Source organism: Leiobunum rupestre, chromosome 11 (genome assembly GCF_980474605.1).
Source record: "Leiobunum rupestre chromosome 11, qqLeiRupe1.1.hap1, whole genome shotgun sequence".
Classification (NCBI taxonomy): Eukaryota; Metazoa; Arthropoda; class Arachnida; order Opiliones; family Sclerosomatidae; genus Leiobunum; species Leiobunum rupestre.
Window position 1 is genome coordinate 1,083,542 of NC_143394.1, and position 58,055 is coordinate 1,141,596.

At 38.7% G+C, this 58,055-nt stretch overlaps 2 protein-coding genes across 3 annotated transcripts; both read right to left on the reverse strand.

The window, feature by feature from the left end:
* Positions 1–1,671: 1,671 nt before the first annotated feature.
* Positions 1,672–6,981, reverse strand: LOC149921085 (uncharacterized). The gene has a single exon (XM_090163882.1). It carries the CDS (start codon positions 6,979–6,981, stop codon positions 1,672–1,674), a length of 5,310 nt encoding a protein of 1,769 aa, XP_090020008.1.
* An 11,806-nt stretch (positions 6,982–18,787) lies between these two features.
* On the reverse strand, positions 18,788–47,336 carry LOC149921086 (carbonic anhydrase 3-like). Of its 2 annotated transcripts, XM_090163428.1 has the most exons (7): positions 47,235–47,336; positions 46,746–46,799; positions 45,511–45,681; positions 25,222–25,370; positions 22,818–22,910; positions 19,888–20,127; positions 18,790–19,082 (listed from the first exon to the last, which is right to left on the reverse strand). In XM_090163428.1, the coding sequence occupies exons 1-7, from the start codon at positions 47,296–47,298 to the stop codon at positions 18,975–18,977; spliced, it is 879 nt and encodes a 292-aa protein (XP_090019554.1). In that variant the 5' UTR covers positions 47,299–47,336; the 3' UTR covers positions 18,790–18,974. The 2 variants fall into 2 exon arrangements, with proteins under 2 accessions (XP_090019555.1, XP_090019554.1); XM_090163429.1 differs by lacking the exon at positions 22,818–22,910 and having other exon boundaries at positions 18,788–19,082.
* Between the last annotated feature and the right edge of the window lie 10,719 nt (positions 47,337–58,055).

Below are 58,055 nucleotides of genomic sequence, written 5' to 3' on the forward strand. Positions count from 1 at the left end.
TCTTCTCACTGAGTTCGCTCGTCCACCAGGGAGTGGACTTGTGCCCCTTATTCTTACGCAACCTTGAACATTCTTTCGAACGCTCAATAATGAGATTATTAATCTCCACCGCGCATGCCTCGACCTCAACCTCATTGTTGAGTGGAGACTCCATCAACCTCTCCAAGTCAGGCACGATAATATCTTGTAACCTTTCAAGATCAATATCCTTGACACGAATCGCATTCGAATCATTCTCCAGGACAAGATCACCAATTTCAAAGAAAATGTATTTGTGATCACTGCACGTTTCCTCGTTGCTGACACGCCATTCAATTACTCTACTCGCAATTGCCATACTGGATACCGTAAGATCCACCCAGCTCTTACCATTAACGGTCCAGAACGTCGGGCCACTACCCGGATCGTTCTCGACATTCAAATCAAACGAGTTGAACAAGTCGATTAACAACCTACCCCTCTCATCGTGATGCTTTGATCCCCAAAGCGCGTGATGGGCGTTAAAGTCACCACACAAGATAACCTTTTTTCCACTCTGTACTTCCAATTGATTCGCAATCTTATCGATATGGAATTCAATGTCATCATTTGGTGGTATGTAAATGGAGAACAGGAATAAGCTTAGATTCCCCAAAAGCACATCCACCACAACCATGTGAGAGTCTTCGTAGAGCACGATCACTTGTGCCTGAGGGTTGAAGACAGCTACAGCTGCTTTTGGATTGTCCTGGGAACAGACGATCCTTGTTCCCATGGGTAGACCTATTACCCGACCGTTAATTGCATATGGTTCCTGTAGTAAGGCAATGTCTATAGAGCCTTCCTGGCAAGACTGTCTAAGCACAGAGGTTGCAGTTTTGCCCTTGCCTAAGTTGACCTGCAGACAGCTTAGCTTCCTACTCACCTCCATAGTTGGTTCTACTCTTTAGAAACTCCAACTCCTTCTTATACACAGGACACTGGCCATCCAGGGCTGAATGCGCAGTGTTGTGTTTGGTATTCTTGTCCCTATTACTCAGGGCACAGTTTCTGCAAGTTTTAAGATCACTCTTACAATCCTTGTAGCTGTGATCCTCTGAGCATAGGGAACAATACCTTCTATTTTCAATGCACCCACCTTCTATGTGTCCAATCTTCATGCACTTAAAGCATCTTGGAAGATACACATAACTTTTGACTCCAACCACAGAGTAGCCCAAATTGAGCTTCTTTTTCGCCTTCCACGAATTAAGCAGGGCTGGAGGCCCCTCCAGCACCCAGTTAACACCACCTTTTCTGTTCCTCAGCGAGAACTTAGGGACAATATCTGTCTCTTTGCAGGTGTCACGTCTTTCGCTGGATCATAAGAGGACTGGTGACATAGCTGTTGGAAATGACTAGCCAGGCAATTACTTTTAAAAACTGAATTTATTTTCTTAACTCTTTCATTGAGTTGCGTTGAAGATACAACATTTTGTATGGAACAATATGAGTGAATATTACAATTGAAACTGGGTTTATATACAGCTTATTAAAAAAGTATTGAGTTCGACCTTATCTTATCAAGATAATAAACATTAATTTTAACTAACGCTTATTTCTTTTAAATTAAACCTTTTTAGGGTTTTTTTCTATTTTTTTTCTTTATGTTTACGTAATCGCAACATCCTCCGCCCGATGGACAATGATTGTTCATGACCCTTCGCTGATTTCTAAGTTGTATAGGTGTTGAACGGCTCTTTTTGCTGTGACGCCACCAGGTAGCCTTAGACTGCACGCCCGAACCTTTCCATCACGTCCAGGAAAGACTTCGGTAATACGTCCGATACGCCATACTTGTCGAGGTAATTTTTCATCGCCCAAGAGTACGACATCGTTCACCTTGAAAGGAACGGTGCTGGTTACTGTTTTGCTGGTGTGGGCCGAGCGAAGTTCTAGTAGGTAATTGTTGCGCCAGCGATGCCAGAAATGGTTCAGAACGGCTTGACGATGTTTAAGTCGCTGAATCAGCCGTCTCTCGTTGGCGTTGACGTCTGGTCTCTTGAAGGAATGATCGGGAATCGAAGTGGCTCGTTGACCAATGAGAAAATGTGAGGGAGTCAACGGGAATGGCTCGTTCGGGTCGGTGTCGTTGTACGTCAACGGTCTTGAGTTGACGACTGCCTCAATTTCAGTTAGACTCGTTACTAGTTCTTCGAAGGACATTGCATTATTCCCAATGGTTTTCTTTAAACAGGTCTTCACGGAACGGACAAGCCGTTCCCAAAAACCGCCCCACCAGGCAGCGTACTCCGTGATATATCTCCATGCTATTCCCTTGTGGCCCAGATATTCTTGAAACGGCTTTTCTTCGATATTCCGGTAAAGCTTTTCAAGATCTCGGTCGGTTTTCTTAAAGGACTTTGCATTATCAGAATATACGTTTGAACAAATTCCTCTTCGAGCCACAAATCTTCGGAAAGCCATCATAAACTTGTCGGCGCTCATATCAGACACCAACTCCAAGTGAATGGCTCGGGTTACTCCACAAGTAAAGAGAGCGATGTAGACCTTCTTGGAACCTTCCAGCCTCGCAGTTTTTAAAGGACCGGCGAAGTCGATTCCGGTTGTCGCAAATGGAGGCGCCTCGTTGACTCTTTGGAAAGGCAGGGGGGCGGCAATTTGATCTCCAGCCTTGACGCTGAAACGCCGACAAACCGTACATCTTCCAATTATCCTCTTCACCATCTGACGACCTTGAAGTATCCAGTAGTTCTCCCTTAGTTGCGTCAAGGTAGCATTTAGACCTCCGTGCATCATGGCGCAATGGCTTTCTTTTACTAAGAGCTCGGACAACCTGTGTTTTGATGGTAGAAGGTATGGATGTTTGACTTGATATTCGAGATTTGAGTTCTGCAAACGTCCTCCGACTCGAAGCATGCCATCTTGTAGAAATGGACAAAATTGAATGATTTTTGAGTTCTTTGGTAACGGTTGACTGTTCAGCAAACACGCGACTTCCTCTAGAAATGACTCTTGTTGGACTTGACGTATCCATTTTTTACGAGAATTTTCTATTTCTTCTGTTGCTAGGGGACCAGTTCTTCTTTGGTTCCTTGTATTGTTTCGCCAACGTAGAATCCAGGAAGTTACTCGAAGTACTCGAGTTACTGAGCTGTATTTTTGCAGATCCATGACGGGTTCACTTTCTTGCACGAGACCGGGCATTTGAATAGTTCGCCTCTCTTCTTCTACTTCTTGATTGTCGTTGGAAAACTTCGAATTTCTCGGCCACGTCCATTTTTCTTGTAGAAGCCATGGAGGTCCATTCCACCAGATTCTGTTTGACATGAGTTCGTTTACGGAGCATCCTCGGGACGGCAGATCCGCGGGATTGGTCTTTCCAGCGCAGTGACCCCAGGACGACGGCTCTGTTAACTTGTGAATTTCGGCAATCCTGTTTGCTACGAAAGGTTTCCACTCTCTAGCCAATCTTTGGATCCATTGAACGACGATGGTGGAATCGGTCCAACAATAATAAGTGGTGATCTCGCCGTTAAAGACGCCCAACAAATAGCTCAGTAATCGAGAACCAACCAATGCTGCCATCAACTCCAGACGAGGTATTTTTAATTCTTTTATTGGAGCGACTCTGGTTTTTGATGAAAGCAGACTGACTCCAATCTTTCCGGTAACTGTCTCGTATCTTAGGTATGCTACGGCTCCATAAGCTTGTTTGCTTGCGTCGCAGAATAGATGGATTTCTTTCGAGATGATTCTTTCTTCACAATCTTGATAGTACCATCGTGGGATCGAGACATGACGTAAATCATCGAGTTCGTGACACCATTTATTCCATTCCTCCGTTAGAAAACTTGGCAGTTCAGAATCCCAGTCCAAGCCAGCCAGCCATAGCTTTTGAAAGAGACATTTGACACGTACCAAGAATGGAGACAGGAAACCAATGGGATCGAAGACTCGAGCCGCCGCTTGCAAAACACTTCTCTTCGTATTTTTTCTTGTCTTCAGAAATTCTTTGAGAGTCGATACGTCAAAGACCAGAGTATCTGCCTGAGAATTCCAGGAGATGCCGAGGACCTTGAGAGGCAGCGGGGATTTTTCTAAATTCGGGACCAAAGATTTATCTTCTTGAACTCCTTGGTCTTTCCAATGTTTTACTAGCTCCTCAGAATTCGATGTCCATTTTCTCAAATTCATTCCAGCTCGTGAGAGGATGTCCTTGGATTGATGGTAAAGTATCTTCGCTTCTTCGACATTCGGCTTTCCTGATATGAGATCGTCCACATAGATACTTTTTTCGAGTTCTTTTATTGTCTCAGGATACTGGTCCTTATACTGGTCGAAGTGATACTTCAATACTGCGGCCAAGTGAAATGGACTTGAACAGACCCCGAACAAGACCCTTGTCATGCGCAGGTGAATGAATCTTACGGGTTCGCTTCCCTTTGGTAGGGACTTGATCCAAAGAAATCTCGTGAATTCACGGTCTGGTACAGCCAACGTTATCATCAAGAACGCTTTCTCAATGTCTGCCATGATAGCTATTTTGTTTCTTCGGAAACGGATGAGTAACGCTAGTAAGTCGGGATTCAAGTTCGGCCCAGGGTTAAGTAGAGAGTTCAATGATGGACATCCTTTTTCGTGCGCCGCTGCGTCAAAGACGATACGAAACTTCGTTGTCTCTTTATCTTCTCGTATTACAGGAAAATGTGGTATGTAGTACTTCGGCTCTTCGGACTGGATCAGCTCATGTGGGACTTCCTCTACGATACCCTGTTGTTGGTAGTCATCAAACGTTTCTTGATAGCGCTGGTATAATGTAGGGTTTCGCTGACATTTCTTCACGAGGCCTTGCATGCGTCGACTGGCCAGTGCGAAATTACTTCCAAGTTGTTCAACTTGATCTTCCTTCCATAGCAATTTTACTTCATATCGTCCGTCTTGAATCTTGATATTAGAATTATGCTTCAGGATTAACTCTTCATCCGTTCTTGATATAGATTCTTCATCCAGGATCCCTAAGGACTCAAGCTCCCAGAACGCCTTTAGACTCATCTCGTCTTTTTCTTCTTCTTCCTCTTCAACTATCGCATTCATCACGACGACACCCTGAGCAAATACGTTCGAAGACATCAGGGTTGGCCCTTGAACTGCCCATCCTAGTCGACTTTCCAAAGCGACGAGAGAGTCCGTTAATCTGTGAATCACGCCGGTGACTATCTTCCAATAGTAGTCCCCTGCTATTAGCACAGACAGCTCTCTTCTTACAGGTTGACCATTTACTTCAGACTTGTCCGCCAATTGGATACCTCTCTTCGCCATTGTTTCTCTGATATCGTTATCTGGCATACCGATAACTGCTCCTAGGATCTTCGGGCTCTCGAATACGGACATCTCGATACTACTTGTCGGATCATTCAGGCCCCGTAGAAGGACCTTGACTTTCCTTCTGGTCGATGCTGTTGATTTCTCTGTTTCGAACCCTCCAACGGTGATGGTACCTTCTCCAATGATTGGCAATTGAAGTCTTTCGACTACGTCTTTAGTTATGAAGGACCTCTGAGCGCCGTTATCCAAGAGACATCGTATCGGCTGTTTTCCATTAATACCTTCTGCGTATACAACGATTGTTTGAAGGAGTACTTGCTGACCGTGAAAATCTTGCGTCGGACAGCTCGCCGCCATAGATATCAATTCATTATTTTTCTCAGACGATTGTAGTTCTTTTTCCGAAGTTCTTGGTTTTTCTCCATGAATGTCTCGGCATATTGATACGTGATGTCGCCTTTGGCATTTCTTACATCTGTTTTTTGATTTACAGCGTCGAGCGGTATGTCTCGGTTTAAGACATAGAAAACATCTATCTTGATGGGTCAGCAACTCCATCTTCCGTTCCAGCGTTGCACTCGTGCAGTCTTCCGGCTTGTGATCGCTATTACAATAACAACAGGTATCTGCATCAGCTACAGCTACGTTCAGGATCGACGCTGTGGGTATTTTGCTTCTCATTGGAAATGCGCTCGATCTGGAGGTCCCGACATCAGCTCTTGAATGGAATCTTACTTTCTTAGCGTCGTCACTATGGTCTCGTATTGGTCTATTAAGCACTGCAGCTCGTTCTCGGCACTCCACTTCTTTTCTCAAGTACTCCATCAGAACGCTTGCATCGTATTCATCGTCGGCCTCGTCCAATTGTCTTGAATACTCCAGCGCCATATCGTGAGGGAAAAGCTGAATTACGATGTGGCAAAAAAGATATCCGTAACTTGCTTGAGGAATTCCTAATGCTTCGAGACACTTGACCTGGACATCACATGTATCATAGAGTGACCTCAATCCGGAAATATCCGTGGATCTTCTGATCGGATCTAATCTGGTTATTTTATCCAGATGACTACTGATGGCCACTCCTTTTCGTCCGTATCGTTTCTCCAATAGTTCGACAGCGACGATGTAGTTTTCTTCAGTAAGCGGAAGTCCAGATATCGTGTTGAGAGCTTTTCCTTCCATATAGGATTTCAAGTAGACGAACTTGGTAACGTTTCCGATGCCATTTTTTCCGTGGATAGCTGCGCTAAACTGATCCCAAAAACTTCGCCATTGCGTAGTGTCCCCATTAAACTGCGGTATCGTTACTCGAGGGGGGTTGACCATGATTTTTCCTTGGTTTTCGTCATAATTCTCCTTGATATTCTCTTTTCGGGATACTTCCTCTACTTCCAGGTCTTGAAAGAACTTCTCTAGCGTGGTCTGCCTTTCAATGATTGCTTCTCTGTATTTTTCTACTTCGTCGATTTCGTTTCCCAATAGGTCTTCAGGTACCAGCGGTTCTAGTTGCTCGTCTTTGTAGCTCAACTTGTCCCTCTTCTCTGAGAGTTGCTTTAATAATTGCCTTAGTCGGTCCTCGTTCCGTTCTTGTTGACTCCATTCGTCATCGATCTTATTCATAATGGCGTCTGTCCTTGTCCTTAAAGTTGCTCTTGCTTTCACCAATCGCTCCATGGTCTGGTTCTTGTATCTTCACCGTCCAAGCTAATAGACTTTGCGTTCTTCTTAAGTGGCTCCGCAAGGATACGTTGAAGGATCTTAATACGTGAATCTTCCTATTGAACTTGTACTTGGTTATGTTCCTCCCGGGTTTCGGCACCAATTTGTCACGTCTTTCGCTGGATCATAAGAGGACTGGTGACATAGCTGTTGGAAATTACTAGCCAGGCAATTACTTTTAAAAACTGAATTTATTTTCTTAACTCTTTCATTGAGTTGCGTTGAAGATACAACATTTTGTATGGAACAATATGAGTGAATATTACAATTGAAACTGGGTTTATATACAGCTTATTAAAAAAGTATTGAGTTCGACCTTATCTTATCAAGATAATAAACATTAATTTTAACTAACGCTTATTTCTTTTAAATTAAACCTTTTTAGGGTTTTTTTCTATTTTTTTTCTTTATGTTTACGTAATCGCAACAGCAGGAGAGCTTATTGTTGCTTATAAGCTTAGCAACAATTTCTTCCTTTACGATGTCCTCATCAACACCGTAAAGGATAACCCTAGGGTTATTGAGCTTTGGAGCTCTAACACTAACTTTGTCTGCCAAGGCAGCACAATCGCTGATTCCCCTCTTCAGCTTCTCCATATCCTCAGCGGTTTTAACCTGTACCACCAGACCCTCGTTCCTACAGGACCGGACACTCTGAACACTTATTTGCAGTTTGGAGGGATCAACCTCCTTCTCTAGTCTCTTCTTGAGAGAATTAGAAGTCTCACCTTGCTCTGTGGGATAGAGCAGTACCACATTTTTTCCCCTTGGCGGAACCTTCGGTCCCCCTTTCTTAACGGTGGACTTTTTCCTGCCCTTGGTAATTTCAGGAACCTTTGAACTTACATTACTGGCTGCAACTGTAGCGAAGCTCATTTTCTGCTTTCTGAGATCTTTCACAGTCTCATTAAGTTGTTCAAAAGCACCCTGCACCCTAGCAAGTTCCAGGTGACTGGTGTATACCATGGTCTCCACCGCTTTGAAGACCGTCCTGATCTTCTGTGCAACTGCCATTTGCACTTTATTGTCCTTGTTGCAAAGGACTCTATCTAGGGCGAGGAATTCCCTAGCGAGTGTAGCTTCGACACTCTCTTTAACCGCCTCTTCTACCTCTGGAAAGTCATTTCGAGGTCGCTTGGACCTCTGGAAGACAGTGTCTTCCGAATCGGAAATTTCTTGAAACTCGAGGAATCCAGTTTCAAGGTAGTTGTTTTCGGTAGCCATAAAGAAAAACAAAACATTTCATCAACCCCACTCACCGCCCACCACGGAGCCCAACATGGGTATCTTGCAAGCAAGATAAGTGATATGAGAGAGATATACCCAGGCACGGATAACTAGCAGTATCACGATGCCCAGTTAGTCCTCCCTACCGGGGACAACAATCCCCGTATAGGAGCCGATTGATCTACGTCGGACTAGCGTAGACCTCCTGTCTAACTACACTCAAGGACCGAAGAGGCGTGTTGTCTGAAAACTAACCGCAGTATGTCAACAAACTCAACCTCCAGGACTCCCATCGCATGGCTTACAGGTCGCCGTCCACGGCAAACAGATGGGTCTAGTTTTAAACAGGCCATAGTCAGGACCTGAAACCTCGACAGAGGGTGGTTACTATCGGTTAGGAATCTAAGAACGACCAATCTGGTATAGGAGACCTTAACCCAGCATAGCCCGCACGTCAAACAATTCCCTTAAGCCCCCCACCATCAAGGTGTAACCGTTAGGGGATCAGTCACTTCGGTCGGGGTCTCTCCGCCGGGACGAGCTGGTCACAGGATAAATCAACTGCGCCAACGGCCCTTTGTGTCAACAACCACCTTAAGCTCCCCACCATGCAAGGCGTGACCATTTGGGAAAACTGGGTCGCGTTTAGTCTGGAGTTGGGGAAACACATCCGGTTTCTGGCGTTCGAAGACCCACCAGTCCCCGTCAGCTTAGCCCCAACCCGCGCTAGCCCCCTTACCACGGCAAGGAACGACCCTCATATTAGTACAGTCGGCATAACGACGTTCAGTAGTCGGGTAATCAATACGTTTAGAGTCGGCAAAGTGTAAATTTTCCAAGGTCCGCCGACGGTCGGCCGACTCTTGAGACCCTAGGACATTTCGACTGTAAAACTAATAGTCGGCCGACTTCGCCATTATAATATTTTTGCCGACGTTGGCCCGACTCCGATGTGCTACAGGGGAGGTGACGGAAGAAGAAGCCTATGCTCGCTCTCTGTTAACAATTACTGGTGGTTGCATCGGCGAAGTATGGCGTAAAACAAAACGCCATACAAGCTGGAAGGCGAAAAACATTTCAGATGCACAGAAGAGATAGGCTAAAATTCTGTACGACGCAGCTCTAAAAATTAGGCAAACAACTGAAGAAAAAACAGGCATCACTTTCTCTGGAATTAGAATTCGAGACAAGGGGGGACTGTTTTTACCCATAGCTCAATTAAACGACTATTTTATTTTGCTCAATAGAATTTGTAGAACCATTTTAGATTGAGTAAAGAAATATGGGCACAAAATATTACAGGCAGTTACTCAGTATGTTGCTGTAAATGAAATTGCATTGAAAGAGACTTTTTAAGGTGCACCTAGGATTAACTTGATGTAGATGAAGCTACAAAATTGTAACTAATGAATTTTTAACAGCACGAGAAGAGAATACTAAAGGAGCTAATGGCTTGAAGGATGAACTTTATGTCCTTTCAAAAAGAGGGGGAAATATAAAAAAGGAAAAAAATTGGTGGGGTAAAAACAAAATATTTTAGTGCCCAAAATAATTCTTCTAGAGGTGTTTACCAAGATTTTACGAATGACCCTTTGCCAAAGGTTCCTACTAGTCATGCAATTTTAACTTAAGATGATTCTAAATCAAAACCAGCTCATTCACCAAAAAATCTAAGTTAAACTTAAGCAAAAGCGAACCCATAATATTAAAGCTAGGCAAGCTTGAACAAAATTCAGAATTGTAAAAACTATCTGACATTGACTAGACAATTCATTTACACATTTTTTCACTAATGACAAAATTAAATAATAGCTACCGAAAGAGTTATAAGGGTAAACAAAAATTTAACAATTTTAAACTCATTTTTACTATAACTTTTCATTTAAAATACAAAATTTATTATTAAATGTTATTTATTATTCTATGTGATTAATAGAAATGTAATAAATTTTAACTTCTTTTCTGTAACACAAAATATGGATTCTATATTATTGTTTGTAAACAGCAATATACCAAATTAAACATTATGTTGTTTATAGACTTTGATTTTGAGCCCTAATAACGTATTGCATCCCCTATGATTTAAAATATATTACAAAGTCTTTAATGTTAGTTTTTATTTGCCGCGAATTTTTTAGAAAACGCATCTCTGACATAAAGTGGCACATCTCGGTATCCTTTAACCACTGTCGTGTCCTTTCACATCCCTTTTAGTTAAGGCATTTTTTCTTACATAATTGAAATTTTGACTAGTCAATTTTCCACCGGCGCCATGTTTATACTGGAAAAAAAATGTTTCTACAGCACTGCCATTTATTCGTATTGGACATAAATAATGCTGTCCACTATTCTATGTTGCAAAGAACTCCATTGCGAGGTTTTCATTCCAAAAACCTTTACTCTTAATAGAGCCCAAGTCTGTTGGGTAAAATCGTTCATTAAAAAATTACAAAACTAAAACAACCCAAACCAGGGGGAAGTGGCAGGGTTTGTGTCCCACTCCAGAATTATCTGAATTTAATTTATATTTTATCTGAGACTTGCACGAAACCCTGAGTTTGACATTTGTCCTTGGAAGTAAAATGTTTAGACAAACCTGCCAGGATATGAATTTCTTTTGTGTTGGACTACTAGGTGAAAAGTCTTCGCATGTTTCTGGATAAAAAAATTATTTTAAGATACAATTGTACCATGGTTTTGTTAAAACTGTCTAATAAGATACTATTATCTTACCCCTGATATTTTCAGTTAATTAGAGCTGTACTAGAAAGAGATTTAACTTCACACTTTGAGAACATTCCATACTTAAAAAGGTTTTGACATGCTTTCAAGTATTCATAGGTTCTCATCACATTTTCAGAGTCTTTTGGTGGAATCTTCACGGTTTTAGACACATCTTGAAAATTAACTGCGCAATCATTTCTGAATTGTTCTTGCCCAGTTTCTGGATAGACATCGTCAGCCCAATTCTTCATGTTAGGATTTGCATATTCATAGAGAGCTGACAAAACGTCATTTTGCTAATATTTAAAAATATATATGTATCATAACTTTAGTTATACCAAGATGGCACAGCCAAAATAGTAGCCTCTTTCTCCTAGAACTCTTGATTTTACCTCTCTGATAAAAAAACCGCAGCTCAGCACTCGCATAGGTAGATAGAGATAGCTAATACCAATCGAATGACGCTTGGATTAAATTTATATTTGGTGCCGTTGAAGAGAATTTGTCGATTCCCGGGAACTAAACGGACCTATACCTTCCACTGTATTATTCAACTTCACCATCACCACATACATCAGGAGCATAAATAACAGCCCTCTATACTAGAGGAAGAGGCTAAAAAGAAAACCAGAAGAATATAATATATCTCTTAGAGACATATCCGACTTCATGGATCACTAATATTATTTGCTTTAAAGAAGTACTTAGCCACAAGTAACATAATACAAATAAGTATGACATTTCCTTAGCTTTAGTGATAATTTTTTAACTGAACTTTTTTTATTCATATGTTACTTACCATCATGGGTGAATAATTTTTGTTAAGAATTTAAGCCTAATATAGTAGAAAATGCCCTGGAGTCGCGAAAGACTTTTACTTTTGAAGCCCGAGTGCGAATCACATGCACTCATGCTTCTGATCAAAATCTTTTGTTAATTAGTAACATTTAAGCCTGATATTCTGCGTATCTATTGGAAACCAGATATTTTGCGCAATAGCTCTGAAAATCAGTTCAGTTATAAATTTTGCTAAGTGTCAAACATATAGGTCTTATGTCACTTATGACATTACCATTTTGCTAGTTTTACGGTTATTATTGTTGTAAGACCTTTATTTTATAATACCCATTTAAAGTGATTTTACCTGTATTATTCGTGCCGGTTTTACATTTAATTTAGTCCATTCATCCCTTTTGATATAGCTATGCAGTAGTTTTGGAACCAACCTTGTAATGTTTCGGTTGCTGAGTTCATCATCCCTTTTCTTTAGTTCAATGATTTGTTTCCAACCAAAAACCACTCCATGGAATTCGAAAGTCTTAGCCCGTTCAGTAAAAGAGGAATATAATTGGTTGATTAAGTTTTTTAGCTGTAAAAATATTAAATAGATATCTATATAAATCTATCTATCTATATATATATATATATATATATATATATATATATATATATATATATATATATATATATATATATATATATATATATATATATATATATATATATATATTTAGTTTACACCCTGTATATATATATAAAAATTGAACCAGGGCGAATATCTAAAAATCTGTTTAAGTTACGAATTTTAAATATTTAGGTCACATAAGTGTGCACAGGGAGCTTTGAAAATGTCAATGACCTTGAAACATGTCTTTAAGGTCATACAAAAAATTATCTCGAGAACCGTAAGCGTTAGAAAGTTGTTTCCTATAAGAAAAGTATTATCTGTCACGTTTTAGGTCTAATATCTTTGACCCGATCGGATTTGACAAATAGGAAGTCGATAAAAATTTAACCAAAATCACAAAGGTCGTAAAAATTGAAATTTAAATAAAGCGCTAATAACTCGAAAACAAGGCGTGTTACATTATCGAAATTTACTAGACAAACTCATCATGGTGGGAGTCTTTAAATTTTCTAAAATTGAATGGCCTTGAAAAGCCGGTTCAAGGTTGGGAAAAAATTATCTCGAGATCCATTAGGTTTAGAAAGTAGATTACAATTAAGTGTGTATCACCACATTCTCGTCAAAGTGGCTGAAAATTTGAAATTTGTACCTAAAACAGATTGAGATATTCGCCTTGGTTCTTTTTTTAATGGTATAAATATATCTATCTATCTATATGGAAGTCAAATACTTCAGTAGCAATGTCATACCTGATGTGATTTACAAATGATAAAAAGAATGAATCTTCCTATTTTAAATGGATTTGGAAAACTGGGATCAACTTTTATGTCAAATTGTTCATCAGTTTCTTTGAAACAAAATGTTTCTTGTAGGCCAACACACTGTTAATTAACCGCAAAGTTAGCTGCAGGTCCATCACCCACCACACTTGATACGTTAAAGCCATGTATTTGAAAAGTTTTTATAACTTAAAACAAACACCCAAACGTTGTGTGCGCATCAGCAGTTGAAGGCAATGCCAAATATGGTCCAATTATATCATAGTTTGATGTGAGATCACGCCTAAAAAACTGTAACATGTAATTGGCTTTGCATATTTCTTTATCCTCACTAACTTCCTTATACAAATCATCTATATAAGTATAGTCTTCAGGAGCCATGGCCAATCCAATGAGTTTATGATTTTTGCTATTCCAAACAAGCTTTCCTGCAACTTTAACCTCATCAAAAATGAGCACTCCATCACCCTGCGGTTTAGGAAGACCCAGAGATTCTTGTTCTTCTACAAACATGTTGTATGTTTCTTTTTGTTCCCTTATATACTTGTGATTAATACCAGGTTCATCAAGGGTTTTGGATGTCTGCCGCTGAATGGATCTCCTGGATGGCAAATTAATGATAGTTTAGTAAAATTTGTGGGATTTTCCATGACTCTGTGCTAAACTCCAAAACCCAAAAAAAACACTTGCACACCCCTAAAATTTACCAATGCGATATGTTATAGCACTCCATCTATTTCCTTGAGAACCATTGACTAAAAGTATAATTGCTCTGTTCTCTCGTAAAATCTTGCTTTTCGTTTTCAAGATAGGCATCACAATCTTTATTCCAAACATCTCTCAGTCTCTTTCGGATTTCTGTCATTTTCAAATACTTCATCCTCCGGGTAGCCAAACTTAGTGTTTATCAAAGTTGTAACATTTTTCATCTCATTATGTTGTTTTTCATTAAGGGGAAGTTGCAAATCTTTCAATTTAACTTCAAGCTTATACGCTTTCAATTTTAAATTGTGATATCTGTAGATAGTTAATTTTCTCTTCTTTGTCACACTTCGTGGGGATAAATACTTTGTTGGGCAGCTGTGTGAAGGCTGGATCCTTTTCCGATGAGCCGGTGATGACATATGTTTGCTTCTTCTTCTCATTCAAACTCTTAAGTATCGCTGGACATATCGATATTCTCGGCAGATATTGCTATTTACAACCATTATCTCATTTTCTGATTTCAGGAACCACCCTTCGCATTTAATAGATGCAAGATGTTGACAAGGGAAGTCGAATTTCTTCAGTCTTTTGGGAAAATTAGGGAGATGTAATGATATATTTCTGGAATCCCCATTCAGCCCATTACAGAACACAAAGTTTGGATTTTCTAATGTAGAAAGTTTTTCCCTTACATCCTTCTTCAAGTACACATTATTTGGAAATATAGGGGTTTCTGAAACTATTCCTTTAAATAAGACGAATAATGTCAATGTGCCTTTACTTCCTATAATATATTTTAAAGGTTCACTTCCTTGTCTAGTTACTTCCAAAACAAACTATAACGAAATGTAATTAGGATATCATAAAATTTGTTCAATTGAATGAATATAGAAACCTCATTCTTTGGAGTTTGTTTTGGGGTTAGTTCCAATGATCTAAAATCTTTACATAGTTTTTTTATATAATGCCCAAGATGCTCGGGAAATTTTTCAGTTGCCATATCTCCGAGAACTGAGACCAAATCTGTACTTATTTAAAAAAATATTTCTTAAATAGACTGAAATGCCTGAAGATCTTGCTCTATATTCTTTCTATTTTGGTTTCCAAGTGACTTCAGATGGTTAAGATCATCTCAAATTTCATTTTCTTCAAATATAACACTTTGTCCAACTACCTTTGATTCCTACAAATAAATCACTTTAGACTACTGGTACCATAAAACGTCTTGGAAAACAATATATTTAATCAGGTTGGTGCAGAGCTTTCAAACCCCTCCCCCCTAGAGCCTTGAAAAGATTTTCCTACTTTGAAACGATTTCAAGTCTCGCTGATTTGCACCCCTCCAACAGTGAGATACTTCGATAATTCCTACCGTTATGGGCGCACCAAACATAAGCGATTTATTCAGTGCAATTTCTAAAGGTGTGCGAGTACTGTTTTTTAGGTTGCGAGTCGAGCCCCGAGTCTTGGAAAATTTGTAATAATCATTCGAGTCTTTGAGTCCATAGGAAATGGATTTTAATTCTTTAGAGGCCAATTCGAGTCCTAATTTTCTAACAGTCCTATTCGACCCTAAATTTTATTCTAACCATTTAAAATAAGAAAATAAAATTAACAAATTATTCATTATGTACTTCTAATTATTAAATTTATAACTAATTCAAAATTTCCAATTGGTCTTAAAATATTACAAAAAATCTCAAAAACTAAATTTTATTATCACTTTTAACACGGCTTTATCGATTTTCTGATAAACATTAACTACTAAATAAAAATAATTTTCGGAATATTCGGAAGCAAAGAAAAAGGAATCGCCGGGAAATTATGGACTCGCCAGGTATTTTGAATTTTATTTATAAACACAAGGCCACTTACGAGTAATTTTGAAGACTCAAGACCGAGTACTTGCGCTGCAATTTTTTTAAGGTATAAATAATGTGTTTTGCAAACAGATATATATCTCAGGAATGACAAGGGCTAAGAGTAAACCTATTTCGCAATTAAATTATTTGCCCTAAAATTATCCAGGTACAGTTTTAATAACAAAATTGAAAAATTGGCACTTATTGCTTTTGAGCTTTTTAGGGTAGAAAAGTGATTAAAAACTAGAAAAATTAATCATTCTTTTACCTGAATGGGATATTGCCTTTGAATGTTTGATGAGCATGTTGAGGCAACTAAAATAGATGTCTTTACAGATTATTTTAGGCTTGGTATGGGTTCTGATAATGCAGGTGGAATATTCCACTTTGACGACTTGTTCCATTTTCGGAAACTGATTACAGAGCCGAATTGATCATTTACCCCAACAGTTTCTTTTTCAAGCAGTGTCTGCAAAGAAATTATTTTAGAGAAACGAAACTTACTTGAACAACATGAAATTTTATCGAATAAAAAAAATATGATTACATCTTTGAAAAATGATCATCCACCGCTACGTTTTGTTCTGAAATACTTTTTTGCTCAGTGAAATGTATCTAATTTAAAAATTTATAATAAAGATTAAAACAAAAAAACATATCTTTAATACCTGAATGGGAGATTGTCTTTGAATGTTTGATGGGCATGTTGAAGCAACTACCATTAACGTTGGAGTCTTTGCAGCAGCAGGCGCTTTCGAGCCTAGGCCTATTTCTTCTAGGCTTGGTATAAGTTTTAAAAACGCTGGTGGAATATCCCACTTCGAAGATTTGTTCCATTTTCGGAAAGCGATTTCTCTACCGTATTGGTCATTTTCCCCAACCTTTTCTTTTTCTAAACTACTCATTACTTTTACCTTAATCCGCATAAGCCGAGCTAGTTTATAAATTGCAATGAAACTATATTGGGCTGACTAAAATTCCGACACCGAAAACGACAACACACTCTCTTTAGGCGAGATGTGCTGACTAAAATTCCGTAGGGAATATAGTTTCCTTTCGTTTGCTTTTAAACAATTGTTTACTCAGGTTTCGATGAACACTGTTGTACACAAACCGGTTGCAACCTTTACGCTGAAATATCCTGTTGGATCGTTGTGCTGCACCATGATGGCCGTTGGTGAAATGATGGTGGAATGACAGCGATGGCCGTGAGTGAAATGATGGTGGAATGACAGCGATGGCCGTGAGTGAAATGATGGTGGAATGACAGCGATGGCCTTTGGTGGAATGATGACAGCGGAGACGACGGTATCCATTGGGCTCCGCCCTTTTTAAATCCTGCAATCTCTCTCTCTTTCAAATTTCATTTAATTCGTGGTTTAACGAAAATAGTCAACTTTTCTTTAACTCTTAATAACAACCGGGCCTAATTCTTTCTTTTTAAACCACGAGCAGCGTTTTCAAAAAGCGCGCGCCTCAATCGAGAAACTTCAAATCTCTGCGCCAGTCTATTTAAGTCCTCGAACATCTTTTTAAACGTTTTCCATTCGTACATTACTAACAATTTTGTTGCTAAGGGAAAGAAAGCTTTCACATTGCAAAATGATCGAACAACAGATAAAATACAAATAAAACTGAAAACATTGGCAAACTTTTATTTCCAATCAAATTAGATTACGAAGGTAAAATGGAATTCGGGAAAGCCATAACAAGATGGAAATATGCCACGGCCGAGCGGAGAATCCACACCTCCTGGCCAAACAAGCACCAATTTCCGAGAACTACCGCTTCTAAGCGACCAGTACCCAGAAGCAGAAGTAGGATATGGTCATGGAATTCTGCATGAGAATATTTGAACTTAGGAAAGTTCAGAGTTCCACGTTACAAATCTTATTACTAAAACAGAAACCAAAAAGAGGTATCTTATTGTTAGTAATAAATTTTAAGCATCTCCAATTAAAGCGATTTAGCCAAATTAAAGCCACTAACTTTAAAAATGTTAACCATTAACCTAATCTCTTGTTCCATGGTGTAAAAGAACATGGGCTTTTCAGACTCAAAATAACTTTTGGTAAAAAAATATCCATATGTAATTCTTATCTTATTTGCTTCAAAGTGTAATTCTTATTAAACTACGTGAGTAGCAAATAAGACAATAAGCTAAAGCTAATAAAATTAAACCTTATTGAGAACCCAGATAATTATATTGAGAGCTCTTGTAAGTTCCAAAATCTTAAAACTACCAATAACCCATTTCAACTTAAATCCCCTATAATCGTTATATTAGCAAACTTATCACTTACACAAATTGCTACATAAGAGCTAATTCATATTCAAAAATTAATGCCCAAAACAAAACTTATTAATAAGCCAATCTTTATACTCACTTAATTCTTAAAAAAATGTAAGGATCACTAAAGCTAAAACCAAAAATACACAAACCGAAGTAAATATTTTCATTTCGAAAGTTAAATAAAATCTAGAGGTAAAAAATTACCCATATAAGTGGTCGTATAGCAGGAAATGAGTGGGAGGAATGTAACCCAAAGAAAGATTCATACTTTGTACAAGCAGAATTGACAACTGTGAAGACGTTGTTAACCAATTCAGCGAATATACGCGTTTTGCTCGGTGCTGTTCATAATTTTTCGAAGTGCAAAACGTATTAATGCTTTTTACTTCGTAATTCAGGATGTTTGTTTCCTGGAACAAATCCATAACCAACTGTCTACTTGTTGAAATCGTTAAACTGCACCTGCTTCATGCAAGCTTTATACTTCCTGCAAGTCAACAATGTTGCCGTCAGACCATGAACGGTCATCTTTTGCCGCTGATGAGGTTGCATCGATCGAACTCTAAAGTGAGGTCTGCTTCCGGTCAAACCTCCAAACAGTGACGAAAATAGCCTCTGTGCAGCATTCTTGCATATCCTCGATGACTCAATGTTTTGGTGTTACGTGTCACTGTGACCATGATTGGAAAATTACGCATAAAACTACTTTATTGCGTAAACATCTAGAACTTAAAACTTGTATGATTTTAATTGTGTACATTTTTACTAATAGCCAAATCTGCAATTAAAACATAATTTTATGGTATTTTAAGTTATTGGGATTACATCTTAAAACATTGAACTTACATTGTTAGTACTAAAACAATTCAATATTTGAGTTACGTTAATAGGTGGCTACAGTGAAAAATTCCAATCCTTTAATAACAAAGTATGATAGATCATTCAAACTATCACAGTGCGACGTGTCGAATCCATCGGCCATTGTCTGGTTGGACCGGTCGAACATTTCCTGACATTGGTTCGCCACAATAGTCCTTTAGTCGTCGAAATTCTCTCATCTAGAAGAATTAATCTCATTGAACCTTACTTTGAAAAATGGTATTTGACTTTGTTGCCCAAATTTTAAAGGTCGAGACTACCACTTTGAAGGTCGATATCGCTAAAAACTAACGATCTTGCTTTTAGGCCCCTCACTGGGGCCCCGAAGATCATGAGTGGTAACGTAGGACAAGTACGTGGAGCCATTTACTTTTAATTTTTGGGAGTTCTTTAGAAGTATTTGAGTATTTTTTTATTTTCCAAAATTAGAAAATAAAATAGTGTTTCATTCTCAAAATTTCAATCCCTGTAATAAAATTACTAGAATATTCTCGACCAGCATTTCGTAGGATTTAGAGGCTCCCTTAAAATTTAAAATAGGAAATATCGTACATCTGCCCCGTGCTTTGTGGATTGATAAAAATAAGACAATAGAACAGGAAAAGAATGAAAACATTTTAATTCAGGTGGGAAATGTGACCTTATTATACTTTCAAAATACAGGTTAAACAACGTTTCACGCAATTTTATAACGTCGACGCTCGCCGTCCCAACGTTATTTGTATTTTTGACTCAACCCCAACATTTTGCACCGATTTGAGCCCAAGCTGCAAGGACCATAATTAATAAAGTTCGTATCTACAGTATATTCATAGTTCGAAGCGAATCGGTTCCATTTTAGCCTTTATTAAAAATTGGACTTCTTATGTGTAACGTCTTTTTTCACTGTTTTAATTCGGAAGTTTTAAATGTAAGGACCATTTCCCAATCTAAGCTCTTTTTTTATCAGAAATAACTTTGTTCTTTCCAAATTCTTTTACCCACCTGATTATTGCTGATAAGAATCAGTCTGGACAAAACTACCCAAGTGACCGCTTCTTGACAAAGAGGGGTCGTCAGACCGCCAAAGTAAGTGTAGTAGGACTCGGGGCCTCCTTTTCCCGGTAAGAGTTGCGACAGATGCAAGGGGCCTTGGACGGTGTGTTTTGCGCCAGCCTTCGTTATTCGCCGCAAGTTGTCCGAAAGGAAATTTAATCCGGGAAAGGCTGGGGCCTGAAAGTCTGCCTGAAAACAGATTTCAAAGGAATGTTCTAGTCCCATTTTAGATCTCTATTCTTTGTGTAGAGATAACCGCAGTAGAGAGATTAATCCCGTTAGATAGAACTTGAGAGAAAAACCACCAGAGGGGCGTACCGAAAGTGGCAAGCTCTTATAAAAATGGTTTTTAAAAACAGTCAACCAAAATTATTCTAACTCGGCCCTAATTTGACCACTAACCACAATAGTCTTGAAAATAACGGTCGAAAAATCAGCCGATCAGCTTACTTTAATATTTCGGCCGCCATTTTCGGTGCCGAGAAACAGCGTTGCCAGACAACAATTGAAATTGAAAATTTAAACATAATACACATCCGGAAAAAATATAGCAGTGTTGTCAGATTTTTGTCAGATTTAGATTATTTTGTCTGTAATTCACGAAAAATGAACAACTAACGTTTTTCCGACCAAATGTGAAGAAAGTTCATTGATATTTTGCGGCGTAGGATTAACCAGGACTATTGTTGGTTAGGCTCCGCTAGGACCTCCTTTCAGATTGTTACTACTATTGGGATAGTTTTAACAGGAATTCATTTAACTGTTATAATTCACATTTTTAATCAGGGAAGTCATTACACACGCTAGAAAACAGACTTTGAAAAATCACTTCCATTTAATTACCGACGCCATTGATACCCAAAACGGAGGGCCTTCTCTAAAACATTTTTCATGAGGCCGTCCAAAAATGACGTCATGCTCTTTTGGGGCATTTGTTTTCCTCCCCCCTGGCGCACAAAGAAAAATGTCTTCCCGGATAAACGTTCATGTATGTATGTTCAATGAATTTATAGGGTGCAGGACCGGACTAGCCATAGGGGCGGGCCCCAAGGAGTCAAAAACGCTCGCTGCGATGTATCATCAGTTTAATAAATAAAATTTACAAATAAAATCGGAAATTCTATTTTCTTCCATTTGTCCACTATATTTAACGCTGGCCACTGGCCCCGGGAACCGCGCCCAATTTCCATGCTATCGTCGCCCCTGATGGCGCCCCTAGATTTTTCCGCCTGCTGCGCCTTTTAGTGGTTTCCCCTAACCAGACGTCCATGACAGAGGCCACTAATGAAGAAGACTAGTTTTGAAGATACTCAATCAGGTTCTATTAGGAAATTATACAAATCTATACTTAGAACGTCAAAGGTGACAGAACTGGCACCGTATTTTAATACAATAGCTGTTTATATAAACGTAATTACAGTCTGGAAAGTTTCATATTTGAAACAAATTCTTAAAAAGGATTTTCATTGTGATAAGGCTTCATTTCATATTTTTATTAATAAGAAGTTTAGTTTCGTAAAAAAATATCAAACCCTCAATATGGCCGAAAAATTACCCAAGACTCTAAGTGTCACAAAGAACTTTACATCTTTCAACTGTCGGCTCACTGTCCTATTTTGTGTTTGCTCATAGCATCGTTAGCATTAGTGGTAGCTAAGCCATGCCTTAAAACAGTCACCATGACATTTTTACGTCATAGAGCACGACACAATCCTCTATGGAAAATAATCATTTGCCATCCATGGGTGGGTTAATTTCGTAACTGACATAAACTCGTTTCTAGGGCAAATATTATACAACATTCTCGGTTTGCTCTACATCACCACTGAGGTCACTTTGTTCAGCATTTGGCTGTTTTGAATAATAAAAGATTATCCGAGGCAGCTGTCCCGTACCTTTCATCGTACTTAATATTCCTTCAACCTAACCAGAATTGGGTACAAAATGCGACTGGTTTCCCTGTCAGTATTTGCCGATCTAAAAATTCCTTTTAAAGTATGCACGTACTTAAGTTATACCGGAAGTGACTTAACTCTGCCTTCGAAATTTTTTTCAAGTAGAAGCAGTCAACAGTTACGTTAACGAGACGCGTTTTAGATAGGATAAATATCTTTGAGACTCTTTTATTGGTCCAGATTCGTAAGAAGGCGGCATCATAGTAGATTATGGCTTGATAGCAGCGAGCGACACGCTTTTCAAATGATGTGCCAATTATTTATTTACTCAACGAAGCCTTTTTAAATCACAATCAAACCTAACTCACTACCGGCAATGACATCTATTGAGCCATCGAGGCTCTTTAAAGACCAATTTAAAAAAGAAGCTGATAGGGTTCAAGGCCTGTTCATTGGTGGCCTTGGTTCTGTAATGTAAGTGACATCTTGCGTAGGAGATAATGTAGTATCATTGGATAAGAAAATTATTTGATTGTACTCATTCCTAAACTAAATAAGTTACATTTATCTTACCGTTTATCAAAAATTTAAAAACTTTAATGAAATGTTTCTGACTCTTTTCGACTTCGCATGGAATCTACTGGTGGCAATGCGAAAATAATGAATAACCAAAGGTCGCAAAAGAGCCAGAAAACTGAAATTAAGTAGAATAGTTAAAGAATAGATACTATACTAAATTGTAAGTGGAATTTCAATAAAAAAATATGGTCTATAGTACCGTAATCAAGGTTAACACGACATTAAAAAAGTTTCAATCAGCAACTTTGGCTCTAGATTTCGGTAGCCTTAAACAAGCTTAAACAAATCCTAATGGGTGGTGAAATAAGGGTTTAAAAATAAACTAATGGGTGAATCGACAAGTAAGTCCTCTGGGTGTTTTTCCTTCAAGATTTATTCTACGGGCTTATTCTCTTTATTATTTACCGCGAACAAAACAGCTATGACCAGAATCCCATCTGGATATTTCTTAGCTTCGTTGTAGGACGAGTACTTTGTATTCCTATGAACGAAATGGATCTGTGTACGATAAAGAAATATTTCCTATGAAAGGTGGGACAACACTCATACATTTTTCACTTTATCAAGCAAATATGCTATTGTGTAAAGTACGATTCAGACTATTCAATTTAATTGCTGTCAATTATTGGTTCATGTTTACCTTTTAATTGGTCGCTCCATTCTATTCACAACTTTAAACCAAAATCAAATTTTTGGATGTGCCATAATAGTACAATAATCGTTTTGGAGTTCCCTGAAAAGATTATTTCGTTTCTTAATATCGTTTGCTATTCTTTTTCCTATACTATTTCCAGTCTGAAATTTTGAAATTAGATTTAGGTCAAATGTATTTTGACCAAAACCAAATAACTATCAGTTGGACCAACTAACTGTTCATAAGGCTGAAGCGTTACGTAAAATTTGTCGAGGAGCAACACAGTTAGTCAAAATAATAACTTTGATGAAATGTTTTAAAATATTCTACCTTGAAGCGAATCGCGTTCTGGTCTCAAGTTTAAGATTATACTTTTAAAATGATTCTTTTTTGTTTATTCTTAAGCCGCCACTGTATGGCCTATTTGGGCACTACACCAATGGCTCCCTCAATTCAAACTATGCAAACATGGATTCAAAATTTAGTGGAAAGGGGTTCAGATTCTACAACTTTTCAAGGTGAATTAGTTTTGCTACCAAACTGGTCCATCTAAATGATCTAATTGACAGTGAATTGAACAGTATGAAATGCAAAGGCTTGTCCGCAAAAGGCGGACCACCGTGCAACTTTTTTCGGTTCGGTGACCGATGTTTGGGTGAAGAGTTTGTTTGGGGTGTACAGCTATTTGAAACTTAACTGGTTTTCACTAGGGCAAAAACGAAATGACGGTGAACGTCGACGCGAAAAATTACCTTGAAGCCTATCACAATATTCTCGCGTCGACGCTCGCTGGTGTGGCATTTTGTCCCTAGTGAATATCATCCTTAATGGAAGTAAGCTATTCCAGAATGTCACTAACTTTGAAACATTTAACCCTCTTGCTTTAATCAAAATAGCACACAAATAATTTTGACTGGCTAAACCGAATTTCTAAATTTATTACAGGCAATATTATAGCGCACGGAAATAAAAAATAAGCATTATTGCGACCCACATAAATTCAATATAAACCTTTAAATTGGTTTATCGGAAACGAAAACCTAATTTACCAGCAATTAAATAACATAGTCCGAACGGTAGTGAACTCACTGCTCTCGGTTGTAGAAAGGGAACACTGCTTTGTATCAGAAGTCCTTCAACTGAAGAATTAAAATGGTTTTAAAATTGGAGGCACTAAATTAATTTCAAATCTCTGTATAGAACGTAATAGGTGTTCTAGAATAATATTATTTGAACGAATTATCTTTCACTGACCAGGAGAGTACCCGATGTGGTTATCACCGATTTTGTTGAAACTCGGGGGTTAGGTAGACCTTATGAAAATTGCCGAAGGGAAAAGTTGCAATGCGCTTTATTTTCCCATGGTAACCGAAAATGTTTTTGATCTCCCAAAACAAAAAAAATCTCAATTTAAAAAAGTATGGGATTTTCTCGGTTTCACAGGGTTCTTACTTAAAAAATTTGAAAAAAATAAATTATCAAAACTTACTCAAAAAGATGAATTTGACTTATTTTGGGTAAAATTGATCAAGGATTTTGGGTAAAATTTAACAATTTTGATTAAATTTTAACAAAATTTGGGTAACCGATAAAATCCCGTGCTTTTTTAAATGGAGAGGTCAAAAACATTTTCAGTTGCCATGGGAAAACTAAAGCCCGTTGCAACTTTTCCCTTTGGGAATTTTCATACTACCATATGGTCTACTTAACCCCCGAGTTTCAACCAAATCGGTGATAACCACCTCGGGTAGTCACCTTGTGAGCTCAGATAAACGCCAGCGAGAATGGTGGACGAATCCGACTTTGGCATTCGGAGTAGATAATCTTATTATTTTCGTAATAAAAGACAGCGTTCTTAGTGGCCTAAAAATAAGTTTGTTTGAACCTGAATAGAAAAATCGTCTGCTTGAACGCTCCTTCTATCTAACGTAATTGATTTACCACAAATATTTAACTTTACCCTCCCTTTAAGGATTCCGCTAAATCAGTACGATAGGTAGTTAAAAATCAACCGCAGTTTCACCGAGTTTCGACGAAAAAGTTAAATACAACGTTACCACCTTATTCCGTATATTAACGGATACTTATTTGAAAATAGAGCAATGAATTCGTATATATTCTTGGACGATGTCTAAATCATTTTCTGAAAAGTAAATGAAACGAAAGAATACTCGCCTCTAAGGCATATCCTAATCCGTTAAGTGTATGTTCGGTTCCATCATGTTGACTCCAGCCGAAATGAATGTTCAAACCATGGAGCTTGAAGACCTGGTCGTTGGCTGGACCACCCGACACGAAAATGTCTCCAAGGAAAACCACGGAAACTTAATTAAACAAGTATTTATCAATTTAAGGCTTGTTCACTGTTAGGTAAATTTATAAATATGAAAATTCATTTTCTCTTACCAAACCTCCGGTACGTATTTACTTACGGTACGGTACTATATAAATCATGAGAGTGTATGTTAGGGAGTAGAATTTTTGCACGTTAATTCACATATTTCCCACACGAGGTCGCGACAGATAATAAACATTGTGTAAGCCATCGGGCAGAGCAAGAGGCACTTCTCAGGGGATGCCTGCCGTGTAAATATCTCATTGTTCACTCATTATCCTTTTGATAATTACCCAACGAAGCGTCATGATTTACCCAACACAAACCCCAATATGTTGACCCAACTTTATTGGTTTTCGGCTTGAGTCCGCAAAAGACGTCGCGCTTATAATACGACGTTTAAATTATCCTACGCAGCTAAAAATGGTCCAAATATTTTAATGTGTACAATTATTCATTTAAGTTACCTCAGTGGAGAAGTGGTGTCGTTGTTCCGAAAACTGAGCTAGTCAAACGCTCTATTTCTAACAAGGGAAGGTCTTGGACTGTAAGTCGGGAGTACTAGAAAACGTTATGGCAACCTTTAGACCATGCCCCAGGAAGGTATTAGCATAGAAATAGAAATTAGACTAGAAGCACGATCGAATTGGGCGGGGACGTACCAGCTAGAAGGCTGCCATCAGAGTGGAATCGCGATAGTCGCGCCATCTCATAGAAAGAATTTAAACTAAATAAGTAAATATGGTCACGTGGAATAACATAAAACAGATCGTAGGCAACGTATTAAATACTTTTTTTTATTTATCTGACATTATATTAAATTATTTAAACAGCTTTAGGAAAATCATAAAAATCTCAAGAATCTACTATATCTACCGTGTCACCCTTAAAATCACACGTTAACTTTGCGCAATCATTGTAAGTCTGTAATACCACAAATCATCACAGTTAATAACTAAATTTTAATTATTTCAGTGTGGTTTAAAATATGCCTAGATGAGATTCCAAAATCTTGGTTTCAGTGTCTTTTAAACTATCATCAGTATTAGTCAAGTCAAATTGAGTGTTTTCCGGTAGTTAACTTTTTCCGTAAGTTTTCTTAAATAACCTCGGATAAATAGGAAAACTAAATTACAATTACCAAAATCAATAAATCGGCATACTCTAGAAGATGTAAATATGCTTTGTTCTGGAATAGATATTTTTGGGAGCTCTTTCAAATTCTGGTTTTAAATTCTGGTTTTAATAAAGAATTATTCATATTTCAGTTAGTTTTTTATTTCAGAATGTATAGGGTAATTTTTACTTGTGTAGGTACAGCATTTGCTTTCAAATGGTGCCTTCCATTTTGAAAGCAAATTTCATCCGGCAGAAAATGTTTACTTCATACAAAGTCATATGAATTAATTGAAGATGGAGTCCAATTTTCGCGATTTACCGCTAAAACCCATTTTCCTAGTAATTCAGAATTTCTCAGAGGAAATCTTAGTGTAAAATCTCTTATTCCGAGATTATTATAAAATATTTACTATAATATTACATACTTATGAAATGATAATTTTATTTCTTTCCCAGATCTCACTTTACAATGTGAAAAAGCGCAGTTTTTAACCATTTTTGCGGATATGCTTTTAGACACCAAAGTTTAAACACGAAAAAACCGCCGCTGCGCACGACGTGATGCGCAGTGGATCACCTTTTTTTTCTCTTCGAAATTCGCGTTGTAGCCATGGCGACAATGTTTAACGCGTTTTTCAGATGGCGCGTACATCGCGATTCCACCCTAATGTCAGCCTTCTAGCTCGCCTGTTTCCCTTGGGATTGGCGGAAAGGGCAGTGCTTCTAGTCTAATTTCTATTTCTATGGGTATTAGCCGCGGGCGGATTTTTGAGCCGAGTCAAAAGGTCAAGTTTTATGACCTTTCGAAATTTTGTCCCTGGTCGAGCCGGAAATTCCTATGGGATTTTATATGCTAATTTCATGGGCACGAAATGGTCCCCCATTTGCAAAATTTTGAAATTTTGACTTTTGTGATGCGTAAAAGTGGTCATTCAAAGTAAAATTTGGGTAAAATCAGAAGTGGTCAATATGGTCAAAAATGGTCAGTTTGCGATGGGAGTGGTCAATATGGTTAAAAATGGTCAGTTTGCGATGGGAGTGGTCAATTTGGTCCAAAATGGTCAGTTTGCGATTTTGTAATATATTGACCAGTTCCATCGCAAACTGAACATTTTGGACCGTATGGACCACTCTCATTGCAACCTGACCATTTTGGACCATAATGGTCTAAAGTTTGCCATAACGTTTTCTCGGATCCCCGACTTACAGTCTAAAACCTTCCCTTGTAAGTAGAAATTATATACAGCAGTGCACTTCAATTATCGGATCACTCGACAACACCGGTAGCTGCAACATAATGCACCACTATAACATTCACAGCCAAACGCCAGCCATAAAACCCTCCGAGAGTATCAGCAATGGGACGTACATTCCTCACATCGCAAACAATCGTGGGAATAAGGATCGTTGGTGTAGCACCAGCGACCAACACCCAGACAACAAGAGGGCGGGAATCGACTGAATTCGAATATTTTTCAATTATCATTTGCTTAAAATGTCCATTTCATCTCCATCCTATTTAATCCTGACTTAATTGTGAGTTCAAGATTAATCTCTTTATGAAGACGTTGGCACCGAGGCGGCAATCTCGTGTGGGGTCTAGGGCTTGGGCCCCACAGGGAAAACATACGGGGCAGAGCGCCCACAGCAATAAAATTTTAGAAAAACGGCAATCAGGGAAAAATTTATAATCTCACTGCCTTTGTTTTGGTCCGAATTCAGTCTTTTTACAAAATTTATTTTGATAATGAAGATACAAGAAACATTAAGAAGAAATAAGCATAAAATTGATTTCGAAAGATTCGTTCAACAGAAAAAATCATCTCGTCGTTTACCCTGTTTTTTTTTTCAATAATCTTAAGCTACGTTAGATTGCGTAAAATACCTTTGTAATAAATGGGGCCAAGTAAGGGTTAATTCCATTTTGAATGTTTTTATTTTTTCCTTCTTAATGTACATAAACTATCCACAATTTAAAGGTATAAAACTTCAAAATTCCGTAATTAGGTGCGAGCAATTAATTTTTGAATTTCCCCCGACAAAGATTTAATATAAAATATAATCTATATTCGCACCGTGAATATATTCGGAGAACGCTGAGTTTTGGCCTAATGTAAATCCCAAAATTCATCAAGTATCCGAATGGTGCTTTTCCCGTTTCCACTCACTTTGGATAAATATGACAATTCACACTTTTTAAATTATATCTTCTAATCCAATAACTATACAGGGTGTTTCAGAGAACTCTGGCACAAATTTACAGGCATGCTCTTTGGGTAACAAGGAGTGAAAGTGGTTCTAAGAAACGTTTTCCTAATTTGAACCTTATCCGGGTAATTGGCCGTCAAAAATCGGCCTCCAAAACGTCGAAAAACGGGCAAATGTGCAGTTTCTATTATTCCTTGGACCCAATTGTTTCCTTTTACTAAGCATTTGGTTTTTGGTCGAAAAAGATAAGAAAACGATAATTAGTCTCAAAAGTTCGTTAATAATGGAAGGTAGTATTCTACGTAAAGAAATTAACAATAACAAGGTGTTTCATAGTGACCACGTCAATTGAAAGAAAGTTACTTTTGGAATTTCGTTTATTTTCTTCAAATTTAAAAAAAAATGTACCAATTGATCACCTGGGGCACACGCAACTCATTCTTGAATCCGTTCGAAGATTCGAGGCGTGCACGACCGAAAACTAGAGTTGCGCTCCCCAATTAATAATAACTAAGTTTTTACCAATACTAAATCAAGTATCAATTCTGAGTTGAGATACGCTCTAGAAAGAGCAATGGAGAACGCTAGAATTGGGAAAGTAGAGGATATTACAACGAAAATGTTTAAAAAGGACCAGGAATTTGATAATTTTTGAAGATTTTAATTGTTTCTGCGTCCTCTAATGTAAGTCGTCAAAAGGAAGCTAAAAGATGTAACGCGACTATAAAACCATTCTGTGTATATCTTTTTATTCTTGGAGGTATAAAATGTACGAATTGTTAATTAAGAATCTTCCTACAATATCTTTATCAACTATTTCGAGATCAATCGGGTGTTTCACCGTACAAAAGCTTAAAGACGTTGGCGTAGAAATTCTTGGTGCTTCGTCTGATGGTGATTCGAGACCATTGAAAGCAATGAAATATGCTTCCAAATTAGCAGATAAAACCGCAAAAACGACCATTATACCGATGGAGTGACGCTACGTGTTACTGGAGTTTAGGAAATTCTCCGTTAACTTCGGCGAAGCGGCGCTGCTGTCGCAAAAGTCATTTGCTTGTAAGGTTTTTTCCAAGTGATTTATCCAGGTAGGCACTACTATTGTTAATCCAAGGTTTAACTGGCTTCGAGCAATTGTTTTTAATTAATGGGATATACCTAACTATCGAATTAAAATATATCAACATATTTTTATCCAAGAATAGGAAAGTGTACTTTATACGTAAAAATTAATTTCCGAGGTTAAATAGAATAGTACACGTATTAATTTCGTCATTGGTAACTAAAGACGGTAAAGACCATATAGTGATTTTCCCCTTGAAAGTAAAATTTTGTGTACAAAATTCAATTTTGGATTTTATTGGGTTTTTTTTAGTTTTATGTATTTTTACTATAAATATTATCCAATAATTTTTTATATACCCGGTATATTTACGTAGTTGATTATAGTTATTACATTTATATTTCTATAAACCAAGGTTGTTTCATATAAATGAGCGAATTAAATGACATTTTAAAAAGTTCTTTCTTCTTGAATTTGTTAAATGCGACTTTAGAGTAAACTAATTTACACTTATATTAATTCCAGAAGGCCTTGTAGAGGTTAATGATAATATTACGCATTGTAAGCCGGCCGCCTGAATTAATGGCTTTAAAAGTCACTTGATGACTAAGGCCTAAGGTGGTGCCTTGGGTATTAGCCTAGCTGATTATTATTATGATTATTAGTATGTGTCGGGAACCTTCAGCTCTTACCACTGTACCCAACCACTGGTATTAATGAATTAACAGGCGCGAGCTTTCCTAGGTACATGGTGGTGCTTATCAATTAGCCTACCTGATTATTAAATTTAATTCTGATACATTTATATTTTATTTCGGCAAGGAAAAGTAACAATTTTTTTCAATCTAGGTAATAATACAACTTAAATGCTTTATAGAAATTTTTAAGCATTTAACAATTAAAAAAATAATGCGTGGGTTTTTCTTACAGTGGGCCTGTAATTCCAATTTCCCGTCTTAAACTTCTAATTTATCGGTGAGTGACGAAAAGCAGGAGTGAGAAATGGTAAATATTTCGATTTTTTCCCACAAGCTTGATTGATAGTCAGTACAAATGTCTTTCATTAATTATTTAATTGAAGTTTGATCTAAACTTTGATAAGTGGTTATTTGGCTAAACAAATTTTTTTCAGTATGCTAGTTAGTGGAAACCGAGTTGAAAACCAAGCTTTATATTGGCGTACTCCGCGTAATCTCGAAGCCACTGCATTAGTATAGAGCCCAGTCCGAGGGGCTGATCACTCCGCGTAATCGGTGTACAGAGCCGTACCTTTGACTGTACTAATGGGACTACGCGTAATCTTTGAAGTCCCTGCCTTTGGCAGTGGTAATCTGAGCGTAATCCAGTGTACAGACTTTCTAAGAGTGGTTAGCCCCTCGGGTAAACGTGTACGAAGGGATCGTGCCGTCAACAATTCCGATGGTGACTTTCCGTGCTCCAATGGTGTTCTCCTGTAGCTGAGTAACCTCAGTTGGAAGTCTTCATTTGAATCCAAGGCTTTCTTCAATGGCCGTTTGGCGATCTGAACCCCATTTTCGGCCAGGCCATTAGACTCGGGATACTTCGGACTGGACTCGCAAATTCCTTGAATTCTTGCGAGTTGTAGTATTGAGTGACGGCCAAAGAGGTATTTTAGAGTAACGATGTACTTAGCAGATGTTGTTTTCAGTGCCTCCACTTCGATATAATTGGAGAATAAGTATATTACGAATAGAAAAACCACTACTTTTTTTGTCCAGGGACTTTCCAGTCGCGTAATTCGTTCCAGTTGGCTTTCAGAAACTTTGGTTTCCCATTGATCAATCTCTCTAAACATATTTGGCCTTTACTGTTATCCTATAGTTACTTGTACGTTTAAAGATTATTTACGCATTTTTCCTGTTATGTTGCGCTTTCTTCATCATCTCAATTTTTTGGCGTTTGTGTTTCTCCAATGTCTAAGGCGTAAGCCACCACCACACGTAAGCGTTGGAACCGTGTTCACGGGCATTCAGTCGGCTTTTAATGGGACACCGGCAGCTTTCAAATTAGTTCTGGCCTCTTTTACATAATAAGAATTGATTTAGAAATTGACTTAATCAACTTCCGAGACTGACAGATCCAGGTTTGAAGACTAGAAAGCTTCTTTTAACGGTTAACTTTTATTTCCCTTTTTTATCACGTGATTAAAAGACATTAAAAATCAATAATTAACATTAGAATGTCGAAGAGGCCTTATTATTCAGAAAATTAAGCTTTCTAGGCTAGAAGCTAAAGTTCATAAATGGTAAAAATTTAGCAAATAAAAATATTATTTACTATTTTTTGTAACCTTGGCTGTGATTGGAGGTTAAGGTTTGGTGTACGGTTATTTAATAAAGTATGGTGAATCATCTATTGATTCAGCACTAAAACAACATTTCAAGGTCCTTTCTGATCTTGGAGCAATTTTTTACCTCTCCGAGGGGACAAAGTCCCCTAGGAGGGGTTATACAATCACCGTGTCTGTCTGTCTGTCTGTCTGTCTGTGTGTCTGCCCTGCGAACGCGTTCGCATTTTCCGTGCAAAGGTTAATCAATGTACGCAATGTCTCGAAATGTCTGCGTTCGCAGTTTTTCGTAGTGTTGGCAAAACCACCGTGTGACGGTGAGCGTTAACGGATTATTTTGCGGATGGGTTTGGTTTGGATGGTGTTTTTTCGTTAACGCTCACCGTCGTGACGGTTTTAACTCAGTTTGATTGGGTATTTAGTTATTGTAATGTTGAGTTCGTGTTATGACGGTTGTGGGTGTGGTGTTTGTTGTGTTTGTGTTATGATGGTTGTGGATGTTGAGTTCGTGTTATCAGTGGCGTAACTATAGGGCGACAGGGCTGGCAAAATGCCATGGGCCCCCGACCCGAGAGGGCCCCGGCCCAAGCGGCCGCGAGTTCAGAAATAGCCAAACTTTTTTAACAAAACATTGTACCTAGGTACTTAAAAATGTGACGTTTTTTACTCCAAAGAATTTGCCACGGGCCTCAGATGGTATAGTTACGCCACTGCGTGTTATGACGGTTGTGGGTGTTGAGTTTGTTTTGTTTGTGTTAGATTAGTTGTGGATGTTGAGTCGGTTTTGTTTGTATGGGCGTTTTCTCTCCAACGTCTTCTTAATGACTTTGGGACGGACCGAGTGCTGAGTGTTATGCAACCTCTCAACGTCTAATGGCAGGGTTTCCACCAATTGTACACGGTATTCGTCTTAGTATCAATTTGCGATTTATTGGCGCCGGCCGGGAATCGAACACGGGTCTGCCACGTGCAAGAGATTTACTCTAACCACTCAGCCACCAACGCTTGTTTATTTACGGTGTTTTTCTAAAAAACAGCTTTGGCGAATGTTAGGTACTATAATTTATTCTACATCATTTTAAATATTAATAAATTATATTAATCTTATATTTAATGAAATATTTATAAATTATATTAATCTTATATTTAATTAAATATTTATAAATTATATTAATCTTATATTTAATTAAATATTTATAAATTATATTAATTTTATATTTAATTAAATATTTATAGATTATATTAATCTTATATTTAATTAAATATTTTAGTATTTTAATGTAAAATTTGATCGTGATCGGGAATTGAACTCGGGTCGCATTGTAACAATGCGGATAGTTCATCGCCGAGCCATTGACTTCCTTAGGGAAAATATTAAAACCATTATAATAAGGCGGGTTTTTTTACTAAACGGATTAATACAATATCTGTATATATTGTTTATTGAACTTTGTTTGTTTATTATTTGGTACGGTTTTTTGTTTTGTTAAATTCTTAACAAAATTTCGTTAAAACACAAAAAGTAGTTCATTGTTACTTTTTAATAACGCTTAGAAAAAGGATAATTATTCAAAACTCCCGCGGAAATTAAATCAAAGTAATAATATAGAGCCACCGTGTGGAGAACTATCAATCAAACCGGGTAAAAAATATAATATCTTCAATTTTTCGAACTTTAGTCAAATCTCGACGGGTAAAAAACAAACACAAAATAAAAGTATATAAGGCCGTTGCCGTTAATATAGAAGATCTATTCTTTCTTAGTTCTTGGCTGTCAGACGAACTAATACAGGACGGGGTCCTGGTGTCGGTCAAAAGTTATGACGAACTTTGCGGTTGTAATTAGTATGTTCGGTCTTCGGTCTTCGGTCAAGAAAAGAGTTAAATTGTGTTTCGCGTTTGGAACGTGAGTGAATGGACTTAAGTGTATGAACAGTGCGTGTTTAAGACTGAAAGTGTTAAAGTAATTGTGAACTAACTCAAGTCAGATGTAAGATAAAATTGATTGTTATTATTTTTTTAATTGGAATAACCTAATTATACCCTTGAAATTATCAACTCAACCTGTGGGGCTTATTAAGTAGATTGGAAGTAATTAGTAGCGAACATATGTCAGCTGTTAATTAAGACAGAGTTTAAAATTACTCAGTATAATTTTTGATAATTACTTTTAGTAAGTGTGTTTTGGTTTATGTTTCAATCACGATGAACTAAGACTCTAATCTAGTCTTAGACAGTTGAGTACCAGTTCTGTATAATTACGTAGAAGGGATATACAGGATGACCATTTTTAATCGAAAAAGTGATTTTTCTCAATAACCGTTGAAGTTAGAATATATAATTTTTTGTGTGAATTGTCAGTACCGGGGGCCATTGTTGTACATAATGTTTATCGATTTCAAAATAATATTTTAAAATTTTGAAAAAAAAAATTTGATGTATTGGAGCTCGTAAAATTTTGCCAATGAGAAAAATGTAGAGCGACGTCGAAAACATAAGAATAACGTTTGGTGGTTGAAAACACAATCTTTTTTCATGAAATTACACGCGTTTGAAAATTGACTTAACGGGTAAACAAAATAATTGGAAAAATCAAAAACTTTAATCTTTTGGATGCAGTGGAAGTCGTAAGACAATATTATTGTTAGACTGAACTAAATACAATTTTTATTTATTTAAATTAAATTTAATGAAAAATAACCGAAAGTCCAAAAACAATATCCCCGAAATTAGATACGTGATATCTTGAAGGTTCCCCGAGCGAAAATGGTCTATGGTAATATAGCATTTAAATGAGAGTTAGAAATTTTGAATCTTGCATTAAATAAATAAAAATATTATTTAGTTCATCCTAAAAATTCTTACGACTTCCACTGCATCCAAAAGATTATAGTTTTTGATTTATCCAATTATTTTGTTTACCCGTTAAGTCAATTTTCAAACGCGTGTATTTTCGTGAAAAATGGTTGTGTTTTCAACGACCAAACGTTATTCTTATGTTTTCGACGTCGCTCTACATTTTTCTCATTGGCAAAATTTTACGAGCTCCAATAAATCAATTTATTTTTTCAAAATTTTAAAATATTATTTTAAAATCGATAAACATTATGTACAACAATGGCCCCCGGTACTGACAATTCACACAAAAAAATTATACATTCTAACTTCAACGGTTATTGAGAAAAATAACTTTTTCGATTAAAAATGGACACCCTGTATATTGTTGGATTATTGATGAATGTTAAATCTAGAACGTTCCAGAGACTGTTCTGAATAAAAATAAACATTTATAATTTTACATAACTCAGGTTGCAATTTTATTTTCTAATCACTCGCCCACGACATTACAGTTCTGGCAATCCCGAACCAAATAAATTTTCGATATAACGGCGACGGGAAATTAATCTCGTAAATTTATCGCGCGGCCCTAGGGAATATTCTTTTAACAAAATTTCGATAATCTATCGTTTAAATAAAATCGGCCCGATTCCGTTAAAATTATAAACCAAAAAGCGAGCGGTCGTTGTAATACCCTCTGTAGATATTTCTTTAATTAAAATTTGCTTCATATTATATTCAACTGATAAACTTGTACTGTAAAAAGGGTGTAATTCAATTGTGCATTGTTATAGTACGTCTAACTCACTGCTGTAACTACTTAACTTATGATATTCTGAATAAATTAAAATTGGTCGTTTCGTCTCAATTATTTTAATTATAATTAAAATTTTATACCGGGCGGGATAGAACTGGGATAGCATTTTTAACAAATAACTCTAAATTGCGGACATATATCTTTAAGGGTTATCTCGAGAAATTAATACCACTAGGGACAATTCTTCCGAGGAGAGGTATATTTTGGCTTGCCAACTTGTTTTTGAATCTTTTGGTGGGGCCCGTTGTTAACATCATTTTCAGTAAGAAAATAAAGACTGGTTAAGTTTGTCGATCAAGCACAGAAACCGCTTTATACAGTAATTGGATGAAATGGGGTGAAATGATATGATATAAAAAGTGTGGAACGTCATATTTGGCCAAAGGGGGTGGGAACGGGGAAAGCACCACTCAAGCAGCGAGCCTAGGATTTATTCAAAGCGCGAATCTAGGTTTACATTGATTAATATTTTATATCAATTCAGCGTCGGGGGCGCTTCAAAAATCAATTGCCTGCATCCTAATTACGGGATTTGGACGTTTAATAGCTTACAATTATGGATAGTTTATGTACATACATAAAGAAGCAAAATTACGTAAATTTTCTAACTTATTTTAAGTTGCATTTACTTTTAAATAATTAAATTATACAAAACAGGTTCTGCGAACTGAAAAAAAAACCATGTTTATTCTTGTTAATGTTAATGCTAAAATCGAAATAATCATTTTTTTAGTTATTTCGGGTGAAAAATGAAATAAATTTGGCCCATTCTTTTTGACCGACTTCGGCTGAGTGTGAGTTAGACCAGATAAGTTCCAGGGTCGAAAATCACTTTTCCCTTTTCAGTTTTCACACAATCGCTTTACGCTAAGAGCTTTTTCTTGATGATTCATGGTGTTTCGCAAAGACACGAATTCTAAGTCTATTATAATATCTGACCCTTCTAAGCCTTATCATTAACAAAAATAAATAGGGTTTTTGTACAATATATGTCCTTTTTTCAGAAGTCGATATAATAATTCAATAGACCTTTCCATAAAATGTTCTTTACGGTAAGAGGGGGAAGGAAAATTGTTTTTGCAAGGATGATTTAGAACAACGTTATATCATAAGGTCCACATAAGCAAAGGTCTAGGCCAAATTTTTGACGATCACATACCCGTTATTAAGAGTTAGGTATTTACAATCTGCACCTCCTAGTGGTGATGTTCCCAATTAGGCTTTTCCCCAAATTAATTTCGCGCGTTGCATGATGAATGAGCAGGTATGCGTGCCAAGGCCCATTAAAAATTAAATGCTTTCAAAAATGTAAATAACACTTACTTTGTGTGAAAATATTTATGCATTATTATATCAGGAGATAAAAATAACTTTTATAAACATTAAACATTAAATAGTTATTTTCGAAATTAAAACATGTGTTTTCGCTGGTATGAACAACCATCTGAAAGACTGAAACTATACTACTACTATAACTAACAAAGTTACTTTGTCAACTTATATACAGGGTGATTCAATAGTCAGTACAGAAATTTCTGGTCTTTGTAGGGGATGAGCTGAGAAGTATGCAGGTTTTTGTCGCGTTTCTCTGCGACGAGTTTAAAGAGCACTAGAGGGCTTCAAAGTTTGACCTACTACCCCCAGGAAGTAGGCTGCGGCAAGCACTCACCCAGGAAGCAGGAGGAAAAGTGACAGCCGCGTAAGGCACCCGTTGCGTTTTTGCTTACGCGCTCACCCCCTGGTATTATACAATGGGTATTATCATTTTTAAATAAGGTAAATATAAACCCTTCAAATATGTGCATTAGTTGGTAGTCACAAATTTGAAATTTTTCAGCAATTTCTCTATTAATTCGGCTACGGAAAATTTACCAATATAAAAACTAGGGCCCTCTTTTTTAATAAATTTCGGAGCCCCTCTAGTTTTCCACGTAGGCACGTGCCTATTCCTGCCTATTGCTGGTGGCGCCAATGTCTACCTAGTAAGATAATATTTAATTTTTAAAACGAAGATGGCGTTACTGCCCTAACGTCGTACGTTAATTTTCTTATCTCTATCACAACGCCGTTAACATGGGCCCCTATGGTAGCCCCCCGTTGTCTTTCCCATTCTACCGATAGACCGAAACGTCGATTCCAGGCTTCCGGACTTTTCTCCCTTCCCTCTCTATGAACGGTTCTCCCCTGTGGTCTTTCCCCTTCTAGGCGATCCGCCGAAACGTCGATCCCAGGCTTCCGGACTTTTCTCCCTTCCCTCTCTATGAACGGTTCTCCCCTGTGGTCTTTCCCCTTCTAGGCGATCCGCCGAAACGTCGATCCCAGGCTTCCGGACTTTTCTCCCTTCCCTCTCTATGAACGGTTCTCCCCCCGTGGTCTTTCCCCTTCTAGGCGATCCGCCGAAACGTCGATTCCAGGCTTCCGGACTTTTCTCCCTTCCCTCTCTATGAACGGTTCTCCCCTGTGGTCTTTCCCCTTCTAGGCGATCCGCCAAAACGTTGATCCCAGGCTTCCGGACTTTTCTCTCTTCCCTCTCTATAAACGGTTCTCCCCCGTCGTCTTTCCCCTTCTAGGCGATCCGCCGAAACGTCGATCCCAGGCTTCCGGACTTTTCTCCCTTCCCTCTCTATGAACGGTTCTCCCCCCGTCGTCTTTCCCCTTCTAGGCGATCCGCCGAAACGTCGATCCCAGGCTTCCGGACTTTTCTCCCTTCCCTCTCTATGAACGGTTCTCCCCCCGTCGTCTTTCCCCTTCTAGGCGATCCACCGAAACGTCGATCCCAGGCTTCCGGACTTTTCTCCCTTCCCTCTCTATGAACGGTTCTCCCCCCGTGGTCTTTCCCCTTCTAGGCGATCCGCCGAAACGTCGATTCCAGGCTTCCGGACTTTTCTCCCTTCCCTCTCTATGAACGGTTCTCCCCTGTGGTCTTTCCCCTTCTAGGCGATCCGCCGAAACGTCGATCCCAGGCTTCCGGACTTTTCTCCCTTCCCTCTCTATGAACGGTTCTCCCCTGTGGTCTTTCCCCTTCTAGGCGATCCGCCGAAACGTCGATCCCAGGCTTCCGGACTTTTCTCCCTTCCCTCTCTATGAACGGTTCTCCCCCCGTGGTCTTTCCCCTTCTAGGCGATCCGCCGAAACGTCGATTCCAGGCTTCCGAACTTTTCTCCCTTCCCTCTCTATGAACGGTTCTCCCCTGTGGTCTTTCCCCTTCTAGGCGATCCGCCGAAACGTCGATCCCAGGCTTCCGGACTTTTCTCCCTTCCCTCTCTATGAACGGTTCTCCCCCCGTGGTCTTTCCCCTTCTAGGCGATCCGCCGAAACGTCGATTCCAGGCTTCCGGACTTTTCTCTCTTCCCTCTCTATGAACGGTTCTCCCCCCGTCGTCTTTCCCTTTCTAGGCGATCCGCCGAAACGTCGATCCCAGGCTTCCGAACTTTTCTTTCTTCCCTCTCTATGAACGGTTCTCCCCCCGTCGTCTTTCCCCTTCTAGGCGATCCGCCGAAAAGTCGATCCCAGGCTTCCGGACTTTTCACTCTTCCCTCTCTATGAACGGTTCTCCCCCCGTCGTCTTTCCCCTTCTAGGCGATCCGCCAAAACGTTGATCCCAGGCTTCCGGACTTTTCTCTCTTCCCTCTCTATGAACGGTTCTCCCCCGTCGTCTTTCCCCTTCTAGGCGATCCGCCGAAACGTCGATCCCAGGCTTCCGGACTTTTCTCCCTTCCCTCTCTATGAACGGTTCTCCCCCCGTCGTCTTTCCCCTTCTAGGCGATCCGCCGAAACGTCGATCCCAGGCTTCCGGACTTTTCTCCCTTCCCTCTCTATGAACGGTTCTCCCCCCGTCGTCTTTCCCCTTCTAGGCGATCCACCGAAACGTCGATCCCAGGCTTCCGGACTTTTCTCTCTTCCCTCTCTATGCACGGTTCTCCCCCCGTCGTCTTTCCCCTTCTAGGCGATCCGCCGAAACGTCGATCCCAGGCTTCCGGACTTTTCTCCCTTCCCTCTCTATGAACGGTTCTCCCCTGTGGTCTTTCCCCTTCTAGGCGATCCGCCGAAACGTCGATCCCAGGCTTCCGGACTTTTCTCCCTTCCCTCTCTATGAACGGTTCTTCCCCCGTGGTCTTTCCCCTTCTAGGCGATCCGCCGAAACGTCGATCCCAGGCTTCCGGACTTTTCTCTCTTCCCTCTCTATGAACGGTTCTCCCCCCGTCGTCTTTCCCTTTCTAGGCGATCCGCCGAAACGTCGATCCCAGGCTTCCCGACTTTTCTCTCTTCCCTCTCTATGAACGGTTCTCCCCTGTGGTCTTTCCCCTTCTAGGCGATCCGCCGAAACGTCTTTCCCAGGCTTCCGGACTTTTCACTCTTCCCTCTCTATGAACGGTTCTCCCCCCGTCGTCTTTCCCCTTCTAGGCGATCCGCCAAAACGTTGATCCCAGGCTTCCGGACTTTTCTCTCTTCCCTCTCTATGAACGGTTCTCCCCCCGTCGTCTTTCCCCTTCTAGGCGATCCGCCGAAACGTCGATCCCAGGCTTCCGGACTTTTCTCCGTTCCCTCTCTATGAACGGTTCTCCCCCCGTCGTCTTTCCCCTTCTAGGCGATCCGCCGAAACGTCGATCCCAGGCTTCCGGACTTTTCTCTCTTCCCTCTCTATGAACGGTTCTCCCCCCGTCGTCTTTCCCCTTCTAGGCGATCCGCCGAAACGTCGATCCCAGGCTTCCGGACTATTCTCCCTTCCCTCTCTATGAACGGTTCTCCCCCCGTCGTCTTTCCCCTTCTAGGCGATCCGCCGAAACGTCGATCCCAGGCTTCCGGACTTTTCTCTCTTCCCTCTCTATGAACGGTTCTCCCCCCGTCGTCTTTCCCCTTCTAGGCGATCCGCCGAAACGTCGATCCCAGGCTTCCGGACTATTCTCCCTTCCCTCTCTATGAACGGTTCTCCCCCCGTCGTCTTTCCCCTTCTAGGCGATCCGCCGAAACGTCGATCCCAGGCTTCCTGACTTTTCACTCTTCCCTCTCTATGTACGGTACTCCCCCCGTCGTCTTTCCCCTTCTAGGCGATCCGCCAAAACGTCGATCCCAGGCTTCCGGACTTTTCTCTCTTCCCTCTCTATGAACGGTTCTCCCCCCGTCGTCTTTCCCCTTCTAGGCGATCCGCCGAAACGTCGATCCCAGGCTTCCTGACTTTTCACTCTTCCCTCTCTATGTACGGTACTCCCCCCGTCGTCTTTCCCCTTCTAGGCGATCCGCCAAAACGTCGATCCCAGGCTTCCGGACTTTTCTCTCTTCCCTCTCTATGAACGGTTCTCCCCCCGTCGTCTTTCCCCTTCTAGGCGATCCGCCGAAACGTCGATCCCAGGCTTCCGGACTATTCTCCCTTCCCTCTCTATGAACGGTTCTCCCCCCGTCGTCTTTCCCCTTCTAGGCGATCCGCCGAAACGTCGATCCCAGGCTTCCTGACTTTTCACTCTTCCCTCTCTATGTACGGTACTCCCCCCGTCGTCTTTCCCCTTCTAGGCGATCCGCCAAAACGTCGATCCCAGGCTTCCGGACTTTTCTCTCTTCCCTCTCTATGAACGGTTCTCCCCCCGTCGTCTTTCCCCTTCTAGGCGATCCGCCGAAACGTCGATCCCAGGCTTCCTGACTTTTCACTCTTCCCTCTCTATGTACGGTACTCCCCCCGTCGTCTTTCCCCTTCTAGGCGATCCGCCAAAACGTCGATCCCAGGCTTCCGGACTTTTCTCTCTTCCCTCTCTATGAACGGTTCTCCCCCCGTCGTCTTTCCCCTTCTAGGCGATCCGCCGAAACGTCGATCCCAGGCTTCCGGACTTTTCTCCCTTCCCTATCTATGAACGGTTCTCCCCCCGTCGTCTTTCCCCTTCTAGGCGATCCGCCGAAACGTCGATCCCAGGCTTCCGGACTTTTCTCTCTTCCCTCTCTATGAACGGTTCTCCCCCCGTCGTCTTTCCCCTTCTAGGCGATCCGCCGAAACGTCGATCCCAGGCTTCCGGACTTTTCTCCCTTCCCTCTCTATGAACGGTTCTCCCCCCGTCGTCTTTCCCCTTCTAGGCGATCCGCCGAAACGTCGATCCCAGGCTTCCGGACTTTTCTCTCTTCCCTCTCTATGAACGGTTCTCCCCCCGTCGTCTTTCCCCTTCTAGGCGATCCGCCAAAACGTCGATCCCAGGCTTCCGGACTTTTCTCCCTTCCCTCTCTATGAACGGTTCTCCCCCCGTCGTCTTTCCCCTTCTAGGCGATCCGCCGAAACGTCGATCCCAGGCTTCCGGACTTTTCTCTCTTCCCTCTCTATGAACGGTTCTCCCCCCGTCGTCTTTCCCCTTCTAGGCGATCCGCCGAAACGTCGATCCCAGGCTTCCGGACTTTTCTCCCTTCCCTCTCTATGAACGGTTCTCCCCTGTGGTCTTTCCCCTTCTAGGCGATCCGCCGAAACGTCGATCCCAGGCTTCCGGACTTTTCACTCTTCCCTCTCTATGAACGGTTCTCCCCCCGTCGTCTTTCCCCTTCTAGGCGATCCGCCGAAACGTCGATCCCAGGCTTCCTGACTTTTCACTCTTCCCTCTCTATGTACGGTACTCCTCCGTCGTCTTTGCCCTTCTAGGCGATCCGCCAAAACGTCGATCCCAGGCTTCCGGACTTTTCTCTCTTCCCTCTCTATGAACGGTTCTCCCCCCGTCGTCTTTCCCCTTCTAGGCGATCCGCCGAAACGTCGATCCCAGGCTTCCGGACTTTTCTCCCTTCCCTCTCTATGAACGGTTCTCCCCCCGTCGTCTTTCCCCTTCTAGGCGATCCGCCGAAACGTCGATCCCAGGCTTCCGGACTTTTCTCCCTTCCCTCTCTATGAACGGTTCTCCCCTGTGGTCTTTCCCCTTCTAGGCGATCCGCCGAAACGTCGATCCCAGGCTTCCTGACTTTTCACTCTTCCCTCTCTATGTACGGTACTCCTCCGTCGTCTTTGCCCTTCTAGGCGATCCGCCAAAACGTCGATCCCAGGCTTCCGGACTTTTCTCTCTTCCCTCTCTATGAACGGTTCTCCCCCCGTCGTCTTTCCCCTTCTAGGCGATCCGCCGAAACGTCGATCCCAGGCTTCCGGACTTTTCTCCCTTCCCTCTCTATGAACGGTTCTCCCCCCGTCGTCTTTCCCCTTCTAGGCGATCCGCCGAAACGTCGATCCCAGGCTTCCGGACTTTTCTCCCTTCCCTCTCTATGAACGGTTCTCCCCCGTCGTCTTTCCCCTTCTAGGCGATCCGCCGAAACGTCGATCCCAGGCTTCCGGACTTTTCTCCCTTCCCTCTCTATGAACGGTTCTCCCCTGTGGTCTTTCCCCTTCTAGGCGATCCGCCGAAACGTCGATCCCAGGCTTCCTGACTTTTCACTCTTCCCTCTCTATGTACGGTACTCCTCCGTCGTCTTTGCCCTTCTAGGCGATCCGCCAAAACGTCGATCCCAGGCTTCCGGACTTTTCTCCCTTCCCTCTCTATGAACGGTTCTCCCCCCGTCGTCTTTCCCCTTCTAGGCGATCCGCCGAAACGTCGATCCCAGGCTTCCGGACTTTTCTCCCTTCCCTCTCTATGAACGGTTCTCCCCCCGTCGTCTTTCCCCTTCTAGGCGATCCGCCGAAACGTCGATCCCAGGCTTCCGGACTTTTCTCTCTTCCCTCTCTATGAACGGTTCTCCCCCCGTCGTCTTTCCCCTTCTAGGCGATCCGCCGAAACGTCGATCCCAGGCTTCCGGACTTTTCTCCCTTCCCTCTCTATGAACGGTTCTCCCCCCGTCGTCTTTCCCCTTCTAGGCGATCCGCCGAAACGTCGATCCCAGGCTTCCGGACTTTTCTCTCTTCCCTCTCTATGAACGGTTCTCCCCCCGTCGTCTTTCCCCTTCTAGGCGATCCGCCGAAACGTCGATCCCAGGCTTCCAGACTTTTCACTTTTCCCTCTCTATGAACGGTTCTCCCCCCGTCGTCTTTCCCCCTCAAGGCGATCCGCCGAAAAGTCGATTTTTATGAGAGCCGTTAAAAATATTCGAATTACTTTAAATTAATTATTATTCACTTAAAAATGAACCTAATTAGATTGAAACATCTTGAAGGCACATGTTTCCGACTCCGGGAATCCAGTGATAGTTTTAGAATTCGCCTAGGACAAATAGTCTTAACGATATATAAATATCAATTTTTTTATCATTTTCTGATTTTCTATACGAAATTTCCAGCTTATGGTTCCAGCATAGACCATATACTAAGAAATGTTTAAATGTGTAAATATTTCTTAGTCTATGCATAGACCAAAGCCTTGTAATCCGGAAGGGGGGGAGCTTGTAGAAGGCAGTAATCGAGTGTAAGAATAAATAGTAAACCTATCGGTTTACTTTAATACTATTTTTTTAATTTTCTATTTACATGCGAGTATTTTCATTTTGCAATGCATTATGGGAACATCCTAGATTTTTATCTATTAAATAAAACAGGACATCGCTAAAGTGGTTAAAGCGCAAATTATTGATAAGAAACGTCCATCTAGCCGCCTCCTCCGCCCACTTAACCACGATAGAAATGCCGAAAACGCGGTTTTCTACTTAAAATCACCCATTGCTCTTGGCTAAACTGAAAAACCTTTGAACACGAAAGCCATCAGTTAAAGTGAACGCTACGGAGCCTCGGTTTACGGACCATTTTACCTCCGCCATTTAAGGAAGATCAAGCCGTTTGTCGCGATCGTGGTTAACTTCTGGTGGATTTGAAAAAGGTACATAGTCTCAAAACTATAAATATTTCGTTGTCTCGAGCTATCGTAGGATAGTTAGTGGAATTAATATGATCTTTATCACGAAAATTTGGTAAGATGTACATTCATAAGCCTATAACCTCTAAGTTTGAAATGCGCATAGTGCCCTTTGTACCACCACTGGACGGGCGAAAAAGAATAAATCAGGCGATAATACCGGCACCTGGTAGAGATAAATTGAAGCTTCTTCCTTCCCCCTTTCTCCCTCTACCAAAGCAGCTGGCATCATGCATTGCCGGACGCGTTACGTTTCTCTTTTCCGCCACCGGGTGTATTTAGCGCTGTACTTTCGCCAGTCGTTTGCTTGAACCAATACTGCCTTTCGATTCAAACTTAGGGTTGATAGGCTTATGGTACCATCTATTGAGTCTGGACATTACCGTGTAAATTATGTTTATACATAAGGATATTATCTAATATATAAAGATGAGTGTTTGTGTATATATATATATATATTATATAATATATATATATTAATTTATTAATTAGGTACACCCGCTGTTTACAAGATACTACACTTTGGTCTTAGCCAAAAGTCCGACTTTCTTAGTTATTTAGGCATACACACGAAAAAAGCTTAAATATTGCATGTTTTTAAAAAACCTTCTTCTATAGACACTAGGCCGTATAATAAATGGCAAATTATTATGTTATCAAAGTATAATTGGTTAATATTGTATTTAATCAGTTGGTTATATGGGGTACGGTGCCATGCGTGGAGTCAGTTATCAAAGCGTTCTATTAACAAATCGAATATACCGTAGTTTCGTCACTGGCGCTTGTTCCTTTGCTTTACAAATAGCCATACCGGGTACTCCAGCTAGTAAACAATAATTAAGGTAATAATATAATTTTATAAAAGAATATGATATGATCTCTATTATTTAATTGATTAAAGGTGGCGGTAAACCACAGAGTGATATTTTGTTAAGCAGAAAAAAACCAGTAGTCTGACCTCCCCATGCATCAACTGATAAGGCATACCTTGGTGTCCATCGTTTAGTATGACGGCACTTGGTTGACTCCACTTGTATCCATTCAAATTGAGTCGTGCAGAGTAGTAAAAGTCGTAAGCAAAGCGACTGTCGATGTCAATCGGCGATTGCAAATTGCCACGGCAAAATGAAGGGTACAATGAGGGCCAAATATGACGATCTATGTGGAAGATTAATCGTTAATAAACTAATAGCATTTTTCTTTGGGCTGCTCCTATTGATCCCCGGATGAGTGTGCCATTGGATTACCGTCAGGGAAGGATTATAATACTTTGCTACTCCTTTACTTAAAATTTCGATTAAAATTACCCCAAAATACTGCTTTTAAACACATCAACACTTGTTTTTGAGTAGTTGATAGTGAAAACTATATTCAATGAAGTGGGCAAAAATTGATTCGCTCCCTCCGAAACTTAAGTGCTTCGCTACGCCCCTGGCTATTTAGATTACGTGAATGTCTCTATGTCAAATTTATGCCTACGTGCGTAAGTAATGGAATTGGGCAATGTAGTAACACGCTTGAGAGAAGAAAAACGCGAGCTTCTGACAACGCTCATCTCAAATTCCCAGACACGAAGCTCAGCGGATTTCCCAAACTAATTAATTCGACTGGGTCGTATTTGCTGTTTTTGGCCTTTTAGACATTCATTTCCATTAAAAAATAAATACATGTTTTCGATCTATAACCAATATTAAAATATTTTTGCAATATTTAATGTTTTATCATTTAAATTTATTTATTTTTTATCTAGCTTAAATCGAGATTAGCTTCAATATTCTGAACTTTTTAATCAATGTTCAATACGGTGCTTGGCAGTGCCGTAACTAGCATGGGTAACTCCCGAGGCGGATATCATGGTGTGCTTCTTATTAGTCTCTAGTTTGTGTAAGTATTTATTTTTTCACGGTTGGGTGTCACCCCCAAATCGAGCAAAAATGGTTCGCCCCCATCACCCCCTCCCTTAGCTACGACCTTTGGTGCTTGGAGTTAGTCGGGAGTACAGTTTCTGAAACCTAGACATATTGTGTATTAAGAAGTTTTTCAATAGTTTATAAAAAAATACCGTCAAAATAATCTAATATCAGGAACTATCAAAATAATTTCCAAACGTTATATATAACAAAATTAAAAGCTTACCCTAAAGTAATTAAGCCTTTATATTGTCAATTAATTTGTTTCTTGAAGGAAGGCTTTAAGGCTCAGATAAAAGACTTGATACTTACCGCTGTGCGACCACTTTCCAGCAGTTACATTAATGTTGCACTCAGAAGCATAAACTGGAAAAAGGAAAAGGAAATTTCAACCAGGGAAAGATTTTAACTAAAAAAAAGCTGAACCCTAAGTGAAAAGCTACATGGCTTGCCAAATTAGCTCGCTAATGACACCAGAAGTATGATCTAGATCTTATGGCAAAAGTATCCTTATAATCCGTTAATATGAAAAACGTACTTTCGCCGGCTCGAGGCAGATTTCAGTGGGCGCAAATTTGTTTATCGCGGAAGCGTACACCTCATCACAAGTGAAAATGTATCATTTTTATTACTCCTTTTAAAGACTTTTAAAATTAAACTACGTTGGGGGTAATTAGTTATTAATAAGCCCTATTGTTGTAAGGTTATAATGGTAGAAAGTAACTTCAACGATATTATTGAGATGGATACTTATATAGAGATAATTATAATTAACTTCTAATTGAACAAAGTGATACTCACCTAGTTTATTTTGGAAAATTACGAAAAATCCTAAAACTGCTAAAAATCCAGAGAAAAGAATCATTTCTATTATTTTGTAGCAATAAAATTATATCCTGTGAGGCACCTTTTCCTTTTGAATTGTGAAATAATTTAGCGTTCCAAAGTTTACAACTTCAGTAGTCGTGTCGAAAATTCAATACTCCTAGATAAAATTCATAAAGAATTACTTACAGAATGTGTCGTAAATTTATTTCGTAAGCAATTGTCTTCTAACAAACATTTAAGACATCTTAAATCGATCGGTGCGAATAAAAAGATTTAATAAATAGACGGCTTACAATCGTGACCCTAACCCCCCTTTCTTAAAGGGAATATTAGTCTACAATTGTAGTCTTAATATTAGCTGAAGTTTATAAACGTACTTAAATAAAGCTGCATTTCACCCTAATGAACAAATTATTTCTTTCATATCTAAAAATATTTTAGTAACACTTTATTTAATTAATTTTTATTCAAATTAAGTTGCCTGGTTTATAAACAACATAAGTAACATAGTAACAATAAAATTTAAAATGATGCTTATTGAACATCGTGCGTGTCAAAGGGATAACAAGTCATCAATCGACTTAGCAACCGAAACTGAATATTGCAATAAATAGAAACTACAATTGAAACTGAAGGGATTGTTACTTAGGTAAACAATCACTTCAAATAAAGTTTTAGATTTAAAATACATCTATTTTATCCATTGAACCTCACATATTGAGCCTTCAAGTGATTTACTTTCAACAGTTAATATTTTAATCTTACTCCTGTGGTTTCTAAAAATCACGATTATAATTTCCGCCCAGTAAAATCAACAAATAATTTCCAATTATTTTAATTATTGAACCATAATATTAGTTATTATAAGGAGATTAACATAAGACTACCCCAGTAGCACATGAAGTCGTTTTAGGGTCGGGGTACGGTCGAAAAGTCGCTTTATAGTTGACGACCAAATACCGACCTAAAAACGTCCGAACGTTTTTCGACACTAAAACCGTAAATCCTTTTTTGGGACTATTTATGGTCGGTATGCCGACCATTATCCGACTTTAAATAGACCTTAAATTTAAAAGACAAAGAGACGACTTAAGGTCGGGCTTTGGTCGAAAAGTCGCCTTTCGGTCCTGGTCCAAATACGGACTCTAATAGTCCTAAACGTTTTTGTGAATTCCTCGTGAGTACGTTTTCGGTCGCTTTTAAAGTTGGTATAGCGACCTAGCATTTTGAACCACTAGCCGAATCTAAGAGTATTATCATTGGAACTATTTAGAGTCCAAACGCCGACCTTGAATTGTAATAGCTGTCATGACTTGCAAAAGACATGACACATTTATAGCCCGAGCAACGGCCGACTTATATCCAACATTTATTTGCCAATTAATCGCTCAAAACTGTGAAACTTTTGGCGAATTAATAAAACAAATTGAAATATTTTTAAAATAACTTCCTTTCTGTATTATATTTTTTTAAAAAGATTATATATTAAATCTGAGAATGTTTCCGTATTAAAAATCTCTCAGTTCAAGTAGGTTACATTCGTTTACCTAAATATGTTAGGCTAAGATATTATTAATGAATATTCATTCGTTATTGTTACTAAACCCCAAGAAACTATAGAACTCTGTACTCCAGATTCAAGAGCTTTCCGATTGACGGAAATAAACTCATTGTTTCACTCCCGTTCATGGGACTATTTATATAGCTATATTTAAGGTTTTATTTGGTTATTTTCAGTCACATAAAATATCAAAAAGTAAGTCGTTTCGACGTAATCATACAGTACATTCTAAGTCGGGATAACGTCGTTTCGGGGTCGGTTCTTAGGTCTACGTTTTGCCGACGTCGGCCCGACTCTAATTGGCTACAGGGGATATTTACAGTCGGTTTTCTGGTTAGAGGGTCGGCAATTCGGGCGTGTGTAAAGTCGGGCCAACGTTGTTTCTAAGTCGGTTTTGTAGCCAGTTGCAGTTGGTTTACAGTCGTATGGGATGAAACCTTTAGGGTCGGCCGACCGTCGGCCGACTCATTTACCCCTAGGACATTTGGACCTTCAAAAGTCTATCTCGCCGACGGTCGGCCGACTTTGCCATTTAAGTACAAAAGCCTACGTCGGCCCGACTCTGATTTGCTACAGGGGTAATTACCGCTAATTAATATTCCACCGCCGTAGATTTATCGGCAATTTAGCCCACGTGTTACCCTTTGAGGACAAACTTCTCCATTTTTTTAATATTACCTCATGTGTCCAAAAACGCTCGTCCATTTTGCGTATTTTACTAAAGGGACAGATTTGTATACAGAGTGTTTCGTATGAGAACGTCCAACATTTTTAGGCTTGGTTTTATGGTCTTAATGACTAGAAAATCTTAAATATTAAATTTTCGTTCCATGGTTTAAAATATAATTAATTTAAAATATTAAAAGATCTGCTACTACATGGATTTTTTTTAGCTTTCAGACCGCGGTCCTTCTTCAGCCAAACAGTTTTTACAATAATAACATTTACATACATACAATTGAAAAAAAAGTAAAGTTTTCCCTGGTGGTGGTTTTTTTTTTTTTTTTTTAAACCTAAAACTTCCCCACCCCGTTATGTTTACCGTTCCCATGTCCATATTTAATCTACCCCTATCTTTAATGTATATCGCTTCCTTAAAACATCTTCTATACCAATTATTTTCTTGGCATAACACCATTTTCTTCATTTCCTTTTTTACACAGTTTTTATGTTCACTCTTACGTTTTTTTAATTGTCTTTTAGTCTGTCCTATATATTTCTCACCACAATCACAACTTATCTCATAAACTATCCCAGCTTTATTTACATCTTCTATTTTTGGTTTATTTCTTATTAAACTTGATTTTAAAAGATTTGAGTATTTGTTTATTAGCGTTACATTATATTTTTTTAATTGTCTAGCTGATTTTTCCGATATTCCCTGTATATACGGTAGTAGAAAATCTCTTATGAACATGCGTCCTTAAATAATTCGTTTCAGAGGGCTCCAAAAAACTACCCAATAAACCCGTATAAAGCCTTACAAAACTGACGAAAGATATACTTCCTTCAATAAAGGAATAGATAAAATGTAAATGCACTAATTCAATCCAAGCGCATCAAATCCAAGTAGATATTGTATAACGAAGATTTTGGTCGTAGAGAGAGTGAAGACAAGGCAGAGGTATATCATAAAAACTGGTTAATTTACATTTTAGAGAATAACTATACAACGTCGAGTGTGCTATTCGGGGAATCGTATCCCAAGTTTCATTCGAGGGTATAAAAATGAACTTTCTACAATAAGAAAAAACGAAATATAAAAGCGTAGACACTGAAAGACCAAATAGTAACCGAAAATAAATATTAATTAAACGGTACAGTCTAGTCCTAGTGAAAACGTCAAAATTATCCTTATAAAAGATATTAATTCAAAAGCCCCCTCACAGTAAGCCTTGGAGCTCAAAAATATATGATCTGAGCAAAGGAATTAAGCTCAAGAAAAACCACTTGAAGGTCGATTGCGCCACGAAACTCAATCCCAAAGGAACCCCCTTGCTGGAATTTTTGAGAACTTTCGTATGAGGGCCCAGATTCACGATTAATGGGATACATTTTCCACTCGTCATCCAAACGACTTGAGATCATCAACGAATCAGGAGCTAAGTAACGGTCCTACGTGACCCCAAACCGAAACCACAAGTGACTAATACCCCCAAAACCTAGGCTTCTGGCACCCAGCTTTTGCACTCTGCTTAGCTAGAGAGAGAGAGAACCAAAACGAGATAATGAAGAAAAATAAACTATTTAGATTCTGAGAGACGGAAGGAAAGTAAAGAATTCAGATTATAAGAGACGTAAGAAAATAGACAATTCATATTTTGAGAGGAGGAAGAAAACTAGACAGTTCATATTCTGAGAGATGAAAAAAAACAGACAGTTCAGATTCTGAGAGACGGAAAAAAACTAGACAATTCATATTTTGAGAGACTGAAGAAAACTAGACAATTCTGAGAGATGGAAGAAAAATAGACAGTTCAGATAATAAGAGACGGCAGAAAGAATTGACAATTCAGATACGGCGAGACGGGAGAAAAATAGACCATTTTGATTCTGAGAGACGGAAGAAACATAGACAATTCAAATTCTGGGACGGATGCGTATCTCAATTACCACCCCAAAAAGAAACAATTTTGCACATCTGGTCGTTTTCTTAGTTAGTGAATCCCCAAAAAAGTAACTTTTCGCGTAAGACTATTCGAAAGAGAGAGAGGAGTACCCGTTTCATCATCCAAAAGATATCAACCCTCCAAGACTCTAGTACCACCCCACCCCGAAGACGTTTGAGACACCGAATTAGTGAAAGTCCTCGAAGAAGAAATCCCTTGTCGTCATTGGTAACGTAGAAACTTTCGTTAACTTCCTCCTCCCATGGTCGAAATGACTCGCCGTAGCAAAAGCATTCTCACGTCATAATAGTGGTAATGAGCCTAGTTCCCGAAAGTAGTGTTACACGAACCTATGAAGTTCATTTACTCTGAGATTTAAAACTCTTGTCTTAAAGTCAGGGACTGCCACTATTGAGGTATAAAATCGCTGCCCACTAGAGGTGTGCAAATACCATTTTTGGGGATCGAATCGAATATCAAATATTTTTTTCGAAGCACAGCAAATACCAAATCGAATATTTATGACGTCAAATAATTTGGTCGAATACTTTTAGGGCCAAAATTTAGACCAGTTAACTGATCAAATACCAAATAGTATTTCGAATATCAAATTATTCGACGTATTTGGTTTTCAAATAGCCAAATAGTTTGCATATTTGTCAAAAAAAGTAATTGAAATCACTGTTCGTTTTTCTTGAAAATATTAAAATATTGAACCAAATACAGTATAGCCTAGAACAAAGTTCCCTGGGCAAACTTGGTAAATTAGTGGTATAATGAAGGGCCCGTCCTAAAAGATGGTCTTTTAAATTTTTAATTTTACTATTTACTTAGCCTTCTCTAAGGCTCTTAATAAAAAACACTGAAGGGGGTCCATTGTCTCAGGCTGCAGGCGGGCCCAGAATTTTATATTACGCCACTGTGGTAAACTCTAACTTACCATTCAAATTAATTCTAATTGTTGTACAAAATGTCTTTATTTTCAACCTTCCTTTTTTTCGATTTGATCAAAATGAGTTAATCGTAACCTACAACTTATCAATTATCATACATATTTTAATTGGGTACCATGGCAAAATAATAATAATAATAATTAACTAGGCTAATACCCTAGGTACCACTCCAGGACCAAGTCTTCTAGCGACTTTTAGTTTTAACCTTTAGTAACTACTAACTACAATTAAAATCAAAGGACATGTTACTTACTTTATAGTTTGCAAACACTTCATTAAAATTTCAAGTTTTTAAATATATGTAAAACGCGAGGGAGCAGATCTTTTGTTACAAATTAAAAAATTGCATTTATTTAATTTTAAATCAATAATTATTAATTTAATTCACAAAAAAATTCTAAACAGAAAAATCCATTAAGTTAATTACTTCAACTCCCCCCCCCCCCCAACCGGTTTGTAGTTTTGTTTAGGACTTGGTTTACATTTTAGACTCAATTTTAGTTTTACTTTTGCTATTCTAGAAAATTCCATAACAAAAGAGAACACGCGAGTAATCTAGCCAATAGGCGCTAGAATACACAGCTTCTGCCTTTCGATAAGAAGTTTTAATACAAACGGTATGGATAACGGACGTGCAAGCTACTCTTTATATGGTCCTTGGCGCTGCGGCCTAAAGAGAGGTGCCAGATATAAGGACTAGTTCGGAAATTTCACTACGCTCTCCTGGGATGGCCGGCTTGAACTTCAACAAATTAGAAAAAGACCCGCGGTTATTCGACCAGTTTGCAAACTATTTGAAAATACCAAATAATTTTTCCCTATCTTTTCGAATATTCGACTATTTGATCAAAAAATTCGATTATTCGCGAACTTTTCCAAGCGATATTCGATTCGACGAATCGACTATTCGATTTGGTATTCGATCGAATTATTTGGTCTGACCAAATATTTTGCACACCCCTACTGCCCACAAAAATTTTACCAGATTCTCCAAAGTGCCCTATCCATATTTCTCGCGTATTTATTGTTTCCCTTTCAATTGCTATAATAATCGTCATTTGATTTGATTATTTAACTTGTTGCGTAGGGACCTTATTTAATCGCAGCAAATGCCGATTCATCTAACATTAACCAGATTTGTGTAACTATGTGTTTATTGTGCCAATAAAGAGTTCTTTTTTGTCAAAAATATTCTTTGAGAATCCGATTCACCGTCAACCAACTACTCCTTTCTCTCTTATTGCCAAACTAATTTCGACTACCGAGATCCCCGACCGTTAGCCTGTACAAAAAGCCTGTATTTAGATCACTCCCTTTTTGATGATTGCGACATAGAATCTACGACGCTTGCCGCCTTGTGACTTCTGATATAATTCATAGGTCATTTCGCAATATGGTTACTCGCGTAGAAGATGAATTATTGAGCCAAACCTATTGTAAAAACCAGGATCACGATTTATCTACACAGGTTAGAACTCGGTGTACTTTCGCCTGTACTAAAGAAAGGGGACCATTGGAATTATAGGTTTCCAAGCGCCATCTTCATTGTGAAAAAATTGCTAATTATTATTAATGTTATTTTCAATGTAAGCATAATTTAATAATAGCTAAAATAAAAATTTCTGTTTTAAAATACAATTTTATTACTCATTAAAATTATATTTTAATTCTCAAAAATTAAAGTTATAATCCAGGTGGCGCTACTAACGGGCCCCTATTCCTAAAGCGCAAATAGCTCGAATTTTAAAGAAATAATTGAATTATTCAAAATTTTAAGACCTAAACATTTCATGTGTTTTATATTATTACAAATAATTAATAATATTTACAGAAAACTGAAATGAGAATGTAAATTAAAAGAAACCAAGATAAAATAATACCAAAGTTTATTTTTTAAAAGTATTATCATGAATATATTTATATATATTCATGATATTATGTAACTTATCACAATACTTAGTCATATGGTTGTATCACAATATTACATTTTTAGGAACAAGCAAAAATATTATCGTTAATAATAACTATCACAGCTGCAATGGTTTTTAGGAACTTTAAAAATAGTTTCATGGGATTCCTATCTTGGAAGTTGGTATTTTAAAAAGTATCACAAATGTTACAAAATGTTACATTTTGAAAACAATTTTGATATAACTTATTCTAAAAATTATCACAAACAAAAATTATGTTTTAGCTGTTTTTTCGATTTGATTGAGCTTTTTTCTTGGTGATGTTGTTTTTGTTGGCTTCACGAGCCATAAAATGCATTCTCGTGACTTCATAATAGTGCACGAGTTGTGGAATTAGAGTTTGCGAATGTTCTTCACAGCCTACATTTTCAGTTATAAGGTCTAGGGATTCCATAATAGACCAAAATAAGTCATACCTGACGCCATTTTTGGGCTTCCATATCTATTGCATTTTCTACTTTTCTAATTAAATTGTATAATGGATTGGATGCGTATTTTAAGTATCCATGTGATTTTATTGAAGTATAAATGGATTCTTTAACTGGTATACCATTTGATGTTAATGAATCAATGCATGATTGACAACCTGTGAAACGTGCAATTTTAAAAAGCATATACCCACAAAAATGGTATACCAAAGCATCCGTTTTGGAACATAATGCATAATCTTGGTGGTCCTTTCCTTTCTTCTCTAATTTCTTTTCCCCTCTGTATTAGACACTCAGAATAGTCATTCAGAACACTTTCATCGTCACTTCTAGCTTGACAATTTCCTTTTGTCACTCGTCGCAGAGGCATATATACAGATAGCATTCTGTAGAGTTGGAGGAAATGCGGAACTGTAGGGTGTTCGTCGCTACCTCCAGCCATACGAATAAGTCCAAAGAATTTCTAAAAAAAAGTTAGAAGAGTCAAAAAATTTATTTAGTACTAACATTTTCCTATAACTAACTTCAAGACAATCCTGATTTAATTTTGATGTTAGTACGTATTCGAATCCATTGTCAGTTAAGTAAAATACTATGTCTATAACAGACTGTAGAGTCACTCGTATCGAAGCGGCAGTTTGCATAGAAACAAACATTTTGTCTGGATATTTTAACTCGGTGAGGTCAAGAATTCTCAAAAATTCTTCTAAAATCTAAATGGAAATGATAATGTCACAGAATTCGGAAAATATTTAAAACGTGTAACATAATACAATGAACAAAAATTATAACATTCATTAATATTTAGCATACCAAAATCTTAGGGGAATTAGGGTCAAGGCCATCAAAGGGCACTCTACCATTTAGCACATCAAAGAGATCATTGATGAACCTGGTGAATTCTTCAATGCCCTCTGTATTTTCCATAGACTTGTATTTAAGGTTCCTGTAAAATCTGAAGCCATCCGCCACGGATTTGCTAAAAAGCTACCAAAAATTAATAGGATTAAAACCCACAATCAAATGGGAAAAAAACTCCTTGTCAAGCTTTACCTGAACCGCTAGACTCACGCTCATTTTTTGAAAAGGATTTGGTCTTACATGACTTTGGCTTAATTTTTTAACTGCACGCAAACCAGAGCCATTTTCGTCGGCAACAAGAAGAAATGTATAGTGAGAAAAATAAATAGTTTGATCTCCCCACTAGATAAAATATAAAAGGAATTAATAACTATTTCTTCCTTAGTATTCCATTTTACCAAAAAAAATACCTGAACTTTATCAAGTTTCATGAAATGATTCAGAATGCACTTTATAATATGCGGGACATCACAAATAAAGTGCAAATTCTCTCATTTGGGTGGCATGGATGCGGAATTTTGTTATTAACATTTCCCATTTCTCCGCTTACTTCAAACAAGTTCCACATGGATTTGTTAGATGTCGCACCATCACTAACCAGAGAAACAACTTCGCAACCGTGTTGTTCTAATTGGATAATCACAGACAATAACAATTTTCCCAACATTGCTGCAGGAGTAGCACCACGAGAGCCAACAACTGCTACTTTTGAATGGTTTAAACATATAAACAAGCGCATGATCTGCGATCTTTTTCCTGTCTTCTGTACTGGTCTCTTCTCCAAAGTCAACGTAACCATCAAATAGATGTTTTTCTTTATTGAATGAAAGACTCTCTTTCAACTTAACTTCATCAAATACAATACAGCACATTCGCATAGTTTTATCCTTGTTCTCCATTTCTTTTTTGATAGCATTTAAAGCAAATTCATATATACCAAAACTGCAAGGGCTTCCTCGTAATAGACGCAAGATAGTTTTTTCATGTGGCAGCTGAAGAATGTTTTCGTCTCTTAGGTTTCTGTAGGCTTTTGGTGATTTTATTCGGAGCATCAAACACTCTAACAACCAGTCAGTTTTGTAACGGAACTGAAAAGCAAGCTTTTGCTTTGGCTCCAGACTATCCAGGATATCATTTAACGCAGTTTCTTTGATATTAGCAAGATCCTTTTGCAAGTTGTCAATTGTGATACGCAATTTGTTAAGTTTCATAGCTAATTTATGGACTTTTTTTGAAGATTTTCTCTTCTGTTTTTGTAGTACTTGTAGTTTTGCAAAACCAGTATTTTTCTTCATGCTCTTTAACGGAAACCGTGGATTTGTGGTAAATGAAATAGACTTTGTAGCATTCGCAAGACCCCACATTAACTGTTCACATGATTTACATCTGGTTTTACAGCGTGAGCTTTCATTTCCTTTCATGATAAATAAACTGCATAATTCAGCAAACTTCCTATCTTGAAGCTTTTGTTTAGGTTGGGCTCCACAGCAAATTGTCATTTGTTCAATATTTTTCAGAATTTCTTTGATGTCATATAAATGTGAGCAATAGCGTGGAATATCTGGGAACTGCAACAAGTCTACATTTTTAAACCTAATAAATAACGTAACGCTGCACTGATGTTGTGAAGACTTTAATTGTTCAATTACTACTTGTTTTATTGGGTAATAAGTACCATCATCTTGCTTTTCATGGTAAAGAAATGTAACTTGCTTTTCATATGCAGTTTTTTTAACACTCCATTGTGTTCCGTTTGGTAAATCAATGGCATTGATATTCTCAAAAACATCTTCAGTGTTATTTCCAACTTCAATTGGGATGGTGGTATTTTTTTTAAGTTCCAAATTATCAAAAATGTCAGCATGTTTCGACAGGGCCCTAGCCAGGACATCGATATAGAGCGGGCGAACCATATTTTAGGAGGGGTGAATTGTCCCAAAAGGGGGCGTCGGAGTTAAGTTGCAGAAAAGGCTAGGTCGGCCGAAAGAGATCCCAGTACGGGCGGCGCCGTGTTTAAAGCTATTTTCGGTCGTGTTTCCTAAGTTGGCGGTATGACTGTTTTCTTTAGATCTGCAACTTAGTTTCTTTGTAGGTGAGTAACCAGTTCGATAGCTCGCCAACATCCGTTTCGGAGTACTAGTGATGTACTCATGTTGATTAACGGTAGGCGTTGAGACTGTTCTTGAAGAATTATATATGTCCAATAACGTATTAGCATTCTCACGTAAATAAAATTCAGGAATGGCTTCAGGTAATATTTCCCAGCGACATTTAGGTATTTTAACAATATTCCCATTGATATTGTGAATAAAATCGGATACAATATATTTAGGAGCAAAATGTATATGACAAATCTGTGATTTTTCAGTAAACGGTTTAGAGTTTCTTTGTACTAAATTTCTCCATTCTTCA

What these genes read in the sequence shown, in the direction of transcription:
- LOC149921085 (XM_090163882.1), bottom strand. Translation starts at nt 6,981, where the DNA reads ATGGAGCGATTGGTGAAAGCAAGAGCAACTTTAAGGACAAGGACAGAC.
- LOC149921086 (XM_090163428.1), bottom strand. Translation starts at nt 47,298, where the DNA reads ATGATTCTTTTCTCTGGATTTTTAGCAGTTTTAGGATTTTTCGTAATT. An exon ending in GATTAGGATATGCCTTAGAG is followed by an intron (nt 22,911 to 25,221) that starts GCGAGTATTCTT and finishes TATCGTACACAG; the next exon opens with ATCCATTTCGTTCATAGGAA. An exon ending in TTCTTATCAGCAATAATCAG is followed by an intron (nt 19,083 to 19,887) that starts GTGGGTAAAAGA and finishes TAATTCTTCTAG; the next exon opens with ATGAGAGAATTTCGACGACT.